Source organism: Nerophis ophidion, linkage group LG10 (genome assembly GCF_033978795.1).
Source record: "Nerophis ophidion isolate RoL-2023_Sa linkage group LG10, RoL_Noph_v1.0, whole genome shotgun sequence".
NCBI classification, from domain to species: Eukaryota; Metazoa; Chordata; class Actinopteri; order Syngnathiformes; family Syngnathidae; genus Nerophis; species Nerophis ophidion.
The window spans coordinates 42,851,704-42,923,792 of record NC_084620.1 but is presented as its reverse complement, the minus strand read 5'-3'; the positions used below and the strand labels follow the sequence as shown (position 1 = coordinate 42,923,792).

Genomic DNA, 72,089 nt, shown 5'->3' with positions numbered 1-72,089 from the left:
AAATACACAAAACTATTTTTTCCACTCAAAATGACAGTATAACTGCCACACTCAATATGACAGTTATTTAAACATAACTCCTAAACCACACGGGAAAAATGGCTAATAATGCCTGAAATAATGCATCCTTGGGAGTTTTACTCGAAAAAAACGTTTTATTGCGGCATTCAAACACAAAATGTAGTTTTTTACTCAATATGACAGTAATGTTCTTAAAATCCTGAGATAATGCGAAAAAAGCAATAAAATGTATTCCTTTATAATTCCTAAACCACACATGCAAAATGTCTATATAGATGCCTGCAATATTGAATCAATGTGAGTTTTACTAGAATCAGTTATTTTTTGTAAGGTTTGCAAATACAAAATTTCGGTTTTACTCAAAATGACAGTATATTGTCACACTCAAAATGACAGTTATTTAAACATAACTTCTGAACATTCAAAGTTGCTAATAATGCCTGAAATAATGCATCCTTGGGAGTTTTACTCGAAACAAATGCTTTTTAAAATCTCGCAAACAAAAAAGTTGTTATTTACTCAATATGACAGTAATGTTCTTAGAATCCTGAGATAATGCGGAAAAACAATAAAAATTTATTCAAACATAACTTCTAAACAACACATGCAAAATGGGTAATAATGCCTGGAGACCAGGGGCATTGCCAGACAGATTTCACTGGGGCACGTGCCCCAGTGTTGATCTGCAGTGCCCCAGTACAAATTTCACCAATAAAAAAAAAAACGCTTCAGAGTTTTAAGTCTACATAACATAGACAACAGCGCACATACTACTTAGTATGGTAATTGATTGCTACTGTATTCACTCCACGTAACAAAGAGCACATGGCTAATTAAAATGGTAATTTATTCACGTGTGGATCGAGACTTCAGTTGAGAGAGAGAGAGAGGGGGGGTGGGGGGGATGCGAATTACTGCTGAGGTAGGTAACGTTAGCCAACAACAATTCGTTAATTATATTATTTAGATTTTGATTTGACTCAAACTGTAACTCCTAGATGGATATCAGAAAGTTATTCGCCCGCAGCAGGGAAGAAGCAGCAAGGAATGTGAGATGTAAGTGAAGTCCTAGCTAGCTAAGCAACATCATTGTTTTAAGTTGATGCTTAGGTAGCTAACGTTATTCCTTGTATCAAGACAAACATATTCATTTGCTGTACGAGCTGTCGGGGGAATTTCCAATGAACATGAAACATAATGTTGGTTATTGTCTGCTGGTTCTGCTCAGGACCTCTGCATCAATGATGATTTGGAGTAAGCATGTGTGAGTTGAGTGCATCTCAAATGGTTTATCTTCAGGAAGAAAAACATTTTTCCATATCATCAAGTCGTGAGCCAAATTTTTAAATCATTCAAGTTTATTTCACTGAAAAATAGCACAGTAGACTTGTCTTGTTAATTGGTGTGACTTTGACTAAAATAATCTTGTTTTGTCACCAGAAAAATGGCTACAGCTAAAGCATCTGGTTTTGTTTCCAGAAAAAATAGTAACATTTCTGTATTTGTTTTCAGAAAGATGGCTGAAAATATCAGGTTTTGTTGCCCAATTTATATTTTTTAAAAATATATTTCCATGTCTGTCCTGAGTCCTCCTCCAACTTGTTAGTCGGTTTGCCTTTTGCTAAAATACTCACTAATAGTCACTAGAAAAATGACTAAAAATATCTGGTTTTGTTGCCACAATTTGATTTTTTCTCCCTAAACTTTTTTTTTTTCATGCAAACATCTCATCTGACTGCGACTCACTGAAAATGACACACAATCCACTTTTATGTCACGACCCACCAGTTGGGAACCACTAGTCAACTGTATAACAGTTACTGTAATATGTCCAGAGTGATTGACCACTTTGCAAAAATGAAAAAGAGACGTTACAGTTTACTTCTCAGAAAATGATTCCCTGAACAGACACACAACAGTTGTTCATTTATTCTACTACTGTGGGTTTATTATTTTGTGTATATTTTGTAGTTTTGTGTATCTGAAATAGGATTAGCCACATTGCCATAAATGGAAATTAAATATTATAAAAGAACCCAGAGATGTAGGGGTGCTTTATTTTTTGTTTTACTTTTGTAGATGTTAAATTTGCAGATGATTACTGCAATATATATTTCAAAAAGATTCATTGCTCTTCCTTTTTGCTTTTACCAGTAGCAGTTTAGAAGTCTGGAGTAAAAAAGTGCACAAGTAGGTCAAGTGTATTAGTTAATTTCAGGTGGTTAATCAAAGATCCATACAACACAATCTGATATGATTTCATAGTTTAAAGCACTATTTATGTATTTTTTATGATAAATAAGTCCTAAAAATGTTTTTGCTTGCGCGCTTTGCACGCTCACATGAATTATTTGTGCCCCAGTACAGTATTAGGTCTAGTGATGCCCCTGCTGGAGACATGTTTATTTGTTTGTTTTTCTAGAAGAAAGACAATTTGTAAGGTTGGCAAAGACACAAGTTAGTTTTTTTTATTCAATATAACAGTATAACTGTCATACTAAAATGAAAGTTATATGAACATAACTCCAAAACCAATCATGCATTATGTCTAAAAATGCCTGTAATATTGTATCTATATGAGTTCCACTAGAATTCGTTGTTTCTGTAAGGTTTGCAAATACAAAAATTAGATTTTACTCACCATGACAATAAACTTTCACATTCAATATGATAGTTATTTAAACAAAACTCTTAAACCACACATGCAAAATTGCTAATAATGCCTGGATAAATGAATCTTTGTGAGTTGTACAACAAAAAATATATTTTGTAATGTTTGCAAAGACAAAAGTTCGTTTTTTTAATCAATATGCCAGAATAACTGTCATACTATGTATGAATATTATATAATCATTACTCCAAAACCAATCATGCATTGTGTTGAAAACTGCCTGTAATATTTTATTTATTTTAGATTTACTACAATCAGTTGTTTTTGTAAGGTTTGCAAAGGCAAAAAATTGGTTTGTTTCCCCACTATGTCTATCCTATTCTATTCTATTCTATTCTATGACAGTATACTGCCACATTCAATATGACAGTTCTTTAAACACAACTCTTAAACCACACATGCAAAATGGCTAATAATGCCTGGAGACATGTTAGTTTTTCTCGAAAAAATATATTTTGTAATGTTTGCAAGGACACAAGTTAGTTTTTTTTTTATTCAATATGTTTCATACCATGTATGAAACTTATATTGACATAACTCCAAAACCAATCAGGCATTATGTCGAAAACTGCCTGTAATAATGTATTTATTTGCGTTTTACTAGAATCAGTTGTTTTTGTAAGTTTTACAAATACAAAAAGTAGGCTTTACTCACTATGGCAGTATACTGTCACACTCAATAAGATAGTTATTTAAATATAACTCTTAAACCACACATACAAAATGGCTAATAATGCCTGGATAAATGTATCTTTGTGATTTGTACGACGAAAAAATATATATTTTGTAATGTTTGCAAAGACACAAGCTGTTTTTTTAACTCAATATGCATGAAACTCCAAAACCAAACATGCATTATGTCTACATTTGCCTGTAATAGTGTGTCTATGCGAGTCTTACTAGAATCAGTTGATTGTGTAAGGTTTGCAAATACAAAAATTAGGTTTTACTCACTATGACAGTTATTTAAACATAACTCCTAAACCACACATACAAAATGTCTAATAATGCCTTGATAAATGTATCTTTGTGAGTTCTACTACAAAAAAATATTTTGTAAGGTTTAAAAAGACACGAGTTAGTTGTTTTTTTTACTCAATATGACAGTATATCTGTCATACTATGCATAAAAGTCATATATATATAACTCATGGATACTCATGGATAGGTTGGCTCTGCTAAAGAGCCGGGTCCTCCAGTTAAGAGCAGTGTAATTTCGTAACTTTAGATGTTGCGGACACATCTGCTAGCGTTAGCTGTAGCGAGCTAACTAGCCCAGCCTGTAGTAGCCCTAAGTGGCCTACAAGCTACGGTGTACCGGTTGAGACGCATAACAGATTTAGCCCTTTAGCTAGTCCTACACCCCAGTACACCGAGCACCTAACTTTAGTCATAGGGGACTCCATCACCCAAAACATAAAGTTTAGCAAACCAGCCACAATTAAGTGTATTCCTGGCGCCAGAGCACCTAACATTGAAGCTAATCTTAGGGAGCTAACTCGCAACAGGCCTAGTAAACACGTACGACAGGCTAATCGCACCACTAGTTATGCAAACATAGTTATACATGTTGGCTCCAATGACACTAGGATGAGACAGTCAGAGATTACAAAGAGAAACATAGCCAGGACTTGTGATCTCGCTAGAAAGAGGTCCAGGCATCGAAAAATTGTCTCTGGCCCCCTGCCTGCGAGAGGCAATGATGAGAGATACAGCAGATTAGTCTCGCTTAATAAATGGCTGGCTAGCTTCTGTAGACAACAGGGACTAACGTATATTGATAATTGGCCCTCTTTCTGGGCCAAACCTGGCTTGCTGATGAGAGACGGCCTTCACCCTAACCGGGAAACTTATATTGACATAACTCGGAACATAGATCTCTGTTTGGGTCACACTTGACAAACTGCACTACAGCAAGCCCGGTCACAGGCAATTACAGAGCCTGCTAGCCTGCTATTTACAACTAGCCAGCGCCAGGCTGGATAATCCCTGCACACGTAGCAATTCTCTTAGAATAATACACAACTCACATAATGTTTTTTCTGCTATGACTGTGTCAGAGTTGGACATACGTTCTACTGAGGTGGCAAATTATGATGCATTCAGTTTATCACAGCACCAAGCGAACAATCTGAAAATTCCCATCATATCAATTCCTAGATATGGTCATAATTATTTTAAGTGCACTACACATAATAAACGCAACATTATTAATATTGCTACTACAGATAATTTTATCAAAACTCCTTAAAACAGCCCACTAATTATAAAATGGGCTTTTCAAACATAAGATCATTGTCTCCCAAAACGTTATTAGTTAATGAGGTCATTAGAGACAACAATCTTAACGTCATCGGTCTCAGCGAAACCTGGCTTAAACCAGTCGACTTTTTTGCGCTAAATTGGGCATCTTCTCCTAACTATATGAATGCGCATATTGCCCGTCCCCTTAAAAGGGGTGGGGGTGTCGCACTAATATATAACGAAAACTTTAACCTTAGTCCATACCTAACTAATAAATATAAATAATTTGAGGTGCTTACTATAAGGTCTGTCACACCGCTAATCGCACCACTAGTTATGCAAACATAGTTATACACGTTGGCTCCAATGACACTAGGATGAGACAGTCAGAGATTACAAAGCGAAACATAGCCAGGACTTGTGATCTCGCTAGAAAGAGGTCCATGCATCGAAAAATTGTCTCTGGCCCCGTGCCTGCGAGAGGCAATGATGAGGGGGGGTGGTTATCCACCACCCTAACCACCCCCTAGGGCCCTATCCGGACTTTATCAGTGAATTCTCAAAGTTCGTTGCTGATCTAGTGGCGCACGCCGATAATATAATTATAATGGGGACTTTAATATCCAAATGAATACCCCGTCGGACCCACCGTGCGTGGCGCTCCAGACTATACACAAATAATAAATGAACCCACACATCGCAACGGTAATACGATAGACCTAGTGCTTGTCAGGGGTATCACCATTTCCAAAGTTATGATACTCCCGTATACTAAAGTAATGTCCGATCATTACCTTATAAAATTCGAAGTTGAGAGCTTCATGACGACACCTTTGTTGTCCAGTATCAATCAATCAATCAATATTTACTTATATAGCCCTAAATCACTAGTGTCTCAAAGGGCTGCACAAACCACAACACGAACCACTACGACATCCTCGGTAGGCCCATATAAGGGCAAGGAAAACTCACACCCAGTGGGACGTCGGTGACAATGATGACTATGAGAACCTTGGAGAGGAGGAAAGCAATGAATGTCGAGCGGGTCTAACATGATACTGTGAAAGTTCAATCCATAATGGATCCAACACAGTCGCGAGAGTCCAGTTCAAAGCGGATCCAACACAGCAGCGAGAGTCCCTTTCACAGCGGAGCCAGCAGGAAACCATCCCAAGCGGAGGCGGATCAACAGCGCAGAGATGTCCCCAGCCGATACACAGGCAAGCAGTACATGGCCACCGGATCGGACCGGACCCCCTCCACAAGGGAGAGTGGGACATAGGAGAAAAAGAAAAGAAACGGCAGATCAAGTGGTCTAAAAAGGGAGTCTATTTAAAGGCTAGAGTATACAAATGAGTTTTAAGGTGAGACTTAAATGCTTCTACTGAGGTGGCATCTCGAACTGTTACCGGGAGGGCATTCCAGAGTACTGGAGCCCGAACGGAAAACGCTCTATAGCCCGCAGACTTTTTTTTGGGCTTTGGGAATCACTAATAAGCCGGAGTCCTTTGAATGCAGATTTCTTGCCGGGACATATGGTACAATAAAATCGGCAAGATAGGATGGAGCTAGCGTTGTGTTTTAACCTACGCCAGCATCCTGCTTGACCTATCTGAACTTCGACATCACACATGCTCACAACATGCTTCAGCTTTGGCAAAACTGATTGACAAAACGGCACACATTTTAATGGGACACCCACTTACAGTATTGACAAACCACACTGTCATTGCATATGTATCTTTACACTTGTGTACTATGACACCACTCAAACAACGCAGACTCATGAAAATTTTGCAACAATCTCACATAACTTTTACACAGGAAGGAATCAACATGGCTGATAACATAATTGGTGGAGAATTACATCCCTGTGAGGAGAGAGTTGCTTTAACTGTAAAGATAAGACCGGACCTGTTGACCACACCCATCCCAGGCTCCCACTGGCTGTTCACTGACAGCTGTTGTTTCAGACACCCTCAAAAGGAATTCCAGGCCAGCTCAAGAGAATGGGAGATTTTGGCCACCCAGACACTTGATGAACAACTGTCGGCACAAAGAGCTGAACTTGTGGCTTTGACAGAAGCACTAAAACAAGGAAAAGACCACGAAGTGACTATCTTTACAGACTCGGCTTATGCCTGCATGTCAACTGCCATTGACCTTCGGAAATGGAAGTGAAATGGTTTCCTGACTGCTGAAGGACATCCGATTAAATACAAGACAAAATGGAAACACTGGAAACAGCGCTGGTCCTACCTAAAAGGACAGCTACTGTCAAGTGCAAGGGACATAGTAAGGAAAAAGGGACAGTAACTGATGGTAACAATTTTGCTGACTCCGTAGCTAAGTGGACTGCGGGCTATAACAAAACTGGAATTATCATGACTGTCACTCTCTGTGAGACAGAACTCCTACCTGCCCTTTCTGATGAGGAAATCAGAAAACATCAGGAGCAGGCCTCACCACACGTGAAAACCTTGTGGCTGAGAAAGGGCGCCAGACCAGACCTGACAGGTCTTTGGTGAGGGCCCAATGGTCACCTGGCCTGGCCCCCAGGAATTAGACAGAAAATACTCCAATAGGCCCATGGTCCCGGACATGTGGGGACAAACCAGACAAAAGCGAACTTGTCACTATGGTGGCACCAGTATTTGGAGAACATTGTGGACAACTATGTCAGATACTGCAATATCTGCCATGACTTTAACCCCGCCTCGACAATAGAGGTTCGGAACATGGTCCACTCGGACTCTGATTGGAGCTGTGGCCGCAAGGTTGTTGGTGCCTGTCGTGGCGGTAATCCCAGAACCCGTTGGTGGACACCAGCAGTGAGGGATGCCGTCAAGCTGAAGAAGGAGTCCTATCGGGTTCTTTTGGCTCATAGGACTCCGGAGGCAGTGGACGGGTACCGACGGGCCAAGCGGTGTGCAGCTTTAGCGGTCGCGGAGGCAAAAACTCGGACATGGGAAGAGTTCGGGGAAGCCATGGAAAACGACTTCCGGACGGCTTCGAAGCGATTCTGGACCACCATACCGCGCCTCAGGAAGGGGAAGCAGTGCACTATCAACACCGTGTATGGTGCGGATGGTGTTCTGCTGACTTCGACTGCGGATGTTGTGGATCGGTGGAGGGAATTCTTCGAAGACCTCCTCAATCCCACCAACACGTCTTTCTTTGAGGAAGCGGTGCCTGGGGAATCTGTAGTGGACTCTCCTATTTCTGGGGCTGAGGTCGCTGAGGTAGTTAAAAAGCTCCTCGGCGGCAAGGCCCCGGGGGTGGATGAGACCCGCCCGGAGTTCCTTAAGGCTCTGGATGCTGTGGGGCTGTCTTGGTTGACAAGACTCTGCAGCATCGCGTGGACATCGGGGGCTGTACCTCTGGATTGGCAGACCGGGGTGGTGGTCCCTCTCTTTAAGAAGGGGGACCGGAGGGTGTGTTCCAACTATCGTGGGATCACACTCCTCAGCCTTCCCGGTAAGGTTTATTCAGGTGTACTGGAGAGGAGGCTTCGCCGGATAGTCGAACCTCGGATTCAGGAGGAACAGTGTGGTTTTCGTCCTGGTCGTGGAACTGTGGACCAGCTCTATACTCTCGGCAGGGTTCTTGAGGGTGCATGGGAGTTTGCCCAACCAGTCTACATGTGCTTTGTGGACTTGGAGAAGGCATTCGACCGTGTCCCTCGGGAAGTCCTGTGGGGAGTGCTCAGAGAGTATGGGGTATCGGACTGTCTTATTGTGGCAGTCCGCTCCCTGTATGATCAGTGTCAGAGCTTGGTCCGCATTGCTGGCAGTAAGTCGGACACGTTTCCAGTGAGGGTTGGACTCCGCCAAGGCTGTCCTTTGTCACCGATTCTGTTCATAACTTTTATGGACAGAATTTCTAGGCGCAGCCAAGGCGTTGAGGGGTTCCGGTTTGGTGGCCACGGGATTAGGTCTCTGCTTTTTGCAGATGATGTAGTCCTGATGGCTTCATCTGGCCGGGATCTTCAGCTCTCACTGGATCGGTTCGCAGCCGAGTGTGAAGCGACCGGAATGAGAATCAGCACCTCCAAGTCCGAGTCCATGGTTCTCGCCCGGAAAAGGGTGGAGTGCCATCTCCGGGTTGGGGAGGAGACCCTGCCCCAAGTGGAGGAGTTCAAGTACCTAGGAGTCTTGTTCACGAGTGGGGGAAGAGTGGATCGTGAGATCGACAGGCGGATCGGTGCGGAGTCTTCAGTAATGCGGACGTTGTATCGATCCGTTGTGGTGAAGAAGGAGCTGAGCCGGAAGGCAAAGCTCTCAATTTACCGGTCGATCTACGTTCCCATCCTCACCTATGGTCATGAGCTTTGGGTCATGACCGAAAGGATAAGATCACGGGTACTAGCGGCCGAAATGAGTTTCCTCCGCCGGGTGGCGGGGCTCTCCCTTAGAGATAGGGTGAGAAGCTCTGCCATCCGGGAGGAGCTCAACGTAAAGCCGCTACTCCTCCACATCGAGAGGAGCCAGATGAAGTGGTTCGGGCATCTGGTCAGGATGCCACCCGAACGCCTCCCTAGGGATGTATTTAGGGCACGTCCAGCTGGTAGGAGGCCACGGGGAAGACCCAGGACACGTTGGGAAGACTATGTCTCCCGGCTGGCCTGGGAACGCCTCGGGATCCCCCGGGAAGAGCTAGACGAAGTGGCTGGAGATAGGGAAGTCCGGGCTTCCCTGCTTAGGCTGCTGCCCCCGCGACCCGACCTCGGATAAGCGGAAGATGATGGATGGATGGATGGATGGACTTTAACCCCAGACCAACCCTGAAACCCGAAATGGGAACCTTCCCCATTCCAGCACAAAATGGTGAAGAATGGATGATCGATTACACTGACATGATCAATCCAGTGCAAGGGAAAAGGTACTGGCTGACTTGCATTGACAATTACAGCGGTTGGCCGGAAGCAACCCCAACCTCAAGAGAGGATGCAAAATCAGTAATTAAATGGCTTGTGAATGACCTAATACCCCAACACGGTTTCCCAAAAAGATTAGGTCAGACAACGGCACCCATTTTAAAAATACTCACCTAGCCTTGGTCAAAAAGGCTCTCAGACCAGAACACAGGTTTGGTTCGGTGTACCATCCTTAGTCCCAAGGTAAGGTCGAGAGAATGAACCAAAACATCAAGAAAAACACAGGTCAGCCCTTCCCAGGTCCAGCCGCCCCCCTTGAAGGAGGAATCAGCGTAAAACCAAAATGGCACGTTGAGCAAATTCAGAATTTGTGTAACAATTTCTCTGCACAGATACGTGGGCAACAATCCACCTCTCCAGGAACCCTCCCGCCCATTGAATGGGTCAAGGTCAAGGTCATCAAGCGCAAGTGGACGGAGCCCAGGTGGACCGTCCCTTCGACTGGCTGGTAAAGGGGACACCTGGTACCACGTCTCCCTTTACACTCCTGCTGAAGGACTTGACAGATCTCCAGCAGAAGTCACTGCCGACATCGCCACATCACCTGCCCCTGTCTACCCCCTAGCAGCGCCTTTTGAGTCTGAGGCATCTGAACAAGAACGGGAGCAGGCAGAAGACTCACTTTTAGACACTAAAGGGGGTGATGTGCTGGTAACCTCGCCCCCCACGTCATAGAAGAGCGAGGCTTTAGTAACTTACACGCATAGTTTCACAGCCCAGAAGAAGAGGCCAAGAGATATCTTCCCCCATTGAGCAGCCGTCTACTGTCGTGTAGATCTACCAGATCTGCTCAACTGCTGTATCATATATCCAAAGCTATCATATATCCTTACTTGAACCTATGTACTCGATGTCATACAACTTATTTTACTTGTTTTCAGCATAACTATTGGTGTTGCTACAATAAGTGAATAGTTTGATGTTGATCCCCAATTTGTTAGCTAAATTACTCTGATTTTGATACACGAAAGACAGGATGTTACACCCAGCAGTATTCCCTGACAGACTGGTACTTGGGCTTGCTCTAATGTCCTTGTGCCTCAGTCCATCCTTCCCGACGACAGTGACAGACAAGTGTCTTAGAACATATGGCGGACTTGAAATAGACTGGATCAAGGGGGACAGCAAGACTTACTTTTTTGACCTGTGCAGTGTGATTAATTGCGAGGGACATAATAGCTATTACCGTGGTAGTAACCTCTATCTTTGTTACGACGCAACCCTGAGCTATTGGTGTCGGAAGCAGAATACGAACTCTAGTGGGTGGTGCCTCTCGTGGACGCAGGTAACAGGGCATTGGAATCCCACTGGCCCCTATTATTACATCAAAACTATTCGGGAAGGGATGACCTTTCAGAGGAATTTTGATCGTTCTCAGAACCCCGTCTCTCTTACAATTGCCAACGTGGGTGACATGCCCGGTTGGCCCAGTCCCATCTATGTTGTTTTGTGGGTTGACCAGACTGGTACAGACTCTAAAGGGATTATTAAATTTAATGTCCTTGAGAGGGCGTTAACTACCTCTGCCCCCTCTGTAGCGCTTAAGTTGACACTCCATCTCGGTGATGTTTTAAAGGCTCTCACATCTGTATATACTAATGACATCACCACGGAAGACCTGGTAGCTTTGACCCTAAGAGTGGGTGCAGGCAACCTGTGGCTCAGGTGGATGACTAGCATGGCCAAGAGCCAAAACATGGGTGATTGTGTTGCTTGTTCCGCTGGACGTCCCTTTCCCCACACTTCTGCATGTGTCGTGCATAGATTTGGTCTCCCAAAGCTTCGGTAATAAAATATCAAGATAAGCTACTCTGTCTCAGGATTCATTTAAAACCAGCTTATGTGTCATCCAACGAACTCTGGGGGGTGACCGGCAGAAGACGGCGTCGGAACACAACACTGGGGAGAGGGAAGTCTGGGCTTCTCTGCCTAGGCTGCTGCCCCCGCAACCCAACCTAGGATAAGCAGAAGAAAATGGATAAATGGATTGATTTAGTATGACACTTATACTGTCATATTGAGTACAAAAATACTAACTTGAGTCTTTGCAAACCTTACAAAATATATTTTTTATAGTAAAACTCACAAAGATTAATTTCTCCAGGCATTATTAGCCATTTAGCATGTTTGGTTTAAGAGTTTTGTTTAAATAACCGTCTTATTGAGTGTGACAGTAAAATGCCATAGTGAGTAAAACTTCATTTTTGTATTTGCAAACCTTAAAAAAAATGATTCTAGTAAAACTCAAATTGAATATTACAAGTATTTTTAGACATAATGCATATTTGGTTTTGGAGTCATGTTTATATAACTTTAAGATTTAGTAGGATGGTTATACTGTCATATTGAGTAAAAAAAAAACTAGCTTGTGTCCTTGCAAACCTTACAGATTATTTGTTTCCATTAAAACTCATAATGACTTGTCCAGGGTGTTCTCCGCCTTCCGGCCGAATGCAGCTGTGATGGGCTCCAGCAACCCCCCACGACCCTGAACGGGACAACCGGTAGAAAATGGATGGATAAAACTCACAAAGATATAAACATACATTTATCCAGGCATTATTAGCCATTTTGCATGTGTGGTTTAGGAGTTATGTTTAAATAACTGCCATATTGAGTAAAACCTAATTTTTGTATTTGCAAACCTTACAAAAACAACTGATTCTAGTAAAACCCACATACATTCAATATTACAGGCATTTTTTTAGATATTTTGCATGTTTGGCTTAGGAGTTATGTTTGAATACATTTTTATTTCTTTTTTCCCATTATCTTTGGATTATAAGAACATTTCTGTTATATTAAGTTAAAAACTACTTTTAAATAAAGCAGATATTTTGAGTCAAACTCACAAGGATGCATTATTTCAGGCATTATTAGCCTTTTTCATGTGTGGTTTAGGAATTATGTTTAAATCGCTGTCATATTGAGTGTGGCAGTTATACTGCCATTATGAGTAAAACCTATTTTCTGTAATTGTAAACCAAAAGCAGGGAAAAATCCAGAGAACGTGTAGCGCCAACTGTAAAATCTACATCAAGCTGAATGGAGGTCCAGAAGCAAGAGTACTTGTTGTCCATGACATCAAGGACCTGGACAATTTTTAAAGTTTACACAGCTTCCACAACAATGATGATAATGGACTCTGACCTAAAACAAGTACCAAAATTCAACATCAACACCACTTTGTTCCAAAGGACGACAAAACAAGAATACATAGATTCAGAATTGCATCCACCGACACTTAAAGATATTATTGAAACAACATCGATTGTTGAACAAGAAAATATGGAATTGAAACATTTCTGCAACAAAAATCACAAAAACCAGGATTCGGAAAATGATATAGATCAAGATACAAAGTTTTTCTCCCACATCAGTAATACTTGTTTTTATTATACAGAGGAGCAATATAATAGCATTATTACATGTGAAAACTAATTGTCATTTATTTATTTTAACAGCAGAAGGTTGCATGCAAACCACAACAACATCAAGAACTTTTTGGAAAACATCAACGGACCCTTCAAAGTGATCGCTGTCACAGAAACATGGATTGATGATAAAAAAGGAATAGATTTTGATCGGGAAGGATATGAACTAAACTACATCAACAGAACCAACAAAATGGAGGAGGAGTGATGAAGAACCTGGACTACAAAGTGGTAAAAAACATGTCATTTGCTATAGATAATATCCTAGAATATATAACCATTGAAATATTGCAGAAAAAAAGCAAAAACATATTCATCAGTTGTTCATATAGATCACCTAAGTCAAGTATAGAAACATTTGAAGAATGGATCAAGGCAACTTACAAACCCTGTTTCTATATGAGTTGGGAAATCGTGTTGGATGTAAATATAAACGGAATACAATTATTTGCAAATCATTTTCAACCCATATTCAGTTGAATATGCTACAAAGACAACATATTTGATGTTCAAACTGATAAACATTTTTTTTGTGCAAATAATCATTAACTTTAGAATTTGATGCCAGCAACACGTGACAAAGAAGTCGGGAAAGGTGGCAATAAATACTGATAAAGTTGAAGAATGCTCATCAAACACTTATTTGGAACATCCCACATGTGTGCAGGCTAATTGGGAACAGGTGGGTGCCATGATTGGGTATAAATAAAAGCAGCTTCCATGAAATGCTAAGTAATTCACAAACAAGGATAGGGCGAGGGTCACCAATTTGTAAGCAAATTGTCGAACAGTTTTAGAACAACATTTCTCAACGAGCTATTGCAAGGAATTTAGGGATTTTACCATCTACGGTCTGTAAAATCATCAAAAGGTTCAGAGAATTTGGAGAAATCACTGCACGTAAGCGATGATATTACGGACCTTTGATCCCACAAGCGGTACTGCATCAAAAACTGACATCAGTGTGTAAAGGATATCACCACGTGGGCTCAGGAACACTTCATAAAACCACTGTCATTAACTACAGTTGGTCGCTACATCTGTAAGTGCAAGTTAAAACTGTACTACGCAAAGCGAAAGCCATTTATTAACAACACCCAGGAACGCCGCCGGCTTCGCTGGGCCCGAGCTCATCTAAGATGGACTGATGCAAAGTGGAAAAGTGTTCTGTGGTCTGATGAGTCCACATTTCAAATTATATACGGAAACTGTGGACGTGGTGTCCTCCGGAACAAAGAGGAAAATAACCATCCGGATTGTTATAGGCGCAAAGTTCAAAAGCCAGCATCTGTGATGGTATGGGGGTGTATTAGTGCCCAAGGCATGGGTAACTTACACATCTGTGAAGGCACCATTAATGCTGAATGGTCCATACAGGTTTTGGAGCAACATATGTTGCCATCCAAGCAATGTTATCATGGACGCCTCTGCTTATTTCAGCAAAACAATGTCAAGCCACGTGTTACAACAGCGTGGCTTCGTAGTAAAAGAGTGCGGTTACTTTCCTGGCCTGCCTGCAGTCCAGACATGTCTCCTATTGAAAATGTGTGGCACATCATGAAGCGTAAAATACGACAAGACCACGGACTGTTGAACAACTTAAGCTGTGCATCAAGCAAGAATGGTAGAGAATTTCACTTTCAAAGCTTCAACAATTAGTTTCCTCAGTTCCCAAACGTTTATTGAGTGTTGTTCAAAGAAAATGTGATATAACACAGTGGTGAACATGCCCTTTCCCAACTACTTTGGCACATGTTGCAGCCATGAAATTCTAAGTTAATTATTATTTGCAAAAAAAAAAAAAAAAGTTTATGAATTTGAACATCGAATATCTTGTCTTTGTAGTACATTCAATTGAATATGCGTTGAAAAGGATTTGCAAATCATTGTATTCCGTTTATATTTACATCCAACACAATTTCCCAACTCATATGGAAACGGGGTTTGTTTATGGTCAATGGTAAAATAATAATTTTCTTTTGCGATGACTTTAATATTGACTTATTGAACCCTAACAATTACAAGTCTATTGATACAATGTACAGCATCAGTTTATATTGTAATGAGCTGGTGTGGTGAATCCCAAGAATGCAGAGACGTATTGTTTGTGGACAACAGTTTTTCCTTTTATTTTGGAAGAAGCACAATGTAGCAAAACAAAGGCGATGGTGGTAGACACACAAAAACACACCATGTAAAAAACAACTAATATAAATAACCTACACAAAACCAAAAGCGCTTGACAAGGCTAGGAAAAAAAATAATTCATGAAAGAAGTAAAACAGAAAAACTAAGTACAAAATAAAAGCGCTAGACAAGAATAGGAAAGATATAGGCAAACCTGAGAAGATGCGCAAGACGAACTTGGGAGTCTTCTGGCGAAACTAATGACACATGCGTTTGTAGTAAGCAGTACAAAAAGTTCCGGCGCTCATCTGCTGTCAGCAGCCAGCTTAAATAGGCTGCCACTAATCTACCTTTTACCCTAAAATCACAAAGCCAAGCAGAATCACAGGACACTATACCACGTTTATTGATAAAAATGTTTACCAATGATTTTGATAATAACAATACAAGTGGTCTACTCATATCCGGCGTTAGTGATCATCTGCCAGTTTTTACAATATATGATGGAAACTACAAGAAGAGAAGAGAATGATTCCTTTCAAAATTGAGCTTCAAAAGCAAGATTGGGACAATGTGTACAATGAAAACGAGGTTGATGAAGCATATGAGCATTTTTTAAACAAGTTCATAATACTTTATGACAAACATTGTCCATTGAAAAAACTCAGTAATTAACAGAGAAAGAATAATAAACAAGTTGACAAACATACTAGATCATGTAGAAAAGAATATTACAGTGAATTATTGGACAGGAACAAAAATGAGAGCAACATGGGGCATCCTCAATAGTATTATCAAAAATGGCACTAAAAGGGATTACCCCCCAATACTTCTTAGACGGAAATTAAAAAAAATAATGACAACATAAAGGAAGTAGTTGAAGGCTTTAATAACTACTTTGTAAATATTGGACCAAAAATGGAAGAAAGGATTCCAGACCCAGTTTCAATTGACAACTATAATGATACCATTGAGCGAAATCCCAACTCCGTGTTCCTCAGTAATGTGACACAGGAGGAAAGAGTATTAATCGTGAAAAAATGTAAATCTAAGACTTCAATTGATTGTAACGGAATTGATATGGAAACGACAACAAAGGTTATTGAAGAGATATTAGGACCATTAATTTAATTTAGTAACCTACCAAACAGGTAAATTTCCAGACAAAATGAAAATATCGTATTTCCTTGAATAGCCGCCGGGGCACTAATTAATTTAAAACCTCCTCTCACTCCTGCGCTTATTCAAGGCATGCTAAAAGTAGGCAGGCGCTAATTATTTTATAACCTCTTCTCACCCCTGCGCTTACCAATGGCATGCAGGAAAAAATTGAGTGTTGTATATAAAAAAATTGTAATAATAACTCTTCTGTGGCCGCAGCCTGGTGGTTGGGGACCACTGCTCTACAACATGTCATCGCACCCACCTTCACACTAAGCTGTCTGCGTGCTGGTCGGACGCATGCAAATTGCTGCTCCTCATTCGAGATTGCAATGCATACTTGGTCAACAGCCATACCTTTTACACTGATGGTTGTGATATAAACAACTTTAACACTCTTATTAATATGCGCCACACTCTGTGTTCTGGAGAACATTGGCTCTGTAACACATTATAAACGCAACATAAGAATTACCCAGAATTCCAATGCAACCATGACTCTTGGCTATATTATACACGCGCCCCCAACCCCGCCCACCTCAACCGGCGCCCGAAGGGGGGGCGTGAGGGGTTGGTGCTAGCGGGGTGTATAATATAGCCAAGAGTCATGGATGCATTGGAATTCTGTGTAATTCGTATGTTGCGTTTATAATGTGTTACAGAGCCAATGTTCTCCAGAAATGTGTTTGGTGTGGGTTTAGAGAGTGTGGCGCATATTAGTAAGAGTGTTAAAGACAAGTTGTTTTATATCACAACCATCAGTGTGATCTGTATGGCTGTGGAACAATACCTCTGGTTTACACTTAATAAAACCAAAATAACATCCCCGCAAATTTGGAAATGACGACAGAGGGCTTCATGGTGGCAGAGGGGTTAGCGCGTCTGCCTCACATTACGAAGGTCCTGCAGTCCTGGATTCAAATCCAGGCTCGGGACCTTTCTATGTGGAGTTTGCATGTTCTCCCCGTGGGTTCCCTCCGGGTACTCCAGCTTCCGCCCGTCTCCAAAGACATGCACCTGGGGATAAGTTGATTGGCAACACTAAAAATTGGCCCTAGTGTGTGAGTGTTGTCTGTCTATCTGTGTTGGCCCTGTGATGAGGTGGCGACTTGTCCAGGGTGTACGCCACCTTCCGCCCGATTGTAGCTGAGATAGGCGCCAGTGACCCTGAAAGGGAATATAAGCGGAAGCAAGTGGATGGATGGACAGGGGAAGCATCACTTGTGACGTCACGACTTTGACCCGGCGGTTAAAGTAAGCATGCGCTAATAAATTTGAGGAGCGAGTTTGACCCGGCAGTAATTCAAGGCAGGCGCATATTACATGCTCGGCGGCTACTCAAGGAAATACTGTAACTAAGCCAAAAGTAGTCTGTATTAAGGTTTGTCTCGATACCAGTAATTTGGTACCGGTACCTCTATGTATATCAATACTTTGTTACGTTTCAAAATAAAGGAAACTATGAAAATGTATATTTTGCTTTATTTTAACAGAAAATCTTACAATACAATAAACATGTTTCCTATTGCACTCAAATAATAATTTTAAAAGGTTAAAATTCTAATTAAAGAGCATTTAACACATTGTTTATTGTTGCACTCAAAGAACAATTAGCACTTTTCCATAATCAAGGATTATAATACAATAAAAAAGCTTTAACATAATATTAAATTATGACTTATGGTTGCCAATCCTGGTCTATGCTTTAAGAAAAATACAATGGTAGTAAGTACTAAAAAACAGACTATGTATAAATGTACACAGAAAAGTCAGGTAGCAAGTAAAACACACATTTGTTAAAGATAACACAAATTGTAGCAATCTGTTACCAAATTCAGTTATTTTACTTGCACTAGTTGATGTTAGATGGGCGATCCTAACTCCGCTAATATTTGGCATCAATCCAAGCAGCTGTGTGTTTGTCTACATATCTACATGTTCTGTATCTACATGTGTATATCAGGGGAGCTGATTAACTTATGAGACTGTTTAAGACAATGGCAACGTGTTGGCTGAGTGACGTCAGTGAGTGAGTGGACGAGTAAAGAGAGGGAGAGGTAGCGCTTGCACTAAGCAGTACAGTTATGAACAGGTGCGGTTGTGTCCTGCAAAACTAATAATAAAGCAATCAGTTTGTTACAAATCGGCAGCCTCAAATTCTGACCGGAAAGCGGAGCTTAGCAGACCCATTGTGAACTGAAGGGAACGTCTACCCTGTGCTCCTTGACGACAGTCTGCACCGGAGCCAAACAGCAGGACAGGTGTAACAACTACATTATTACAGGTCACTCTTTATATCTGCTTGTGCAGATCTGAATGTGCATTATTTAAATGTTTACCTAAGTTTGAAACAAGGGTAGCAATGCTAAATACCACGTTTGGCGAGGCGTGCTTTAAAGCAACACTTGCTTCCTTGTCTAAAGTTCACCTTTATCGTTAGTTTTGAAGTCCAAATATCTCCATATTGTATTTCACACACCCTCTGTATTAATTAGTTGAATTGTCGTTTTTTGCTATTCTTCCTCTGCAAGATGTTATTGCTTGTATGCACTTTGTGTGTGCGTTTTGACACACTCAACATCATAAGCCTCGGCTCTGTAGTCACTGCCGCAGGTGAAAGAACGGTACTGGTACTTTTCACAGGCAGTGTAGTACCGATTTCAATCAGTTAGTACCACGGTACATTATTACAGTAGTACCGGTATACCGTACAACCCAAGTCTGTATTGGCGATTGCAACATGAAACAAGCGGAGTCAAATCACTTGATTGAAAAATTGTATTAATTAACCTGGGGCAGCATGGTGGAACAGGGGTTAGTGAGTGTGCCTCACAATACAAAGGTCCTGGATTCGGTCCTATGATCTTTCTTTGTGGAGTTTGCATGTTCTACCCGTGGGGCCCCTTCCAGAAACTCTAGCTTCCTCCCACCTCCAAAGACATGCAGGCTTCAGAACCCCACCGCTTGTCCCAGGTAGGAAATGGATGGATATTTTTCCCTTACCATAATAAAATAATGCAATGAGTGCCTGTCCCTTAGAAACGCAACATTCAATTGCACAACATAAAGAAATCAGGGTTAAAGTAATGTTCAGTTTTTCCCACTAACAAATTATAAACAGTAAGTAAAGCCTGTTCCTTCAGATGAACCATGAGGTTAAATATAAACAACTACTCATTTTATGGTCACATGCTTTTGGCCTTCGGTCTTTTCTTTTTAAACACTTTCTCATCAGTCTTGTATCTTTACGTTTACTGTGGTCACCCCAATTAACGCTAGGTCTCGACGTAGCAGCACAGGCAGTTTAGCACTGCTTCCACAAATCTTCACATCTTAAGGTGACTTTTCAGATTGGATTGTGTTGAATCTTGTCTTAAACCTCCCCGTTTAATTTTTGTCGAACACCTTTTGCAAACTACAAGAAAAGTGCCTTCTTCTGACACAGTAAAGTAAGCCCACAAAAGGTACCTGTGGTAAATGTAACAAGTAAATGTAGTGCGTTCCTCTGGGTAAAATGTACTAATTTCGAGTGGAGAGTTGTGGAAAAAAAATGTTTTCCAATGGAAAATATACAATTTGTGTAGATGCTGTTTCTTAAACAAAGTGTAGTATTTTTGCAGGGAAATGTGGCTTCTTCATGACAAACTCTAATCAAGTTGTTATTAGTTATATTACAGCAAAAAACTGACAACAAGATCAACGGCGCTCATCTTGTACAGGTATACTTTTATATTCCCGATTTTGAGTGATACAGTTTTTGGGAGGGTGAACTTAATTTATTTTACTAAATAAGATAGTAAAAAAGAAGTATTGTTACATTATGTTAAATTTGGGATATTAATTTATGTTTTTAGTACACTTTGATCAATGGGATTGACAAAACGAGAAAATAGTCTTTATAATTATAAACAAAATGGAGTTGCTGCTCTTTCTGCCTTTTCTGTTCTTTCAGTCGTTGAGCACATCATCAAATTGGCCATGCAGACATTTTCATGGCTGCTGGCTGCCAAGAAAGGACTTATTTCACCTGCTGCTGCCTGTTTCATTCACCATAGACTTTAATATAATGTTTACATTTACGTGTTCATCACATTTAAATGTATTTTGGGTCATTTCTATATATTATTATTCATTACGCCATCAGTGTGGGGGCGGGGGAAACTATAAAATGTTTTTTTTAGTTATTTTATTATTCTTATATAACGTTTGATTAGCACAAGTCGTTACTGGCATTAAAAATAAATGATAATAGAACAAATGGTAGCCATGTATTTTTCCTCATACGTACAGTACATGATCGTTAAATATAATTAGCAGTTACAACAAAATATATCTACACATATGAAAAGTGTTTTTCATTCCAATAATAATTACATTAAAAAAATCACACGCAAATAGTATAAACAGGTATGTGAAGCTGAGAATTAATGTCATACAATTAACAAGGTCAATGCGGCAACCCCTTCCTCCTCAGCTCCAGGGTGTGGAGACCCTCCTGGCGCCCCAAGGCATGCTGGATACCCACTACGTGGGCTGCCTCTGTGGCCGTGATGTCGATGTAGGCATATTTGGTGGAACTCTTCCCTGTCGTCAACACACAAACACAAAAACTTATTTTCAAAATGCAATGCTTGGGGCGTCTTTAGCGCAAACGTCACTGTTTGGTGTATTATGAAATCCTCCACTTATTATAAGAATGAAGTTATAATGTGACACCAACAACTTCTAGTTTTCAGTAGTTGTAATGTGAGAAAAAGTCTGAAAAAAATATACGGTAACATGAACCCACCAGCAAGATTCTTACCATTAGAGGTTTAAAAGAACAAATATATTTTTCAAATGTCTATACCTACATTACCAATTATCCATCCATCCATCCATCCATCCATTTTCTACCGCTTATTCCCTTTTGGGGTCGCGGGGGGCGCTGGCGCCTATCTCAGCTACAATCGGGCGGAAGGCGGGGTACACCCTGGACAAGTCGCCACCTCATCGCAGGGCCAACACAGATAGACAACAGTCACACTCACATTCACACACTAGGGCCAATTTAGTGTTGCCAATCAACCTATCCCCAGGTGCATGTCTTTGAAAGTGGGAGGAAGCCAGAGTACCCGGAGGGAACCCACGCATTCACAGGGAGGACATGCAAACTCCACACAGAAAGATCCCGAGCCTGGATTTGAACCCAGGACTGCAGGATCTTCGAATTGTGAGGCAGACGCACTAACCCCTCTGCCACCGTGAAGCCCGTATTACCAATTATGTTGAATAAAAAATGTTTGTGTCTCCTAGAAATTAGGCGTTCAGACTTTACACTCACTGCTGGCTCATCAAAATCAGAATCAGAAATACTTGAATAATCCCCAAGGGGAAATTAAGACATCATCCACACATACTCGCAGGGAGCACATGCATAAACACGAAAGCAGGCCAAAACAAAGAACTAATCATATTGTTATGATAGAACATACATTCAGTGATAGCTTAATGTTAGTAGATAAACTTTGCCAAATCGCTATCATTAGCTGACCACTCACACTCACAAAGCGTGTGTGTGTGTGTGTGTGTGTGTGTGTGTGTGTGTTATGTAAGATGTAGTTTATGTCATTGCGTGCTAAAAGTTAGAAAAGGGCGAGTATAATGCTTAAAACACTTGTAAGTTAGCACCCTTTTGGCATTTGTGCCTACAGCAGGGGTGTCAAACTTAAATACAGAGTGGGCCAAAATTTAAAACTGAACAGAGCCACGGGCCAAGGTTGAAAAAATTAACCTTTTAATAGGGACCCAAACACATTTTGCATTGAGTATTGAACAAGCAAGGCTTATATAACTTTATAGTGACATGTAAAATCGAGTTTTAAATAATTATTAAAAAATATCAATGGCATATCAAATAAAATTTAAATACAAATTTAATGCCTCTTTTCTATTTGCAGCCCTCTCAAAATAAAGTTTTTCCACAGGCTAATAATACATTTGCAAATAAAATAACAATAACAAATTAATCAAACATTCAAGCCTTAAAGTAGCAAGAGAAAGCGCATGAGTTAAACATTAATTATTGCTTGTAGCGTCCCGGAAGAGTTAGTGCTGCAAGGGGTTCTGGGTATTTGTTCTGTTGTGTTTATGTTGTGTTACGGTGCAGATGTTCTCCCGAAATGTGTTTTTTATTCTTGTTTGGTGTGGGTTCACAGTGTGGTGCATATTTGTAAGATTGTTAAAGTTGTTTATATGGCAACCCTCAGTGTGACCTGTATGGCTGTTGAACAAGTATGGATTGCATTCACTTGTGTGTGTAAAACCCGCATATATTATGTGACTGGCTTGGCACGCTATTTCTATGTAGGAAAAGCGGACGTGATGACAGATTGTAGAGGACGCTAAAGGCAGTGCTGTTAATGCACGCCCCCAATATTGTCGTCCGGGTAGAAATGGGGAGAAATTCGGGAGAATGTTTACCCCGGGAGATTTTTGGGAGGGGCACTGAAATTTGGGAGTCCGGGAAAATCGGGAGGGTTGGCAAGTATGAGTATTAGTGGTGAATGCGGTGTTACAGTGGCACCGCCACTGTATAAAACCGGCGGGCCAGCTCTAATGTTAATTTCATACTGCCTCAAGGGCCAAATGAAATTACACGGCGGGCTAAATTTGGGAACATATTAGAGGGAAAAGAACAGTCACAATTAGGAATGGGAATTGATAAGATTCTGGGGCGGTATAGCTCGGTTGGTAGAGTGGCCGTGCAAGCAACTTGAGGGTTGCCGGTTCGATCCCGGCTTCCGCCATCCGTCACCTTGTTGTGTCCTTGGGCAAGACACTTTACCCACCTGCTCCCAGTGCCACCCACAATTGGTTTAAATGTAACTTAGATATTGGGTTTCACTATGTAAAGCGCTTTGAGTCAATAGAGAAAAAGCGCTATATAAATATAATTCACTTCACTTCCGGTTCCGATTCCACTTTTTAATCTGTTTAACGATTAAATTCCTTAGCGGTCCTGTTATCAATTTTTATCTGGAAAAAAAAAACAAAAAGGTGGATTAGCATCGATTTCACAGTATTTTTCGGACTGTAAATTACACTCAAAATCCTTTAATTTTCTTAAAGATGGACAGTGCGCCAGTGTACGGATTAATTCTGGTTGTGTTTACTGACCTCAAAGCTATTTTACTTGGTACATGGTGTAATGATAAGTAGGACCTGTACATGGCAGTCATACATAAGAGATAGAGAGATGTGTTGACTGCAGGTTGACGCCCCCTGTTCAATAAATACTAAGGGTGTAACGGTACACAATCTCAGTTCGGTAGGTACCTCGGTTTAGAGGTCACGGTTCGGTTCAATTTCAGTACAGCAAGAAAACAACAAAATGTAATTTTTCTGTTTTTTTATTTACCAATTTTGTAAACAATGGCTTTATCCTTTTAACGTTGGGAACACTATAATAATTCTGCCCAAAAGTAGAAATAGCTCTGTGTGTGCTGGATGTGAGAAACCAATAGGCTGATCAGTGCAACAGCAGGCAGTCATGAATGCTAAGGATAACAATAACATACAGGGTCGATTGCCATGACGTCAACATATATACAACAAAAACTAAATAAGATAAGACTCAGAATTGGTTTCTTAACAAAACGCTTTTACATATAAAGTGCAACATTTCTACATATTAAGTGAAACATTAAACTGCTTCAAGTTGTTGCTCAGATTAAATAAAATGACAAAACTTTTCTCCTACATATAAAAGGTGCAACATTAAGCAGTTTCAAGTCAACTCAGCCTCAGATTTACTTTTTGTTTTTCCACCCAGTTTATAACCCTAGTGACTTTCACTCCATCTTCATGTTTTTTGCCAGAAAACGCAGTTTATCTACATTGTCTGCAGAAAGAGCAGATCTGCTTGCAGTTACAATGTCTCCAGCTGTGGAAAATACCCTTTTGGTGAAAAGCTCCTCGGTGGCAAGGCCCCAGGGGTGGACGAGATCCGCCCGGAGTTCCTTAAGGCTCTGGATGCTGTGGGGCTGTCTTGGTTGACAAGACTTTGCAGCATCGCGTGGACATCGGGGGCGGTACCTCTGGATTGGTGGTGGTTCCTCTCTTTAAGAAGGGGGACCGGAGGGTGTGTTCCAACTTTCGTGGGATCACACTCCTCAGCCTTCCCGGTAAGGTTTATTCGGGTGTACTGGAGAGGAGGCTACGTCGGATAGTCGAACCTCGGATTCAGGAGGAACAGTGTGGTTTTCGTCCTGGTCGTGGAACTGTGGACCAGCTCTATACTCTCGGCAGGGTTCTTGAGGGTGCATGGGAGTTTGCCCAACCAGTCTACATGTGCTTTGTGGACTTGGAGAAGGCATCCGACCGTGTCCCTCGGGAAGTCCTGTGGGGAGTGCTCAGAGAGTATGGGGTATCGGACTGTCTTATTGTGGCGGTCCGTTCCCTGTACGATCAGTGCCAGAGCTTGGTCCGCATTGCCGGCAGTAAGTCGAACACATTTCCAGTGAGGGTTGGACTCCGCCAAGGCTGTCCTTTGTCACCGATTCTGTTCATAACTTTTATGGACAGAATTTCTAGGCGCAGTCAAGGCGTTGAGGGGTTCCGGTTTGGTAACCGCAGGATTAGGTCTCTGCTTTTTGCAGATGATGTGGTCCTGATGGCTTCATCTGACCGGGATCTTCAGCTCTCGCTGGATCGGTTCGCAGCCGAGTGTGAAGCGACCGGAATGAGAATCAGCACCTCCAAGTCAGAGTCCATGGTTCTCGTCCGGAAAAGGGTGGAATGCCATCTCCGGGTTGGGGAGGAGACCCTGCCCCAAGTGGAGGAGTTCAAGTACCTAGGAGTCTTGTTCACGAGTGAGGGAAGAGTGGATCGTGAGATCGACAGGCGGATCGGTGCGGCGTCTTCAGTAATGCGGACGTTGTACCGATCCGTTGTGGTGAAGAAGGAGCTGAGCCGGAAGGCAAAGCTCTCAATTTACCGGTCGATCTACGTTCTCATCCTCACCTATGGTCATGAGCTTTGGGTCATGACCGAAAGGATAAGATCACGGGTACAAGCGGCCGAAATGAGTTTCCTCCGCCGTGTGGCGGGGCTCTCCCTTAGAGATAGGGTGAGAAGCTCTGCCATCCGGGAGGAACTCAAAGTAAAGCCGCTGCTCCTTCACATCGAGAGGAGCCAGATGAGGTGGTTCGGGCATCTGGTCAGGATGCCACCCGAACGCCTCCCTAGGGAGGTGTTTAGGGCACGTCCAACCGGTAGGAGGCCACGGGGAAGACCCAGGACACGGTGGGAAGACTATGTCTCCCGGGTGGCCTGGGAACGCCTCGGGATCCCCCGGGAAGAGCTAGACGAAGTGGCTGGGGAGAGGGAAGTCTGGGTTTCCCTGCTTAGGCTGTTGCCCCCGCGACCCGACCTCGGATAAGCGGAAGATGATGGATGGATGGTATGGCGAAGTAATGCCTGGCTAACTCGGCAGTAAGAGGATATATTGTCATTGTCCTTCCACCATAGAAGTGGGTCAAAATCTATTTTTTAATACAATATGGTAATAAATCTGCTGCTATAAAAACACAGACGGCATTTGTTGTTGCTTCAGTCCTGTCTGACTGGCGCTTAAGGCTGCTTGAATGCGGTGAAGAGCTGTGTTTGCACCACGTTTCTCTTTCTCTTTGTTGAGGCGATGTTCACTTGGGGGTGTTGCCGCTTTCAATGAGTTAGCATGTTTGACGTGTTGCCAGAAGCATACCCTACTGCTGCTGAACAATGTTAGCAAACCGCTTTCGCTTTGTCCAATTCTCGTCCTCCATTGTTGTATCGCACCGCGAAGCCGAAGTGTTTACCAAACGGGAGATCTTAACGAGGCAGGTGGGTCTTCCAGCTCTGGCTTTTGCATGTTGTCGGAGCCCAGTCGTTGCCAGCATGCCATGTGTTGTGCCTCGGTGTGCATTGTTAGCACAACGTGCGGTGCGCTTCGTAATATGTCCATGTGGAAACTCGTTCGGTGCACCTACGTTTCGAACCGAACCCCCCGTACCGAAACAGTTCAACACATATACACGTACCGTTACACCCTTAATAAAGACATGAGCCAGTACAGGTTGGCAAGCAAGTCTAAAACTTTTATGTTTCATTGACAATATAGAGTATTAGACACAGCGCTCAAAAGTCAGTCAAAACGTTTTAGCACGACATTAGTAAGCTACGAAGCCACACCGTTTGGATTGTCGGCGCATTACGGCTACAGTAGTCAGACCTACTGTGCTTCAACATACGGGTATTATTAAGGTGTGTGCACAAGGACCCCAAAGTGGCATCTATTAGGAAACATTATTTGGCGTTTTGTTTAGACATTTTATTTAAAACCAACTTTTCTTAGCGGTTGGTACCTGCTGATGTGTATTTAGGATCTGTATAAGTCCCGAAAATGTGCCCATCCACCATTGTCGTTACTATAGCAGTCAATAAGCTCCTTCTTTTTCCCTCTATCTTGTTGTGGAGCATTCATCCTCCGGTGTTGCCATTTCTAATATAAAGTAGTGTATAGTTGTAAATTAGATCTGTCAGTAGACTCGCTATGGAAGCACTAAAAACTACCAGTACTACAAATACGACTGGGAGAAGATACTGTCGAAGTAGGGCCACGTAAAGACCACCCCCAAAACAGCGCATCCTGAAGAGATGGTCAAATAGCGACTTGGTCTTTAAAACATAATCTATGCAACATTTTGACCAAAGAATCACCATTATATGTTATGTAGACCACACAGAAGTGTTTTAAAGAAAAATAATCACAATAGGACCCCTTTAATGCACTTTATAATCCGGTGCACCTTTTGTATGAAAATAGACCCAAATAGACCTGCTTTTCGGCAATGCTCTTTATGATCCGGCGCGCCCTGTGGTCCGAAAAATAAGGCAGTTTACAAACATTATTTAAATTATTTTAAAAAAAATTAAAACAATACTAATCAACCTTGCTGAGATTTGAACCCTAGCCCACTTGTTCAGAGACCAAGCATCTTAACCCTTTAAACAATTAAGCCTTTAGGAATTGAACTGCAGTTAGGAGGTAACATGACCTTACAAAGCCAAAAGTGAGGTCTTGAAAGACAAATACAAGAAATGAATGTAGAAGAACGTAACATTTAATATTTAACATTCATCTTTCTAGATAACATACTAGTGAAATCCTAAATATTGAAATAGTTTATTTAGTCTACAAGGTCAAACTATCATATACATAACATGCAACTCAAGCTATTTCAAGCCTCCTTTTGATATTGTTTTGATGATTATGGCCTACAGTTTATGAAAACCTTGAAATTAAAATCTCCGAAAATGTGGTGTCTTCAAAAACTGTAAGCTATGATTATCAAAATAATAATAAATAAAGGCTTGACGTATCACACTTTGCATATCCCGTCTTACTTTCAAACTTGAAGTTGGATTGCTGACATTAAAGTAATTTTATGAGTTTTACCATCATGAAAATTAAACATGCAACATTTCTCTGACTACAATTGAACCTTGACCTCTTGAAAACTAGCAGCACTGTGGCAAATTTGTGAAAGCTTTTGACCACAAACTTAGTCACTGCTTGTACACTTCCTTGCCGTGGTGAAAGGAGACAATATAGACATGAACTGGAGCTAGTACTTACTGTCCAACTCGGAGCCAGTCAGAATCTGTCTCTCGTCATTCTCATATCAATGAGAAGGCATTCATTTCAATCCAACAAACACGATAGTCGGTTAGCACTTGTTACGGCAGATGACGTGCTAGCGTTATGGTTGCTGGGATGAGATCGGCATGATTCAAAAACGCTACTTTCATTTATAGTAATTGCCTGCTGTATGTTCAAATGTTTCAGCATTGTATGTCCTCCTCTTGATGAAATAGCAACTTTACAGTTATACAACTAGCGCTGTTCCAATATTTTCTCGTAAAATGTACCTTAACTTTAGAGCGTTTGTTCTGCCAGGGCACTGCCATTTTGCTGACTGGCAACTTTAAAATAATTGTTTGAAAAATTGGTTAACGATTCCAAGGAATTGATTTTTGTTCAGAACCGGTTTCAAAAGACTGACTCACTCAATCTTCTTTTCTTTTTTTTCTTTAAAGAATTCATATTACGAGAAAATGCTGATTTACGAGAAACTCGTAACATCACAAGAAAACGTAACATTAAAAGGAAAAATCAGTCTTTATGGCAAAACATACTGTGGAAAAACACTTTCGGAGAAAAAAGTTCTGAATGGCGGTCAAAAAAGTTATTTTCATTAAGAAAAGCCACACCCGAAAAGTATTAATTCTACAAAAAAAGTATTACCTTGAATTTAAAGATTTGTATTAGAAAATAGAAATACTCATGGATTTTTGGGGGAAAAATATATTTGCATAAAATGAGGACTGTTGTTGGTGTTATCTAATAGCACTAAATCTTACATAATTCAAACTAAATGTGACCTAAGTTCTGCTCACAAAAATGTTGTAACTTCATCAAACTCACAGAGAGTACCCTTTTCAGCCCATGGCGAGATCTTAAGTACATTTACAAAACTGCCAAATTTGAATGCAGTTTGAATAAAACATTGACCTATGTTATGTACAACACACCTTTTAGCTCAAGGCGCAACACAAGAACACAGCAAATGGCGTATTTGCGTTAAATCCTTACTCGGTGCGGACCTTCGGGCACTGTGCTCTTGCAGCTCCAGCTCCATGTAGTTGAGCTGTTTCTTGGACGTTGGACTCACTGGAATATTGACGTACGTCACAGCGGCACTGCGAGGCCTTTCTGCAGGAGACGCTTCCATGGGGAATGTTGTTCCTGTAAGAGAAAAATGCTCCAAAAAGTAAGCTCCTTGCACTGTTACACCGCTACAATTACTGCCAACGACAATTTTTTTTTAAATATAATCACAATGGTAAAATCACGGCATGATTACTTAAAATATAGACAACTTCAGATTGTTTTCTTTGTTTAAAAAAACGGAACAAGCTCAATCTGAAAACATACAAATCATAATGTTTTTTGTTTTTTCCACACTTATATGTTGCTGTTCATAGAAGTCTATCTTCATTTGTCGTGATTTATCATTTCTGAATAAAAGATGTGATAAAGTTCATCGGTCAAATAGATGTGAGTCTGGCAGAGTTTTAAAATGCTCTTGTTGGTGTAAAATTTCAATCTATCAGAAGATGCAATATATGGTAATATCAAAATCCAATTACAGAATGTTGTTCATGTAATTTCCTCATTTTCCTCAACTAGTGTACTAGCTTCTTGTGGTTTATTTCTGAACACATGTAGCATCATTTACAACAAAACTTGTGAATTTGGACTCATTTCATGAATCACACATGAAGTCGGAAGGGGATACATGTAATTTCAGCATGTTTATGTGCGCCCAGGTAATGTGTCCCCAGTCCTCCATCTTAACCGGATACATAGCTCCGCCCCCTCTGAAGTGTTTAACACCCCTGCTCTACAGTCACATGGTTGTCTCATAGGAGTTGAAAATATAGTTTGACACTGTTTGCTGTTCTTTGCACCATGTGCTCCACTATTCTATCCATCTGGGCGGTATCGCTCGGTTGGTAGAGAGGCCGTGCCAGCAACTTAAGGGTTCCAGGTTCGATCCCTGTTTCCGCCATCCTAGTCACTGCCGTTGTGTGCTTGGGCAAGACACTTTACCCACTTAGTTTAAATGTAACTTAGATATTGGGTTTCACTATGTAAAAGTGCTTCTAGTCTAAATTCCTCTGTGACGTCAATATTTTGTCAGAACAACTAGAGCGGTTCAAAAAACGTGCCATTTAAATCAGCTAATTAGCACAGAAAAAGTGTCTAAACTTAGCAAAGCATACCACTAGTTCATATGGCAGCATAAAATAAAAGAACAAGTTATAAGGTAATATTAGCTTTGGACAACTTAAAATAGTTGTCTCTATGACTCGTCTGCTGATATTATAATGTCAAAAGTGAAATGTGTTCTATTGTCTTTATCCTCGGTATACACATAAGACGATGCATTTAATTATGCATTGTAAAAACTCAAATAAAATCCAGTTATTGGTTAAAAAATGGTTTCTAGTTCGAACATGCATACATACATACATCACAATTTCCAGTTTCTCTTTTCAACATTTCCATTTCATCGCAATTGCTAACACTTTTGTTCACTTCCTGTTGTCAATTTGTACACAATTTACTCCATAAATAATACAATTCTGAAAAAAGATGTATATCAAAGTAAGTTGCGAGATGAATAGGATGATCTCATTTTCAATAGATTGTACTTTGTAAACACTTTGAGTTTGAACAGTTTCTTAAACAGTTCAAAAATTTAAAATAAATTATTTCCACATACTGATATACTAAAGGTTGTAACTGCTGTATGTGCAGATACTGTACATGTTTTAAATTAGATTTTTGTCTCAGGTTTTATGTATCCTCTTTTGTTGAATTGTACATTCTTGGGTAGCAGGTTGATATAGTTTGCTTTGTACACAATTTTGGCTGTTTGCATTTTCACTATATCCTTGAATTGTAATATTTATGATTCAATAAATATTGAATATAAATGTTCTCTTTATCCAAGATTACGTATTATTCTCACTGACCCCTTTTGTAAGTAATACGGTTAGTGAATGAAGCGTACTTTTGTAATTAGTTCCCCAATATTTCTACACAATAACTCAGATATAGTAACACGAGCGAACAGTAGAGAACACGGACTGATTATTTTTTTTGTCCAATACATATTTTGCTTTATTCATTATTGATGTATTTCTTGCCACCTTAAGTTTTATATTTTTAGTTTTACTGAGGTTCAAGAATTGTCTATTTTTGTCAAACATCTCTTTATTCATTTCTTGTCTTCAGTTTAAGACCAACCCCTTGATGCCATACTGCTTCAAATTCTTTCATTAAAATATTACAATTAATTGTGTGAAATGCCTTAGTTAAATTCTTATACACTGCCGCTGCACATTGTTTACCATCTATTGCATTGGTAATCTATTCCGTTATTTCGTTTAATGCCATTAGCCCAGAATATTTGTTTATGTCCCAGAGCTGGGAATTTGTGTTAGACTAGATTTATACTTCCTTTTTATTGTCATTCAAATTTGAACTTTACAGCAAAGATAAGAACGAAATTTCGTTACATAAGCTCATGGTGGTGCAAGATAAAAAAAAAAAAGCAATAAGGTGCATATATAATTAAATAAATCTGTATAAATAATATATAAATAAATATATATACATAGATAAATATATATATTGTATATATGTAAATGTAAACGGAATACATCCATCCATCCATTTTCTACCGCTTATTCCCTTTTGGGGTGGCGGGGGGCGCTGGCGCCTATTTCAGCTACAATCGGGCGGAAGGCGGCGTACACCCTGGACAAGTCGCAACCTCATTGCAGGGCCACAATGATTTGCAAATCATTTTCAACCCATATCCAGATGAATATGCTACAAAGACAACATATTTGATGTACAAACTGTTAAACTTTTTTTTTTTTGCAAATAATCATTAACTTTAGAATTTGATGCCAGCAACACGTGACAAAGAAGTTGGGAAAGGGCATGTTCACCACTGTGTTACATCACCTTTTCTTTTAACAGCACTCAATAAACATTTGGGAACTGAGGAAACTAATTGTTGAAGCTTTGAAAGTGTTCAAAAAAAGTCGTTCAACAGCCCGGGGTCTCCGCTGTCGTATTTTACGCTTCATCATGCACCACACATTTTCGATGGGAGACAGGTCTGGACTGCAGGCGGGCCAGGGAAAAGTACCCGCACTCTTTTTTTACGAAGCCACGCTGTTATAACATGTGCTGAATGTGGTTTGGCATTGTCTTGCTGAAATAAGCAGGGGTGTGGATGAAAAAGACTGCGCTTAGATGGCAGCATATGTTGTTCCAAAACCTGTATGTACCTTTCAGCATTAAAGGTGCCTTCACACATGTGTAAGTTACCAATGCCTTGGGCACTAATGCACCCCTATACCATCATAAATGCTGGCTTTTGAACTTTGCGTCTAACAGTCTGAATGGTTCGCTTCCCCTTTGGTCCGGCTGACACGATGTCGAATAGTTCCAAAAACAATTTGAAATGTGGACTCGTCAGACCACAGAACACTTTTCCACTTTGCATCAGTCCATCTTAGATGATCTCGGGCCCAGAGAAGCCGGCAGCGTTTCTGGATGTTGTTGATAAATAGCTTTTGCTTTGCATAGTATAGTTTTAACTTGCACTTACAGATGTAGCGACAAACTGTATTTAGTGACAGTGGTTTTCTGAAGTGTTCCTGAGCCCATGTGGTGATATCCTTTAGAGATTTATGTCGGTTTTTGATACAGTGCCGTCCGAGGGATCAAAGGTCATGGTCATCCAATGTTTGTTTCCGGTCATGCCGCTTACATGGAGTGATTTCTCCAGATTCTCTGAACCTTTTGATGATATTATGGACCGTAGATGTTGAAATCCCTAAATTTCTTGCAATTGCACTTTGAGAAACGTTGTTTGTAGACTGTTTGACTATTTGCTCACACAGTTGTGGACTAAGGGGTGTACCTCACCCCATCCTTTCTTGTGAAAGACTGAGCATTTTTTGGGAAGCTGTTTTTATACCCAATCATGGCACCCACCTGTTCCCAATTAGCCTGCACATCTGTGGGATGTTCCAAATAAGTATTTGATGAGCATTCCTCAACTTTATCAGTACTTATTGCCACCTGTCTTTGTAGCATATTCAACTGAATATGGGTTGAAAACGATTTGCAAATCAGTATATTCCATTTATATTTACATCTAACACAATTTCCCAACTCATATAGAAACAGGGTTTGTAATAATCTAATCTTTTATATAACGGTTTTTCAATAATCTTGGAAAATTGTGAAATAAAGAAACAGGTATAGTTTGTAAATTGGTGTTTGTCTCCAGTCTTATATAAATTAGTACAACTTTAACCATTTTCATTTTGTTTGGGAATTTGCCTGTTTGAAATGATAGGTTACTGATACACATTAATGGTCCTGAGATCGCTTCAATAACCTTTTTTATTGTTTCCATATCAATTCCATTACAATCATAAAAGGTCAGTTCTCAGTTGAAACTGGGTCTGGAATTCTTTCGTCCAATTTTGGTCCGATATTTACAAAGTAATTATTGAAGGTTTCAACTACTTCCTTCATGTTGTCTTTTTTTATGTTTCTGTCTGACAAGTATAGGGGGTAATCCATTTTAGTGCCATTGTTTAAAAATACTATTAAGGTTGCTCTCATACTTTATTTGTTCCTGTCTAATAATTGGCAGTAGTATTCTTTCTTACGTGTTTGTAGTATTGTAGTTAACTTGTTTTTATACTTTCTGTACTTATTTTCTGCATCCGTAGTTCTTTGTGTTATACAATATCAAATAAGTCATCAACTTATGAGGGCTCAATATCAAGGGTAAAGTCACCACATAAGAACATTATTTTGTGATTCATGTCCACAAGATTTGCCTTAATCCGGTTGTCAAACGTTTAACACTTGATTTAGGTGATCTATAAATACAACTGCGAATATGGTTTTATTTTTTTTCATCACATATTTCAATGGTTATACATTCTAAGATGTTCTCAATAGCAAATGACTTGTTTTTACCAGGGGCGTTGCCAGACAGATTTCACTGGGGCACGTGCCCCACTGTTGATCTGCAGTGCCCCAGTACAAATTTCACCAATAAAAAAAAAAACGCTTCAGAGTTTTAAGTCTACATAACATAGACAACAGCGCACATACTACTTAGTATGGTAATTGATTGCTACTGTATTCACTCCGTAACAATGAGCACATGGCTACTTAATATGGTAATTTATTTACGTGTGGATCGAGACTTCAGTTGAGAGAGAGAGAGAGAGAGAGAGACAGAGAGAGAGAGAGAGAGAAAAACAGAGAGAGAGAGAGAGAAAGAGAGAGAGGATGAGAATCACTGCTGAGGTAGGTAACGTTAGCCAACAACAATTTGTTAATTATATTATTTGGATTTTGATTTGACTCAAACTGTAACTCCCAGATGGATATCAGAAAGTTATTCACCCGCAGCAGAGAAGAAGCAGCAGGAAGGAGAGATGTAAGTGAAATCCTAGCTAGCTAGGCAACATCATTGTCTCAAGTTGATGCTAAGTTAGCTAACGTTATTCCTTGTATCAAGACAAACATATTCATTTGCTGTACGAGCTGTCAAGCGAATTTCCAAAGAACATGAAACATAATGTCGGTTATTGTCTGTTGGTTCTGCATCAATGAGGATTTGGAGTAAGCATGTGTGAGTTGAGTGCTTCTCAAATGGTTTATCTTCAGGAAGAAAAACATTATTGCGTATCATCAAGTCGTGAACCAAATTTTTAAAACATTTAAGTTTATTTCACAGAAAAATAGCACAGTAGACTTGTCTTGTTAATCGGTGTGACTTTGACAAAAAATAATCTTGTTTTGTCACCAGAAAAATGGCTACAGTTGAAGCATCTGGTTTTGTTTCCAGAAAAAATAGTAACATTTCTGTATTTGTTTTCCGAAAGATGGCTGAAAATATCGGGTTTTGTTGCCCCATTTAGATTTTTTTTAAATATATTACCATGTCCGTCCTGAGTCCTCCTCCAACTTGTTAGTCGGTTTGCCTTTTGCTAAAATACTCACTAACAGTCACTAGAAAAATGGCTAAAAATATCTGATTTTGTTGCCACGATTTGATTTTTTTCTCCCTAAACATGTTTTTCTTCATGCACACATCTGACTGCGACTCGCTGAAAATGACACACAATCCACTTTTATGTCACGACCCACCAGTTGGGAACCACTGGTCAACTGTATAACAGTTACTGTAATATTTCCATGTCTGTCCAGAGTGATTGACCACTTTGCAAAAATGAAAACGAGACGTTACAGTTTACTTCTCAGAAAATGATTCCCTTAACAGACACACAACAGTTGTTCATTTATTCTACTACTGTGGCTTTATTGTTTTGTGTATATTTTGTAGTTTTGTGTATCTGAAATAGGATTAGCCACATTGCCATAAATGGAAATTAAATAATATAAAAGAACCCAGAGATGTAGGGGTGCTTTATTTTTTGTTTTACTTTTGTAGATGTTAAATTTGCAGAGGATTACTGCAATATATATTTCAAAAATATTCATTGCTCTTCCTTTTTGCTTTTACCAGTAGCAGTTTAGAAGTCTGGAGTAAAAAAGTGCACAAGTAGGTCAAATGCATTAGTTAATTTCAGGTGGTTAATCAAAGATCCATACAACATAATCTGATATGATTTCATTGTTTAAAGCACTATTTATGTATTTTTTTATAATAAATAAGTGCTAAAAATGTTTTTGCTTGCGCGCTTTGCACGCTCACATTAATTATTTGTGACCCAGGTGTGCCCCAGTACAGTATTAGGTCTAGTGACGCCCCCGGTTTTTAGCACTTTGTAGTTTAGGTTTTTTTTTTTTATCACGAACACCCCTAGTCTTCCTCCATTCTTGTTGGTTCTTTTCATGTAATTTAGTTTGTATCCTTCCAGATTAAAATTTCATACTTTTTTTTTATCATCAATTCATGTTTCTGTGACAGCGATCACTGTGAAGAGTTTGTCGAAATGTTGTAATTAGCGTACAAACTTCTGCGACTGAAATGAATAATTGGCCGTTTATTATCAAATTTAATGTTGCTACTGTATTTTGAAAAAGGAGATGGGTCAAATGCAGAGACTAATTTCACTACACCTAGTGTGCGTGACAATCATTGGTACTCTTTTTAATATTGTTCATCTGTAGAATAACAATTGTTACTGATGTGGAAGAAAACATTTGTATCTGGATCTATGTCATTCTTCAAATCCTGACTTTCATGGACTTTGTTGCAGAACTTTTTAAGTTCCATATTTTCTTGTTCAACAATATTTTATATTGTTTCACTAATCTCTTGTGTAGGTGGTGGATGTGCTCCTATTGCCTGTTAAATTAAAATGAATGCCTTCTCATTTAGATGAGCATGAGGAGACATATTCTAATTGGTTTGGAGGCGGGCAGTAATGGCTCCAGTTCACATCTGCCACGAGATTTCACCGCGGCAGTGAAGAGTACCACTTGACCAGGAAAGACGAATGCCACTGAGCTTGCAAGAATTTTCCATATAGATGCTCCTTCGGTAGGTGAATGTTCAATAGGAGTCAGAAAAAAGTTGCATGTTTTCCTGCAAGAACATTTTCTATCAGTCATTATATTATACAGGTGATTCGTATAAAATTAGAACATCGTGTAAAAGTCCAGTCATGTCAGCAATTCAACTTCAAATGTGAGTTAATATCACATATTCATGTGATATTTGACTCAATACAAGCCTCTATTTAAATACAACTTTGATGGTCATGGGTTAGTTTTTTGTTTGTTTTTCAATACCACATTTTCTGAGATTTTCAATTTAAGGTTTTCATGAACGGTAAGCAATCAACATTATATCAAGAAAAGGTTTGAAATATATTATGTTGCATTAGTTTCACCTTGTATATGTAAACAAACCTTTGCACTGTATATTGCACGTTATATGCTCTAAGTCAGGGGTTGGCAACCCAAAATGTAAAAAAAGCCATATTGGACCAAGAATAAAAAAATATGTCCGGAACTGCAAAAAATTAAAAGCCTTAGTGTGTTTATCATTTATATCAGCCAACTATCAAAATTACTATAGTGTCGCAGGCTGACGCAAATTTTCGTTGACAGAAATATAATATTTATTCTACACATTGTACAACATTGGAAAACATTAGTAAAACTGAAGCTTCTGAGAGGATGGGATTAATCCTGGAAATTACTGGTTTAGAATTGAGTTGTTAAATTAAGTTTAAGTTTATTTTGAACATGCAAGCATACAACATGATACATCACAATTTCCAGTAGGAAACAGAGCGTATTTAGTCCTACCCCTTTTCTTTTACATAACAGTTGCTAAAACTTTTGTTCACTTCCTGTTCTCAATGTATTCACAATATACTCCATAAGTAATCCCAATAAAAATAAATATATAAATAATTAAAGTTAAAGTACCAATGATTGTCACACACATACTAGATGTGGCGTAATTATTCTCTGCATTTGACCCATCACCCTTGATCAACCCCTGGGAGGTGAGGGGAGCAGTGGGCAGCAGCGGTGCCGCGCCTGGGAATAATTTTATGGTAATACAACCCCCAATTCCAACCCTTAATGCTGAGTGCCAACCAGGGAGGTAATTAGTGAAGTAAGTTATATTCCATACGATGAGATAAGTAAGATTATTTTGAGAATGAAAGAATGGATGGATGAATAAATTCAGAATGGTTATCATGGTTCTTCTTCTTTGTACTTTGTGAACACTTTAAGTTTGAAGAGTTTTTTTTAAGTGAATCATATTAGTACATTGTTTGATTGCTTTGCTTAATCCATTCCCTAATTTAATCCCATATACTGATATACTGATGGTCTTAAGTGTTGTACGTGCATACAAATGTTTTAAATTATATTTTTCTCGAAGATTGCAAACCCCGTTTTCATGAGTTGAGAAATTGTGTTAGATGTCAATGTAAACGGAATACAATGATTTGCAAACAATTTTCAACCCATTTTCAGTTGAATATGCTACAAAGACAACGTATATGATCTTCAAACTGATAAACATTGGGTTTTTTTTGCAAATAATCATTAACTTTAGAATTTGATGCCAGCAACATGTGACAAAGAAGTTGGGGAAAGGTGGCAATAAATACTGATAAAGTTGAGGAATGCTCATCAAACACTTATTTGGAACATCCCACAGATGTGTAGGCTAGATGGGAACTGGTGGGTGCCATGATTGGGTATAAAAACAGCTTCCCAAAAAATGCTCAGTCTTTCACAAGAGAGGATGGGGCAAGGTAGACCCCTTTGTCCACAACTGCGTGAGCAAATAGTCAAACAGTTTAAGAACAATGTTTCTCAAAGTACAATTGCAAGAAATTTAGGGATTTCAACATCTACGGTCCATAATATCATCAAAAGGTTCAGAGAATCTGGAGAAATCACTCCACGCAAGCGACATGGCCAGAAAGCAACCTTCGATCCCTCAGACAGCACTGTATCAAAAACAGACATCAATCTCTGAAGGATATCACCACATGGGCTCAGGAACACCTCAGAAAACCACTGCCACTAAATACAGTTTGTTGCTACATCTGTAAGTGCAAGTTAAAACTTTACTAAGCAAAGCAAAAGCCATTTATCAACAACATCCAGAAACGCAGTCGGCTCCTCTGGGTCTGAGATCATCTAAGATGGACTGATGCAAAGTGGAAAAGTGTTCTGTGGTCTGACGTGTCCACATTTCAAATTGTTTTTGGAAATATTCGACATCGTGTCATCCGGATCAAAGGGGAAGTGAACCATCCAGACTGTTATCGACGCAAAGTTCAAAAGCCAGCATCGGTGATGGTATGGGGGTGCATTAGTGCACAAGGCATGGGTAACTTACACATCTGTGAAGGCACCATTAATGCTGAAAGGTACATACAGGTTTTGGAAAAACATATGCTGCCATCTAAGCGCCGTCTTTTTCATGGACGCCCCTGCTTATTTCAGCAAAACAATTCAGCACGTGTTACTACAGCGTGGCTTCGTAAAAAAAGAGTGCCAGTACTTTCCTGGCCCGGCTGCAATCCAGACCTGTCTGCCATCGAAAATGTGTGGCGCGTTATGAAGCGGCAAATACGACAGCGGAGACTGTTGAACGACCGAAGCTCTACATAAAACAAGAATGGGAAAGAATTCCACTTTCAAGGCTTCAACAATTAGTTTCCTCCGTTCTCAAATGTTTGAGTGTTGTTAAAAGAAAAGGTGATGTGACACAGTGGTGAACATGCCCTTTCCACACTACTTTGGCACATGTTTCAGCCATGAAATTCTAAGTTAATTATTTGCACAAAAAAAAACGTTTACGAGTTTGAACATCAAATAGAATGTCTTATTAGTGCATTCAATTGAATATGGGTTGAAAAGGATTTGCAAATCATTGTATTCCGCTTATATTTACATCAAACACAATTTCCCAACTCATATGGTAACAGGGTTTGTATATTTCTCCTCTTTTGTTGAGGTGAAATTGTTGTATATTCTTGGGTAGCAGGTTATAGTTTGCTTTGTGTATCATTTTAGCTGTTTGCAAGTTTACTATGTCGTGGAATTTCAGTATCTTTGATTCAATAAATAAATTATTTGTATGTTCTCTATATCCAATATTATGTATTATTCTAACTGATCTTTTTTGTAACACTTTTAGTGAATGAATCAGAATCAGAATCCGAAAAGTTTTTATTGCCATTGTTTGAGAACGGGTTCACAAACTAGCGCAATCGTGCAACATAAAATACATATAACACAGAATAGAATAACATGAGCTGTAATTGAGCTATCAGATCTTGGTATTGTTCACGTGTCTGATGGCCGAGGGGAAAAAACTGTTCAGGTGGCAGGAGGTGTGGGTCTGGATGGACCGTAGTCTCCTGCCTGAAGGAAGAGGGGAGAATATTTTGTGTCCAGGGTGAAAAGAGTCAGCTGTGATCCAACCCACACGCCTCCTGGTCCTGGAGGAGAACAGGTCCTGGAGGGGTGGGAGTTTGCAGCCAATAACCTTCTCAGCAGCACGTACCATGCGCTGCAGTCGATGCTTGGCGCCGGGGAACCACACGGTGATGGAGGAGGTGAGGATGGACTCGATGACTGCTGAGTAGAACTGCACCAGCATCTTAATCACTTTCAATTTTTTCAGCTGCCGCAGAAAATACATCCTCTGCTGGGCCTTCTTGATGAGCGAGCTGATGGTCGGTTCCCACTTGAGGTCCTGGGTGATGGTGGTGCCCAGGAAACGGATGGAGTCCACAATGGAGACGGGGGTGGGAGAGTCAATCAGGGGGAGGGGGGATGGTGGGGCTGTGACTTTCCTGAAGTCCATGATCATCTCCACTGTTTTTTGGGCGTTCATCTTCAGGTTGTTGAGGCTGCACCAGGACGCCAGCCGGTCCACCGCTCTCCTGTAGGCAGACTCGTCGCCATCCGTGATGAGCCCGATGAGAGTAGTGTTGTCCGCAAACTTGAGCAGCTTCACCGACTGGTGACTGGAGGTGCAGCAGTTAGTATAAAGGGAGAAGAGCCAGGGGGAAAGTACACAGCCCTGAGGAATACAGGTGTTAGTGGTACGACTGTCCGAGACAATCTTCCCCAGCCACACATGCTGTCTTCTGTCTGTCAGGAAGTCATTAATCCAACTGCAGAGGGAGTCGGGCATGCTGAGCTGGTAGAGCTTGTCTTGTAGCAGTCCAGGGAGGATGGTATTGAAGGCGGAGCTGAAAACCACAAACAGGATCCTCGCGTAGGTTCCTGGGGAGTCCAGATGCTCTAGGATGAAGTGGAGGGCCAGGTTCACTGCATCATCCACAGACCTGTTGGCTCTGTAGGCGAACTGCAGTGGGTCCAGGAGGGGGGCGGTGATGTCCTTGAGGTGGGGCAGTACCAAGCGCTCAAAGGACTTCATGACCACAGACGTCAGCGCCACCGGCCTGTAGTCATTAAGTCCTGTGATCCGAGCTTTCTTGGGGACAGGGACGATGGTGGAGGTCTTGAAACAGGACGGCACGTGGCATAGCTCCAGAGAGGTGTTAAAAATTTCAGTGAAGACAGGAGCCAGCTGATCCGCACAGGGTCTCAAGGTGGAGGGGGAGACACCATCAGGCCCGGGGGCCTTCCGCGTGTTCAGTTTCAAGAACGGCCGGCGTACATCCTCCTCTTGGATGGAGAGGGCTTTTGGTGAAGTCCGATGATGTTCTTGTAGTCCTTTAATGTCCTTGGAGTCCTTTAAGTCCTTTAATGTAGTGCTGGAGTCTGTGGGGAGCTTTGATGAGCTGAAGGCCGTTCGTGACGATAGTAATGTGTGTTGAGGTCCTGAGCGAGAGTCAGGTCATTCAGGGCCTGGAAGGCTTTGGGCTTATAGTTTGTAAGGGCCCTTAATCCTCTCCACACGGCTGTAGAGTCATTGGAGCGGAACTGTTCCTGTAAACGGTTAGAATACACAAATTTAGCTTTCTCCACTTCCCTGTTGAAGTGGTACTTGGCTTCTCTGTAGGTACTCCGGTCCCCAATCCTCCACGCAGTGTCCTTTGTCCTGCGCAGTTGTCGGAGCTTGGGTGTGAACCAGGGCCTGTCGTTGTTATAGCTCTGGTGCGCGTTGGAATTATGCGCACCTCATTGAACTGTATGTATGAGGTCCATATACTCATCCAGATTGTCTGTGGCCGCTCCAATTGCCTCCCAGTCTCTCGTCTCCAAACATGCGCGCAGCTCATCCACAGCTTCAGCGGTGAAACGTAGGTAGCCACCAGAATGAATGAAACAATCTCAGGCGGTGAGTAAAAAGGTTTACAGTGAATGAAAAGATATTCCAGAGCAAGAGAGCAGTTTTGGGATATCACCGTCACATCTGTACAGCACTTGTTGATAAAGAAGCAGACTCCACCGCCTCTTCTTTTGCCGCAGAGCCGCGCGTCTCAGTCCGCGCGGAGAGGATGAAAGCCCTCCAGTTGAACCGCGCTGTCCGGAACACTCGCGCTCAACCATGTTTCCGTGAAGCATAAAGCACAAGATGAGGAAGAGTCCTTGTTTCTTCTCATCAGCGACGCTAGCTCATCCATCTTGTTGGCAAGTGAGCGCACGTTGGAGAGAAAGATGCCAGCAAGGGCGTGCGTAATCCTCGCCCGCTCTCTTTCTTCTTCGATGTGGTTTCCCTCTTTTGATCAAACAGTGGACCAAATCCGCAGCTGACGCTAAGATGAGCGGTAATAAGTCCGTAGGGGTGATAGATCTGATGTTCAGTAGCTCTTCACGGGTGTAGGAGCACGCGGACACAATTTACGCACAAAAACAAACAAAACAGAGCGCACGAGAGCACATAGGCAGCCTTGATCGGCGCCATGATGATGAATGAAGTGTACTTTTGTAATTATTTCCCCATATTTCTACACAGTAACTCAGATATGGTAACACTAGTGAGCAGTACAGAATATGAAGTGATTTTTTGTCTAGAACATATTTAGCTTTATTCATTATTGACGTGTTTCTTGCTACTTTATGTTGTATATTTTTTACATGAGATTTCCAGTTCAATTTATCATCAATCATTATACCTAGAAATTTGGTTTCATTTACTCTTTCAATTTCTATTCCGTCTATTTGTATTTGTGTCTGACTTTCTCTTCTACTGTTACCAAATAGCATTATTTTAGTTTTACTGAGATTCAACGATAGTCTGTTTTTGTCAAACCATTTTTTTAATTTGTTCATTTCTTTTGTTATTATTTGATTATCTTCTGTGTGTTCTTTCCTGAACTAAACGCTGTTGTATATTCCGCAAATAATACTAACTTTAAATCTCTTGTAACCTTACAAATGTCATTTATATAGCGATTGAATAATTTCGGTCCTAGTATTGATCCCTGAGGTACACCACAGGATATATTTAGCGTTGAAGTGTAATCGCCTAGCTTCACGTATTGTTTCCTGTTGGTTAGTTAACTTCTTATCCAAGAAAGACTTACCCTCTGATGTCATATCGTTCTAGTTTTTTGATTAAAATATTGTGATTAATTGTGTCAAATGCTTTAGTTAGATCCATAAACACTGCTGCCGCACATTTTTTACTATGTATTAAATGGTAATTTCTTCTGTAATTTCAATTAAAGCCATTGAAATTGAAACATTAGCTCTGTATCCATATTGGTTCTCTTCGAGTATTCTATTTTTATTTATGAAACTCTCTAATCTGTTATTAAACAGGTTTTCAATGATTTTAGAAAAGTGTGGAAGTAAAGAAACAGGTCTATAATTTGTAAATTTATGTTTGTCCCCAGTCTTATAAATTGGTGCAACTTAAGCTATTTTCATTTTGTTTGGAAATGTACCTGTTTGAAATTATAGGTTACTAATATACATTAATGGTCCTGAGATCTCTTCAATAACCTTTTTCATCGTTTCTATATCAATTTCGTTACAATCAGTTGAAGTCTTATATTTTAATTTTTTCACGATTGTAATTATTTCCTCCTGTGTCACAATACTGAGGAACATGGAGTTGGGATTTCGCTTTATGGTATCATTATAGTCCTCAATTGAAACTGGGTCTGGAGTCCTTTCTTCCAATTTTGGTCCAATATTTACAAAGTAGTTATTAAAGCTTTCAACTACTTCCTTTAAGTTGTCATTATGTTTATTTCCGTCTAAGAAGTATTGGGGGTAATCCCTCTTAGTGCCATTTTTAATAATGCTATTGAGAATGCCCCATGTTGCTCTCATATTATTTTTGCTCTCATATTATTTTTGTTCCTGTCCAATAATTCGCTGTAATATTATTTTCTACATGATCGTAGTATGTTTGTTAACTTGTTTTTATACTTTTTGTACTTAATTTCTCCCTCTGTAGTTCTTTGTGCGATGCATTTTCTATATACTATACCATGAATTGATTAACGTGGACCCCGACTTAAACAAGTTGAAAAACTTATTCGGGTGTTACCATTTAGTGGTCAATTGTACGGAATATGTACTGTACTGTGCAATCTACTAATAAAAGTATCAATCAATCAATCGTGTATTCTTCTTACAAGCATTTTTTAATCCTTTATCCTTAATCCATGGTTGATTATTCTTTCTCTGCTTACTACTGAGTTGTTTCCATGGACAATGTTTGTCATAAAGTATTATGAACTTGTTTAAGAAATGTTCATATTTTTCATCAACCTCTTTTTCATTATACACATTGTACCAATCTTGCTTTTGTAGCTCAATTTTGAAAGCAGTCATCCTCTTTTCTGTGCAGTCTTCGAAATGTTCTTTTGTTTTCCATGTTCTTTTTGCAATTTCCATCATATATTGTAGAACCTGGCAGATGATCACTAACGTCGGTTATAAGTAGACCACTTGTAGTGTTATTAAAATCATTGGTAAAAATATTAAAAAGTGTGGCATAGTCTCCTGTGATTCTGCTTGGCTTTGTGATTTTAGGATATAAACTGATGCTGTACATTGTATTAATGAAGACTTTTGCTTGTTAGGGTTCAATAAGTCCATATTAGAGTCACGGCATAAGAAAATAATTTTTTTACCATTGTCCATGTAAGTTGCCTTGATCCATTCTTCAAATGTTTCTATGCTTGACTTAGGTGATCTGTATATACAACTATTGAATATGTTTTTGCTTTTTTGCCCCGACATATTTCAAAGGTAATACATTCTAAGATATTATCTATAGCAAATGACATGTTTTTTACCACTTTGTAGTTCAGGTTCTTCATCACATACACAGCTACTCTTCCTCAATTTTTGTTGGTTCTGTTGATGTAGTTTAGTTCAAAACCTTCCAGATCAAAATATATTCCTTTTTTATCATCAATCCATGTTTTTGTGACGGCGATCACTTTGAAGGGTTCGTTGATGTGTTCCAAAAAGTTCTTAAAGTTGTTGTAGTTTGCATTCAAGCATCTGCTATTAAAATGAATAATTGACAATTTGTTATCACATTTAATGATGCTAAAGGTATAGATGTGTGTGTGTCCATGTTAAAGGATTGGACACACACACTAATGCATTTCTTAAAATCTTTGAAAGCTTGGTAACGTTTGCTGTGGTCTATAACGGCACACAAACTTCTATGCCGTGATCAAATATGCCCAATTAGAATTCCACACAAGTCAACATCAACAAAGCTCGCCTTTGCACATTCACACACAGCATAAAAAGTATTTGGTGGACAAAATAAAAAACAAAAAAGGAGTTATCTAAAACAAGTCTCTGAAAGTTGTACATGTAAACAAACGACGGTGAGTTCAAGGACAGCCAAAATTAGTAGGGCCAAACGCCACTCGCCAAATACTCTCATCAATTTGACGTTGACGCACTCTTTGTGTGTTTTTACGCATTGAAACCAGAAAAGACGCAAATTTCCCGAAGTCTGCGCGCTGGACGCGCATTTTTTATTTTTTTTATTATCGTCCAGTTTGCTTGTTTTTAAATAATTGTTATCGATTATCGCTTTCCGCGTGTAGAATGATCGAGGGCGAGTTCTTTGTTTCTTATGTGAGTTTATTGTAGGCAGTTTTCATTAACATCCTACCGGCGCAGTAACAACACAACAACCGCAGTCACGTTTTTGTCACTCACCACATCATCTGGGATACCAAACCTAGCGAAGGTTGCTTTCAGTCTCTGAATTACCTGAGCGCTGGTTTTTGATGGTAGATGCAGGATTTCTAGGTACAATGAATAGTAATCGTGCCTGTTGTGTTCACAAAAGTCAAGAGCGATTCGTTTCCATGGACGGTCTGGCAGGGGTGTGGAGAGTAGTGCCTTCTTCTGCTGAGCTCGCTTCTGCTCTTGACAGGTCCTGCACGACTCTACAATGTTCTTAAGTACTACAGAGAGTCCTGGTCACCAAACCAATGTTTTGACCCTTTTGGCCCTTGATGTCCATTGTGTATTTTCTGCAAAATATCTGCTCTTAATGACTTTGGAATAACAATTCTGTTTCCTCGTGTGACCAAGCTATCAGCTTCTGATAGTTCATTTTTCAATTTCAGAAAGTCTCTGGCACACGGTGGGACATTAGCAATGTCCTCTGGCCATCCTGACCTGATTAGTTTGATGACAGCCTGTAGCTGGCTGTCGGCCATTGTTGCTTTTCTGACGCTCTCCATTCTGGTTGGAGTTGCTGGGATGCCCTGCATCACTTTGGCTACGTAGCACGCCACATCATCCTGAGTGTCAGTCTCTCCTTTTGTGTGTTTTTGTGGGCTACGAGACAGGGCATTGGCAACTACAAGAGTTTTTCCTGGCACATATTCTGCTACCGGTTTGTACCTCAGGAGTCTCATCAGTAACCGTTGACATTTTAAAGGAACATTGTCGAGACTTCTATTATTGACAAGCGGTACTAATGGTTTGTGATCGGTCTCAAGCCTGAACTGATCCAAGCCGCAAACATACGTGTCAAATTTTTCACAGGCCCATACACCAGCCAGAAACTCTCTCAATATGGGCATAACGTGTTTCGGCTTCAGTGAGACTTCTGGAGCAGTAGGCTACTGGCTTCCACCCCTCTCCATGGAGTTGGAGCAGTACGCCCCCCCAGGCCATAACTACTGGCGTCGGCGGAAACAACTGTGGGCTTAGCAACATCGTAGAAGGAAAGGACCAGTGCTGCGGTCAACATCTCCTTAATGTGCTCAAATCCTGCCTGCTGTGTGTGGCTCCAGGTCCAGATGTTCCGGTTTTTCAAAAGCTCTTACTGTCATAACATTTGTCCGAGGGGGGGACCTTAAACGCTGGTTTAGTGTGGCTAAAACGGGGCTTAGGCTAAATATTTATTTGTTTAAGGGGTTAAACGACTTAGTGTAGACATGGCCTTAGTCCGAAAAAGGTGGATTGCCCCTTTTGGGTTGGGCGCGAGGTCTTGCCTCATATGGAGAAGTTAAAATATCTCAATCTTTTTTACGGGTGGGGTAAGGCGAGAGCGCAAGATTAACAGGCAGTGACACAAGATAGCAAGATATAAATATAAGCAGCGGAAACAAGTTTTCTTCTTTCGGTGGTTGGACTAACTCTAAGAGACTGGGGGAGGTCATTGTGCCGGGAGGAGCTAAGAGGAGAGTCGCTGCTCCTTCGCATCGAGAAGTTTAGATGACTCGGGCATATGGTCTGAATGCCTCTCACCCTAGTGAGAGGTTCTGGGCATGCTGAGCTGGAAAAATACTTTGCTATTGAGACTGTGGCCCTTGTGACTCGGAAGAAAATGAATGGATGGAAATTGTACGCAGAATACAGGTCGCAGTTTTAATAGTATCACTTTAAAATTTGTTGTCTTTGTAATCTGAATTAATGTTACAAAGACTCAAAATTTGAACATGATCCGGATACAATTGTAAACTGTGACAGATTAATTGTTTGACCTTGTGGCAGTTAGTGCCTTACAGAATGATGAATTTACTTTCTTTTTGTCATTAGCACCCTTTAAACTAACACATTGACCTACTTTGTATCACTTACCTTCAGATTCTTGCAACAACATTTGCGGACCGCAGTTGACCATCAGCTTGCACTTATTGTTTTCGTCCCTCTGCAAGACAAAAAAAGTTTGTGTATTACAGGGTTATATAATTTTATTGTTTTTAATTCTTTTCAAATTAATCTACGCTTACTAGTGACATAAAGAATTGCAATGCATGTGTGCAAAAACGTCAACTTTGTCAAACAATAAATATTTTGGCTCAAGTTAGTACCTCAAGAATTGTAACAAACTCGTAAAATATGAATGCAAGACGTCTAATCCAGAAGTCTGCCCCCAAAAATGTTGGAACTTTGCCAAAATTGCACCGACAGAATTTTTGCCCATTTTTAATCCCTGTTGTTGTAAAAACAAAAAATGTTAACAAACAACTAAAACTGCAGCTTGTGTTCTGTGCATAGAATAATATTGTAATTTAATCAAACTTGGAAGACGGAAATACCTCAGAGTTTGTCCCCATTATTTCATAAGCGGGATCAGCTCTCCGACCCTCCTCTTTGACACAAGGCCAACTGACTGGTAAGAGGGAAGAAAAATACCAGTCGTTATGAGCGTCACAATAGTTAATTCACTATGAATTTAACAAACAAAGCAGTCAATATTACTACAAAAATGAACTTTGTGAGTGTCTCGTCAGACACAAATTATCTGCCCCAGAGAACAAAGATGGAAACGGAGGAGAAGAAAGAAGAAAACGGAGTAAGGAGGAAAAAAAGTCCAAGGTCCAGTTGGAAAAGACGAAAGAGGACCTTACCGTCACTGTGCAATGCCTGACCATTCTGGTCCTCATCTGGGTTTTGACCACCAACCACCATCTGGGATCCGGGCAACGTTTTAGCATCTTCATCTTCTGAACTTTTTGTCAGTTGCAGCCCAGTCAAAAAACTTTGCAAGTCGCTGAATATTTTACCACTCCATTTTAATCCAAGAGGCGGGCCCTTTTGGGGCGAGTGACAGCGTGCCTTCAGGCACTTAAAGCAGTCTTCGTAAATGACTGTCGAAGCACAATTGCCAGGCGGTTGGGTTATGGGGTGCGGGTATAACGGTGCGGGGACCATGACTTCATACAAGTTCCGTCGGTTGGATTTCCATTCTTTGGGGTAGCGAAGGAGTTCGTTGAAGAGGCTAGCCAGTTTCTCCCGCCCCTTTTTAGGCATTAGCGGTTCCTCGCATGACGGCCTGTCCGAACTGGGCGGTGATAATTTTTCAACATTCCGATCTGCTGGATTGGGAAATATCACGTTGAGCTGCCTTTATTGTGATTTTTTGCCATTGGGTCCCAGGTCCCACATGGGCGGCATCCAAAGTTCAAACAATCACACATCCATACAGGAAAAAAATGCATGCAGTGTGTTTGTTTATTACAGGTCATCTTTGTGGCCTACCTGGTACAGCAGGCAACATTGCCCCGCTGGCAAGGTTGATTATGAGGGGTGGTGTCCCCTGTGAAATGATATAATACAAACATACAAATAATTAAAACCTGATCGTTTCTTGTTGAAACACCATAAGAAATATTAACAAAAACATGTACACAGAATTGAGAAAAAAAATTTCATTTCCATGTACTATGGAAATTGTACTACGGCAACCTTACCTGAAACCCACCGCATGTTGCACAAATGGTCACTATCGTTTTGGATGTAAGAGAGCTGAACAAGTGACAGGACTCAGTGTCATTCCGCTTCATGCCGCTCTCCCCGGAAGACCTATGCGAGCACACTAGTGGTGTTTTTGAAATAACCCCTTTTAAGGACTCTGTCAGGGGACTTTGGTGATTGGTGTCCACCGTTTGCCCACCTTTCCCCTGGATCAGATTTCTCGGGGTGTCATACAGATACCTGAGTGATGTGGGTACCTTGTACTCGCCTTCTGGACCTTTGGCGCAACAACAAGGACTCATATCTTGAGCTAAGTGGGGTGGCAGGCTAAAAACTGAACCAAAGTCCTCACAAATGTCTAGACTCCCTGTGTATGAGGATAAACTTCCAGAATACGAGATATGGCTCCCAGTGGCGATTCCGCTATCCGAGGAGCTCTGCCGACCAATTTCCTGCAGCTGTCTTGGAGCTTTGGCATCCAGGTTATGTCCATCACCCTGGTTAGCAGACAGCTTCTCCACGCTTACCACTTTAGGGTGGTTGCCTGAAATTTTTGCCATTGGCAGTTCAGTCCAAATGGCCAAACGGCTGGAAATGCTGCTATCCATTTGGCTGGTGTCTGAGGTGTCGGATGAACCCGATATGCTGCGGTCGTCGCTGCTGAACGTGGAGTACACTGTTAAAAAAGAGAACCATTAAGGTGTGTAAATATATACAATATAAGTGTACCATATAACATTGTACCCATGCTGTTCTGATTGGAGAGCATGCTAAGTCGCTTCTCCAGTTCTTGTGTCTCGTGGTTCAACTTTTCCTCAAAGTTGGTCTGACTGGTGCCAGGATCTGTCAACGAGGGGGAAGTCAGGTTAAACAAGTTGGGAGAAAACTATAAAGCACTGTATTTTTGTTTGTTAGCCGATCCTTTTTTGGGGGGTGAATTTGACATAAGGTGTTAGGATTTGGTGTAAGGGACCGTTTTTTTCTGAAGTCTAAATCCTTTGTGTCAAGTTTACATTCCAAAATTTACATCTCTAACAAAAGTTTAAACAAATTTAGATCTATGTAATTTTGTTAGCAATAGTTCGCTCAATTACATTCAAAAAAGCTATTTCATCCTGGTCCTGCTGTTTGTTAACATATATAGGTTACTTCCCGGTTCATGGAGAATCAAATGTGGAATAAAATTAGACAAATAATTATATTTCAACCAACATTTTGCCCTGTCAATTCATTCAAGCCCAGCACACATTTACTTGATTCAAAAGACACAGGAATGAAAGAGTTGATGATTTTTTAAAAGACACCCTTGATGATATTGTGAAGAACACTTTTACTGCACTTGTCAGATTTAGGAATGCAATCCATGGAAGCAGACGGCGATGCAACAAACCAAACATCCCAACAAGATAGTGAAGAAGTCAGCCTCAAATTATTATGATTTTTTTTGTCCCCCTATATTTAAAACACTTCCTTGTGGGCTACATAATATGTAAACGGTGGTTCTTTGATCTAAATTTTGCATAGATTTTGTTTAACAGGCCATATTTAAGATGCGTACGGCGTGGCGCTGTTGGGAGAGTGGCTGTGCCAGCAACCTGAGGGTTCTTGGTTCAATCCCCACCTTCTACCATGCTAGTTGTGTCCTTGAGCAAGACACTTCACCCTTGCTCCTGATGGGTCCTGGTTAGCGACTTGCATGGCAGCTCCCGCCATCAGTGTGTGAATATGTCTGTGAATGGGTGAATGTGGAAATAGTGTCAAAGCGCTTTGAGTTCCTTAAAAAGGTTGAAAAGCGCTATACAAGTACAACCCATTTACCATTTGCTTTTTCACAAACTCTTTAGAATGCGCTGTTTTGTGGGCGGGCATATTTATGTGCCGAAGCGCTCCTCGAGAGCAAGCTCCGTTTTACTGTGTCTCCACCCCATCAGCCATGTAGTAGTTTTTAGCGCTTCCATATTGAGTCCGCAGACTTTCTCAACAGGATAGAGAAAAAGGGTTCTTATTGACAACTTTGGACTGCAACTGAACCAAAATTGTGGACTTTCACTAAGCTTTTTGGGTAAACCGCTACCAAATATCTGCAGACATAAGGCAAAAATACATCACTAAAGTCTCCAAATGGGTGGTTTGGAGCACATTTGGAAAAACTTAAAGATTGTTTTATAAATATTTCCCCCATGCCTCCATGGCTTGATTTCAAGTTTTTGGGACTTATGCAGATCCCAAGTCCACAGAAAAAGGTACAAACAGCTAAGAAAAGTTGTTGTTTGCATAATCGGACCCCTTTAATCCTGCCAGTCAGTTCCACTTTGCTAGGTTGTAGAGTATTCACAAACAACCTAGTGGAGCCAGTGCCACCTGTTATTGGATCAGATCCCACTAACACTGAAATGCTGGCATAGCTTTCACTGATTATGAAGAGCTGGGGAAAAAGATTAGACAAAGCATTAATTCTGCAACAAATTCACAAAGACGCCCTCCTGTTGCCAGAGCATGTCAAGTCAACACACTCATCCGTTCCATCCAGTGTGCACCAGAGGGAATCATTTACCTAAAAAACCTGTTCTACTGCCAATTGCGTAAGAGAGTAAAAAGTTGGATATCACTCTTTAGATATTAAAAAAACTGAATAGGTTTTACTGCTACAATAATGTCTGTAAGCAAATAAACTAAGGGATCAAAGGGGATCACGACAAATAAAACCTGAAACCAAATAAAATACAAAATGTAATGAGAATCACTAGTGCGAGGGAAAGATAAAATACAATACGGTTTTTCTGTCGACAAGTCCCCAGTACATGCGTATGGCGTCGAGTTGGTGTAGAATACACTGCAATCGCAAAACAGTATAAACATGTGAGTTCAGCACCTAAAGACAAGATAAATCCAATTAAGGAAATGACAGCCAAAGTCGAAGATCTCACAAATATTGTAACCAAAAAATGACAACTTCAGCCACCAGTTGGTGGAGAGAAATTATATGGTGAGAAAGGAGAGAAACTATATGGCTTCCCATAATGTCTCAAACGGAGCCAACCAAATTGTAATCACGGTTTCTCAAATATAAAGGACTGCCACGAGAAACACAGGAACATGAACTGTTCGCTACAGCAGAGAAACAAATGATCAGATCAGAAAAACGGCTCCAAACTCAGATCGACACCACAAAAATAAATGCACCCTTTCACTTCTCTCAAATAACACGAATATCGACAAGTCCCTGAGTTATATTTTGAGCTGCTGTTGCCAGTGTAACGGGAAAAAAGGCCCTAATGCAGAGTAATTTAAGAGGTTTAGCTATGACAGCATTGCTCGACAGAGGTGCACAATTTCGTATCTTTAACTGTGCCTGAAAAGATCTACATATGCCTGAACTGGCTATTCAATTACTGTCTGAGATCATTAAAGAACTGTATGAACAGAAACTATATTCAGTTGATGGAAAACGTATTCTGTTTGAGGGCTGGGTTCCATTATGACCAACTTGGCAAAGAATGAGGACTCCAAGTGTTGCTGTCAGTGTCGCACTACGGGGTCCATAATTCATGACTTTTAGGAAAACTACTATTGTATATGACTGGACAATAGGACTGTGAATCTTTTGGCACCACGCGATTCGATTTGTTTTGAGTCTTGGTGGTAACGATTCCATTCAGAATCTAAGCTCGATTCAAAGCAATTCTCGATTCAAACTATATACTTTTTAAAATTGTATTCCAGTTCTATGATTAACTACATCCCTCCATTGTTTCATAAAATTTTACCCAAACATTTTGTCAAGTGTTTTGCTTTTTTAGCTGTGCTTATCCCAGTGCTGAATATGGTTTCTGGATTTCACTCAAAAGACCAGACTGTCATTTTTTTTTTTTTTTTTCCTTTTATTTTCCTTTAGTTTGCCACAATTTCTTCAAACAATGAAACAGCTTCTTATGCCTTTGTAGCAGCCTTTAGCAGCTTTTGGTAGCTTTTAGGAGCTTTTAGAGTCTTTGGTAGCTTTTTGCAGTCTTTAGGGGCTTTTGGTAGTCTTAGTTTTTAGCTTTTAGGTGAAAAACCTTTAAAAGGACAAAACACCACAAGATTAACATGCTGTACAAAATGAATCAATTCCAATCCCATAATTTACAATTATAATTAGGCTATCAAACTCTTAACCATTAAACACGTGCAAGAAAATTGACGAATATTTTCCCTTTAAGTTAAAACAGATTTTATATAAATTGTCTCAACACAAATACACCAAGATACATATAAAATACATTTAACCCCAAAAACACAATAAATAAATGCAGCAGAAAACCCAATATGCAAATACATAAATACCATACCAATTAAGCACGTATTTTATATGCATATTTAAAATACATATCCAATATAAATGTATTTATTTAGCAGTGAACACTCAGATCTTAAATGCTGTCTACTGGTAGAAAAATGACCCGTTTCCTATGCCCTAACTAACAGCCAATGATCCAGCACAGTTAAATCAAACACTTTAAATTGAATAACTTCACCCTACTAATGAAGCAAACTGTTCCAACATTTATCAGACCAAGTAAAGAATATGCATCAACATTTCCTTATCAAGCAACATTTAAACAAACACTGTGTGTATTTAGCCTCCAGATGAGGCACGCTACATGCACACAACTAGTGATTGGTCCGGCAACACAGATGCATTGGCGCATGCGTCTAGCTCATAGAGCAAAACCCTGTGTCGGTGCGCGTACCGCTTTACGAAAGTCATTTGACCGATCATGAACTGTTTCAGTCACGTGACCGATACGCGAACTGTGTTGCACTGACGTCTGCGCGCCAAACTGTGTTTATAAGGAAGCACATAGTCAACAAGATGCTGCTGCCAACAGAATCGCCGCACTTCTGTCATTGGTCATTTGTAATTTATCGTCGTCGGAGATCATTTCCGCCGTGTGAGAATATTTTGATCATATATCGGAAAAAAGGTATTTGTGTTCATTTCCTTGTCGTTTCATCCTGTTCTCTCAAAGTTTCCAGCATTGTCCCACCCACACAACCATCCGATTGGTTACATTAAAAAGCGGTAGCAACCAACCCCTTCGATAGCTCAGTTGGTAGAGTGGAGGACTGTAGTTGTTCATGCTGAGTTCCTTAGGGCACTTGTTTGAATCCAGCTCGAACCCAGCTCGAACCCATTACCTTTTTACCATGAATTGATTAACATGGTTAAGTTGAAAAACTTATTCGGGTGTTACCATTTAGTGGTCGATTGTACGGAATACGTACTGTACTGTGCAATATACTAATAGAAGTTTCAATCAATCAATCAACAGTGCGTATTCAGAGCGCATGTCAAAAATAAAAATAAAAAATAAAATAAAAATTCCCAGTCTACAAGTATCCTCAGTCCCAACACGTTTTCTTAGATTTCCATGTTATGATACATGTTCACATTATTTATTGACTGTATCTAAAAAAGATAAAAATATATTTTTATTTAAATGAAGATATGAAATAATCCTAAATGAAATACAATGACTTGGTTTATATTATTGTATACACTAGGTCAAATCAGTGTCAGTTGAGTCGGTCCATAGGTTGCCTGTAGGGATTTTTAATGTCCAGCAGATGTCAGTATTTAGTGACACAGTATTGACACAGTATCAATACAGTTTTGCAATGTGTCGAAACGCTACATGACGCCTCATCAACCCATCACTACACACAACTCCCCCCGCCCCCTCCCATCTCACCAGCGCAACAGGTGCGTCACAGCCACAAAGAGGAATAAAGCGGTGCTATAAAGCGGTGCTACCTCCGTGCTACGGAGGTAGCACCGCTGCAAACCACTAAGCGACCTGGACAACCAGTCAAACCTCTTCCACCTCTATTCCAGCACTTGAAACTCCGGCCCATTAGACCTCCTCCTCCGGAGTTTCCCCCGGTTAAGCCTGCACTTCCCTCTAGTTCTCCACCACCTGTCATCCTGGTAAACCAGTCAAGCCTCCGAGACCTCCTCCTCCTGTTTTCCGTATTAGTTCTAGTCCCACTCTGGTTCTGATTCAGAGTTCAAGTCCTAGCCGTCTTGCTAGTCCGTGTTCTAGTCTTACTCGTCGACCGACTTGTAGATTGAGTCGTAGTCCAAGTCCTGGTCCAAGTTTTTGTTATAGTCCTGTTTCGAGTCCTAGTCAGAGTCCTGTCCCGAGTCTTGTTTCTTGTCATAGTAACCTTAGTTCTGATCCCCCTTGTGGTCTTAGTCCCTAGTCCTTGCCCAAGTTCTTGTCCGAGCCCCAGTGTTACTGTTAGTCCTAGTCCTTGTCCAAGTCATGGCCCAAGCACCAGTAAGATTGTAAGTCCTGGTCCTTGCCCTAGCTCTTGCAAGAGCACTAGTCCGATTGTTAGTCCTGGTCCTCACACAAGTCCTTGCCCAAGCCCTAGTGTTAGTCGTTTCCCTCATCGTAGTCCTGGTCCTCCTTTCAGCCAGTCTCCTTGTTCTCCTCGGCGGGTCCCTGTGCCTGCTCCGCGACGGAGACCAGTACCTGCTCCGCGGCAGAGAGCAGTTCCCGCTTCTTTGCTGGCATCGACACCTGATCCTCTGCCGGCACCAGCAACCTGATCCTCTGCCGGCACCAGCACTTATCCTCTGCCGGCACCAGCACCTGATCCGCTGCCGGCACTAGCACCTGCTCCTCTGCCGGCACCAGCAACTGCTCCTCTGCCGGCTCCAGCACCTGCTCCTCTGCCGGCTCCAGCACCTGCTCCTCTGCCGTCTCCAGCACCTGCTCCTCTGCTGGCTCCAGCACCTGCTCCTCTGCCGGAATCAGCACCCGCTCCTCTGCCGGCATCCACGGCAGCATCAGTACCTGCTTCAGCCAGACCTAATTCACCTCCATGTCGGCCACGGATGTGGCCATACTCCGGGCGTCCTCCTCAGCGGGCGCGTCCACCTCCACGCCAGCCACGGGTGTGGCCGTACCCGGGGCGTCCTCCTCAGCGGGCGCGTCCACCTCCACGCCGGCCACGGGTGAGGCCGTAACCCGGGCGTCCTCCTCAGCGGGCGCGTCCACCGCCACGCCGGCCACAGTTGTGGTCCTATCCCGGGCGTCCTCCTCGCAGGACGCGCCCTTGTCCTCGTCAGCCACGAATGTGGCCTTTGCGGGTCCGCCCGCCCAGATTGTGTTTGCAGCGATGTCCCACCCGCCGCCGCCACTTGTTGTGTCCCCGGTGGATTCGGGGACACGGTACTTGCCGACCCTCCGCCAAGTCCTCCCGCCGCCCTCCCGTAACGTTTGGACTGTCTTGTTTTGGGAGGGGGTTGGCTCTATATTGGGTTTTTTGGGGCATCTGGGATCTGCCCCTTAAGGGGGGGTGGTAATGTCACGATCCGCTACACGGATCATTTATTGTTTTGATTTGGATATGTTTTGATCACGTTTGGACTCTGCCGATCCCTTCAGTTGAACACTTCCTTGTTTACATTCATCACCATGGCTACTTAATTACGCCTCCTGCACGCACTCCCAAAGCACACCTGTTTTGATTTATTGTGTTGTATTTAAGACCGCCTGCTACCTCATTTCCTCGTCGCCAGTTTGTTTGCACCACGAAACAGTTACGTTAGTTTTGTCTGTTTGTATTCTCTCTGCTAAGTATAGCTTAGCCTCCGCGCGCTCGGCTCGCGCTTTATGGAGTTTTTGAACTCTGCTTTTTGCTCACGTTTTGTGTTCTACTTCCCGTGCATTGGCAAACTTTTATTTTTACCGTTTGTACAAGTTATCTTTTGTGGCGACTTGTCCAGGGTGTATCCCGCCTTCCGCCCGATTGTAGCTGAGATAGGCGCCAGCGCCCCCCGCGATCCCAAAAGGTAATTAGCGGTAGGAAATGGATGGATGGATATTAAAACGTGTTTCTACCTTCATTCCTGCTTGTTTTGATCCCGTGCATCGAGAGGCGACACTCCCCGCATATCCGGGATGCGGCGCTATCGTAACAAATATAAACGTAATACAATGATTTGCCAATCATTTGCAACCCATTTTCAATTCAATATGCTACAAATACAACATATTTGATGTTCAAACTGATAAACATTTTTTTTTTGCAAATAATCATTAACTTTCGAATTTGATGCCAGCAACACTTGACAAAGAATTTGGGAAATGTGGCAATAAATACTGATAAAGTTGAGAAATGCACATCAAACACTTATTTGGAACATCCCACAGGTGTGCAAGCTAATTGGGAACATGAAATGCTCAGTCATTCACAAACAAGGATGGGGCGAGGGTCACTCCTTTGTCAATAAATGCTTGAGCAAATTGTTTAACTGTTTGACAGTTTAAGCTATTGCAAGGAATTTAGGGATTTCGCCATCTACGGTCTGTAATATCATCAAAGGGTTCAGAGAATCCGGAGAAATCACTGAACGTAAGCAGCTAAGCCCGTGACCTTTGATCCCTCAGGCTGTACTGCATAAACAAGCAACATCAGTGTGTAAAAGATATCACCACACGGGCTCAGGAACACTTCAGAAACCCACTGTCAGTAACTACAGTTGGTCGCTACATCTGTAAATGCAAGTTAAAATTCTCCTATGCAAGGCAAAAACCGTTAATCAACAACGCCCAGAAACACAGTCGGCTTCGCTGGGCCTGAGCTCATCTAAGATGGACTGATACAAAGTGGAAAAGTGTTCAGTGGTCTGAGGAGTCCACATTTCAAAATGTTGTTGGAAACTGTAGACGTCGTGTCCTCCGGACCAAAGAGGAAAAGAACCATCCGGATTGTTATAGGCGCAAAGTTGAAAAGCCAGCATCTGTGATGGTATGGGGGTGTATTAGTGCCCAAAGCATGGGTAACTTACACATCTGTGAAGGACCCATTGATGCTGAAAGGTCCATACAGGTTTTAGAGCAACATATGTTGCCATCCAACCAATGTTACCATGGACGCCCGTGCTTAATTCAGCAAGACAATGCCTAGCCACGTGTTACATCAACATGGCTTCATACTAAAAGAGTGCGGGTACTAGACTGGCCTGCCTGTAGTCCAGACCTGTCTCCCATTGAAAATGTGTGGTGCATTATGAAGCCTAAAATACCACAACGGAGAGGCCCGGACTGTTGAACAACTTAAGCTGTACATCACGCAAGAATGGGAAAGAATTCCACATGAGAAGCTTAAAAAATGTGTCTCCTCAGTTCCCAAACTTTTACTAAGTGTTGTTAAAAGGAAAGGCCATGTAACACAGTGGTGAACATGCCCTTTCCCAACTACTTTGGCACGTGTTGCAGCCATGAAATTCTAAGTTAGTTATTATTTGCAAAAAGAAAAGAAAGTTTTTGAGTTTGAACATCAAATATGTTGTATTTGTAGCATATTCAACTGAATATGGGTTGAAAATGATTTGCAAATCATTATATTCCGTTTATTTTTACATCTAACACAATTTCCCAACTCATATGGAAACGGGGTTTGTATATATTATATATAGAAACCCTGTTTCCATATTGTATATATATATATATATATATGTATATATATATATATATATATACAAACCCCGTTTCCATATGAGTTGGGAAATTGTGTTAGATGTAAAAATAAACGGAATATAGGCCCGAGCTCACCTAAGATGGAGTGATGCAAAGTGGAAAGGTGTTCTGTGGTCTGATGAGTCCACATTTCAAATTATATTTGGAAACAGAGGACATGGTGTCCTCCAGAACAAAGAGGAAAATAACCATTCGGATTGTTATAGGCGCAAAGTTTAAAAGCCAGCATCTGTGATGGTATGGGGGTGTATTAGTGCCCAAGGCATGGGTAACTTACACATCTGTGAAGGCACCATTAATGCTGAAAGGTCCACACAGGTTTTGCAACAACACATGTTGTCATCCAAGCAACGTTATCATGGACGCCCCTGTTTATTTCAGCTAAAAAAAGAGTGCGGGTACTTTCCTGGCCCGCCTGCAGTCCAGACCTGTCTCCCATCGAAAATGTGTGGCGTATTATGAAGCGTAAAATACGACAGCGGAGACCCCGAACTGTTGAACAACTGAAGCTCTACATAAAACAAGAATGGGAAATAATTCCACATACAAAGCTTCAACAATTAGTTTCCTCAGTTCCCAAACGTTTATTGAGTGTTGTTAAAAGAAAAAGTGATGTAACACAGTGGTGAACATGCCCTTTCCCAACTACTTTTGGACATGTTGCAGCCATTAAATTGTAAGTTAATTATTATTTGCAAAACAAAATAAAGTTTATAAGTTTAATATAATTTGAAATGTGGACTCGTCAGACCACAGAACACTTTTCCACTTTGCATCAATCCATCTTAGATGAGCTCGGGCCCAGCGAAGCCAGCGGCGTTCCCTGGTGTTGTTGATGAATGGGTTTTGCTTTGCATAGCAGAGTTTTAACTTGCACTTACAAATGTAGAGACCAACTGTAGTTACTGACAGTGGTTTTATGAAGTGTTCCTGAGCCCATGTGGTGATATCCTTTACACACTGATGTCGCTTTTTGATGCAGTACCGCCTGAGGGATCAAAAGTTCGTAATATCATCGCTTACGTGCAGTGATTTCTCCAGATTTTCTGAACCTTTTGATGATTTTACGGACAGTAGATGGTAAAATCCCTAAATTCCTTGCAATAGCTCGTTGAGAAATGTTGTTCTAAAACTATTCGACAATTTGCTTACAAATTGGTGACCCTCGCCCCATCCTTGTTTGTGAATTACTTAGCATTTCATGGAAGCTGCTTTTATACCCAATTATGGCACCCACCTGTTCCCAATTAGCCTGCACACCTGTGGAATGTTCCAAATAAGTGTTGAGCATTTCTCAACTTTATCAGTATTTATTGCCACCTTTCCCAGATTTTTTGTCACGTGTTGCTGGCATCGAATTCTTAAGTTAATGATTATTTGCAAAAAAAAATGTTTTTATCAGTTTGAACACCAAATATGTTGTATTTGTAGCATATTCAATTGAATATGGGTTGAAAATGATTTGCAAATCACAGTATTCTGTTTATATTTACATCTTACACAATTTCCCAACTCATATGGAAACGGGGTTTGTATATATAAATATGTATATATATATATATATATATATATATATATATATATATACTGTATATAGACATACAGTATAGTCCTGCGATGACGTGGCGACTTGTCCAGGGTGTACCCCGGCTTACGCCTGAATGCAGCTGAGTTAGGCACCAGCGCCCCCCGCGACCCCAAAGGGAATAAGCGGTAGAAAATGGATGGATGGATATATATATATATATATATATATATATATATATATATATATATATATACATACAGACACTGATATATACACACACACTGTGCTTACAAAAAAGTATGCACGCAAAGCTTGGTAAAATAATTTATTTAGAAAAAAAGTTTGAATTTATTTTGCAGTAATTTTATCTGGCCACGTATATGTTTTTTTATTGTATATTATTTTATTAAGAGGCATTGGGGACAAGACAGTGTGGAGTGGCATATCAAATCAGGAGTCTTGGAGGAGGGTTGGCAGAATGAGTGCGGATGATGTTACAAAAATACCTCTGGTGATTTAGGAGGCTTTTGTCTGCTCAGCTAGTGAGGACCCTCACTTCTATTTATTCTTTGACAATAATTGGACTCATGGAGCAAGTCCCCGCGAGGGTGGTTGGGCACCCCCGTGCCACCCACTGACTGCAGTCAATGAATGGAAAAATGGAGGCGGTGGTAAAACAAGACAGAATGAGAAAAGATGGGGTATTTGCGATAACGTCTGTTCCGAGTACCTTGTGGCTGAGGAGTCTAAGCCAAAAGTAGTCCGACATTGACGTGAGCTGCTTCACAGTGTTTTTACTGTTTTAACGCGACCTTAGCGCTCAGGATGAAGTCGCCTCGGATTTATGACCACACAAAAGAGGCCTGGGTCAGATTTTAATAAAACGGAATTGTACTGTTCACACGGAAAGAAAAAAAAAATCTAAAACATGTCCCATATGGGCAAAATAATTACCTACCAAAAAGGGAAACATTTTTTACAAAACTGAGTTTGTACTCAGTCTGTACTTAAATTTGAGTTCAAACTTGTTTCATGCCCAATAGAACAGGATATGTTTGTTCGCTGCCTTGAAAAAAAAAATCACAGCGTTCCATGTTTTGTTTTCTCGTCTGTATGCTAGTTAGCTTTGGAATGATGTCAGAGGCAGACAAAAAAACAGTCAACCAAGTTCTAAAAAGACTGAAAAATTCAGCCTGCAAACAAGCTTAGGCTAACGTTAAAGGATTAATCATAAGTTATACGTGGGTGAATTCAAAGATGTAAGTTCCCATATTTGTTAGTTTTAACACTTGGGAAAAGTATGATTTTGTGTATATTTGTCTCTGGGTGTGTTATTGATTTTTCCAGTGGTTATCTTATTTTTACACTTAAAAATGTTAATGTTATATTAAGATACAATGTATGCTTAAGATTGGTCACAAATTGATCATGCAGAAGATCATTCCCACTATGGGAAAAATTGTGCGGAATTTACCAGTTCAAAATAAGTTTCTTGAAGAGATTCCACTGTAGTTTCACATCATATTCATAAATGATTGATCTCAATTTTAGCCCGCCACTCTAATTGCCACCAAGGATTAGCCAATTACACAAAAAGCAGCTGCTTGTTGATCTTCTGCCAGAAAGGGGGGTGTTCTGGGAAGTATGGTGTCCAAACAAAGTCTATGAATGTATGAGGCCTTGTACTGACCTGGCAGGATTGGCATCAGTCCAAACGGAACCCTGGTGGGAGAGATTTCTCGGACAATGCAATCAAACAGGAAGCTGATCTGCTCACTTTCAGACGACGTGAGCAGAAAAACGCCAGACCCTGTAGTGAAAAACGAGATGGGATAAAAAAAAAAAACAACAACAAACTGCTACGACAACAGGTTAGCTTCCAAATGGTAACATGAGGCTTCAGAGAGCGAAGGTCACAACCCCCTTGACCTCCCTGTTGACAACATGACTTGTTAGTGAGACCACACACATTAAAGCGTGGTCCAAACAATCACATTCCCGACACTTGAAATTTCAAAGGTCAGCTGTCTTTTCTGCCCCACTCAAGCGATGAACGATCATTACTGATTATTGCTACCAAATAGTGGGTACAATAAAAAATACATTTTTATTTTATTTACTTTGAATTCAAAAGTGAGATGAAAACTTCCCTTATGTTGGAACAGTTGTGCCAGTGCATGATATTTTGCTATTTGTCACAATGCAACATTGTCTGTTTTCTCTGGATAACAAGAGTTTCTTCTTTGCTTTGCTGGGAAAGTAAACAGAAGACAAGCAATGTGTGTTACTTTTAAACTTGTGGATTTGTTTTTTCATTTTTTTGTAAACATTTTAGAGAAAATTACTAATTACAAATAAAATCCACGGACAACGAGATGTTTTTTCCTTTTTGTTTCACGATTAACGACAGCAAGCTAGTTTTTAGAAATAATACGACAGTTAACATTAAATAAGGACTTGTGACAGACCGAACATGTTAACAGTCAACTCTTTACGTGTCATTTATTTTAAAGGTTTTAACGTTTTAAGAAAAAGCCCTTAGTTAATGGCTTTTTTATACTTTTTAACAATGTAATAGTCTTGAAAGTTTTTCTGTATGTGATAGAAAGGCTAGCGGTGGTGGTCTTACAGTAACCGCAGCGTGTTCCTCCCTCAAACACAAAACCGTTGGGTACAGGCCCATATCTTCGTAGATCCGGAAGGTTCCAATGTCCAATGACAACAGGTGGGACGTCTCGGACGAGGGCCAACAAGTTGTTGCACAGGTGAAGGGTAGCTGGTCCGCTTTCTAACTTGGTACCCGCGAGGACTCCAACGTTGAACCTGTGAACTGTCAATACAGAAAATCGTTATATGTTTCTCTTGCGTAAACACAGTGCCATACATGCTATATCTAATGAAAACTTCTAAACTGAGAAAGGTCCAAATTTACAACTAGTTTGGAGGTACCATCCAAACTTGGTCTACTGCTCTATCTGATACCGCTATACACAAGTGCGCTCTTGTTAACACCTTAAAGCTGGTATGTTACTGTCGACTCTTAAAATAATCTGGAATGATCTAATACCGATGCTTTACAGCTGGTACAATATTGTCAACTCCAAAACATCGTCAAGAAAGGTCTGAACTTCTGACTGGTCAGCTGGAACCCTCCTGTCAACTCCAAAACCCAGTCTTGAAAGGTCTGAACTTTTGACTAATCAGCTAGTACACTGCTGTCAACTCCAAAACTTGGTCTACAAAGGTCTGAACATGTGACTAGTCAGCTGGAATGCTCTTCAACTGCAAAACTTAGTGGAGAAAGGTCTAAACTTGTGACTTAACAGCTGGTATATGCCTGTCAATTCCAAAACTTGGTCTTGATATGTGTGAACTTGTGACTAGTCACCTGGGATACTCCTGTCAACTCCAAAACATCAGTTTTCAGTATTCAGTCATGTGACTTTTTCTTACAAAGTAAGGGTCAACCAAACCAATATTGCTGCCGTGCAGCAAATGGTGTGCAAACTATCTGAGTACGCAGGGGGCCTAAATATTAACGCTAAAAGCAGATACGAGCAAAAAATCTAAATATGCCATTGCTGGACGTGACATCAGTAGCATTACTGATGTCACGTCCAGCTCAAGTCCCGCCCAATGAATACTGGTGGTGGTCAAGCTAGTTCTGTTTTCAACCTATCCCTGCATGTTATAAAAAAAAAAAGGTGTTGAGTGAACTCAAGGAATATCTTCCGATTGAGTTCCCAGACATATCAAACGATTGTGCTCCAGACATCTTTCTACAGGAAAAAAAACAGATGAAAACTTGGAAGAGCGTGGAGGTCTACAATTTATTTTTGTGTGGCTTGATGAAAGAAATTGTATGAAGATCCATCCATCCATCCATCATCTTCCGCTTATCCGAGGTCGGGTCGCGGGGGCAACAGCCTAAGCAGGGAAACCCAGACTTCCCTCTCCCCAGCCACTTCGTCTAGCTCTTCCCGGGGGATCCCGAGGCGTTCCCAGGCCAGCCGGGAGACATAGTCTTCCCAACGTGTCCTGGGTCTTCCCCGTGGCCTCCTACCGGTTGGACGTGCCCTAAACACCTCCCTAGGGAGGCGTTCGGGTGGCATCCTGACCAGATGCCCGAACCACCTCATCTGGCTCCTCTCGATGTGAAGGAGCAGCGGCTTTACTTTGAGTTCCTCCCGGATGGCAGAGCTTCTCACCCTATCTCTAAGGGAGAGCCCCGCCACACGGCGGAGGAAACTCATTTCGGCCGCTTGTACCCGTGATCTTATCCTTTCGGTCATGACCCAAAGCTCATGACCATAGGTGAGGATGGGAACGTAGATCGACCGGTAAATTGAGAGCTTTGCCTTCCGGCTCAGCTCCTTCTTCACCACAACGGATCGGTACAAAAGGGTGGGTACTCTGAACTGCTGTTTGGTGCATAAGCACAAACAACAGTCAGGACCCGTCCCCCCACCCGAAGGTGGAGGGAGGCTACCCTTTCGTCCACCGGGTTAAACTCCAACGTACAGGCTTTGAGCCGGGGGGAAACAAGAATTGCCACCCCAGCCCGTCGCCTCTCACTGCCGGCAACGCCAGAGTGAAAGAGGGTCCAATCCCTCTCGAGAGAAGTGGTTCCAGAGCCCTTGCTGTGCGTCGAAGTGAGTCCGACTATATCCAGCCGGAATTTCTCGACTTCGCGCACTAGCTCAGGCTCTTTCCCCCCCAGTGACGTGACGTTCCACGTCCCAAGAGCTAGCTTCTGTAGCCGAGGATCGGACCGCCAAGTGCCCTGCCTTCGGCTGTCGCCCAGCTCACAATGCACCCGACCTCTATGGCCCCTGCTATGGGTGGTGAGCCCATTGGAGGGGTGACCCACGTTGCCTCTTCGGGCTGTGCCCGGCCGGGCCCCATGGGAACAGGCCCGGCCACCAGGCGCTCGCCATCGTGCCCCACCTCCGGGCCTGGCTCCAGAGGGGGGCCCCGGTGACCCGTGTCCGGGCGAGGGAAATCTGGGTCCATGATGTTTCTTCTTCATAAAGGTCTTCGAGCTGCTCTTTGTCTGATCCCTCACCTAGAACCTGTTTGCCTTGGGAGACCCTACCAGGGGGCTTTATGCCCCCGGACAACATAGCTCCTAGGATCATTGGGACACGCAAACTCCTCTACCACGATAAGGTTGCAGCTCAGAGAGGAGTGTATGAAGATTCTCCTGGATAAATTGTGCATCTTTTTTTTTTTTTTTTTTTTATATGAAGATTCTCCTGGATAAATCGTGCATCTTTTTTGCTCGTGTATAAGGTTGAATTGCAAGAATTGCAAGTCTTGCAAGGACGTGTCCTTGTAAACAAACTGCTAGTAACACTCGATAACATTCATTTACTGTTTTTCATTTCTCCATTAACCACTAATTAAGATAATGGGAGACACCACCTGGCTGTTTGTGAAAGAAGGTGGACAAGTGACCACAGCTTACTGTAACTGCATGGTAGGGTAAGTTTTGGCCAGGTTGCCTTGTTGTTGTTGCACCAGGTCGTCACGATTACCCATGGTTTTCCTCAACTTTATCAAAATATAACTATAGATGTCAACATTGTGTATGTGCTGAAAGTTTTATTTATGATTGCTGCCTTTGGTAAAAGCTCAAATCTTTTAGGTTTTGCCCACAATTGCTTTCTTTTTTATTTAGACTCCCCAAGTTGGTGGTTTACCAAACATTCGCAGCAAAAATGTGTTTTAAGAACTCCAAAACTAGCTAAAATACAAATAATATCAAGATAATTAAACATTACAAGTATATAAAACAAACAAACCTTTAACAAACTGCAAATTAATGCATTCTTCGACTTGCTACACTATATTAGAGAGCTAGCTTTCTCGTAGTCGTTTTGTAAAATCTTGCACTTTTTCGCCCTTCTAGATTACCGCTCAAGAATCTCTCAAGAAACTTTTGTTCTTTTTTGCGATCTGAAGGGTTCTTACAGCCTAAAACAACGCACTCATTGGGCATTTTTCTTCCACAAAGGCCAAATGCCACCCAGAATGCTTCGACAACAGATGCTTCCAGTCTTGCAGCGTTAATGAGCTGGATGTGACATCAGTTGAATACAATCTATAGACAAATACGGTCTTGTTGACGCTGGAACTTGATCTAGGAAGGTTGGAACCTGTGACTCCTAAACTGGGTATCCACAGGTCTGAACTTATCATTAGTCGGGAATCGGGATAAACACTTCAGTCAACTCTAAACCTTATATAGAAATTAAGTGTACTCACCTTCTCCAAGGCTGTAACGCAAGTGTCCCTCCCATGCCTGTAGGTTGTCCCTACTGTCGAAGCCCAGCAGCGCCGCCTGGTTAAGGCAGAGAATGACCAGCGTGAAGGCCACGTCCTCGTAGCACTGTCCTGTTTCAAGGCCGCAGATGTCCTCCAGGGTGACGGTGGCGCGCTCCTTGTTGCCCTCGGCTTTGTCCGACTTGTCTTTAAAAACCAGCAAAACGAGGCAATCTGGAAGATTCCAATGAGTCCATGTGATTAATGTCCTCAATGTCAATTTACAAGTGTGTGTGTGCTTGTGTGTGTCCTAACTCTGATGCTTGAACACAACAGCTGTGACAACATGGACCTAATTACAAGGATTTATTTGTCTCAAAACATATGCTGTTATGAAAGTTATAAAGTAAAAACATACATTAGGTCGCTGAATAGTGAATTGCATACTCTGCCATAAGCAAAGCTAAAAAATAAAATTTTACAGACTTTGGCCTACATAGTTCTTCAATTGTCTAAAAAAATGTTTTACATACTACTTACAGTAAAAAGGCACATTAAGTCACCTGAGGTTGGATCATATGCATTGTCATGATTAGGATGCAGTTAAATGATAAAAAGTTTATGCAAAACAGTCATTTTGTCACGCTTCTCTTTATTTGTGCTTGGTCTATTCTCGAGACTTTGTATTGCAAACTTAGAAATAAAAACACACTTTTAAGTAGCTCAAATGAGCATGGAATGCACAGTTGAACTGTGTAATTAATAAGGCGCACAATTTGCTCACTTTTTAGTGAAGTTACCATTAAAAACATATTCTATATTCATATGAGTAATAGACTCAAAAACTCCTTTGTCCCACACGCCATTAGACTGTACAACTCCTCTCTGGGGTGGGGGGAGGGGGGGTACTAGGATGACAGAGGATGCAAATCAATAACAGTACAATACGTTTTCACTACTGCCTACTTTGTCTTGTTATGTTCTTATTTTATGGTTACATTTTTATTCCCATTGTTGCTTTTTATTTTTTATTCTTATTGTAATATTTCTCTGTTTTGTTTCCATTTTAATCCCCATTATTTACTTTTTACTTTTATTTAAATTGATCTCAACTCTGTACACTGCTGCTGGAATTTTAATTTTCCTAAAGGAACTCTCCTGAAGGAATCAATAAAGTACTATCTATCTATCTATCTATCTATCTATATTCAGGTTGTTTAATGGTGCATGACATGCACTGTCGCAACTAATATGCATAGATAAAGTGCACACTTTTTTAACTAGTTAGACTTGGACTTACTTTTATTGTCATTCAAATTTGAACTTTACAGTACAGATAAGAACAATATTTTGTTGCATTAGCTCTAGTGCAGGATTAAAGAGCAATAAGGTGCAGATATAGATAAATAGATTACCGTACAGATAAATATATTGCACTTTTGCATATGCATCCACATTTATGGATGTATTGTGCTTATATTCCAGCGAGTTAATCCGTTTTGGGGAGGAATTGAGGGGATTATTATGATGAGTTCAAAAGTCTTATGGCCTGAGGGAAGAAGTTGTTACAGAACCCGGAGGCCACATATATATTTTATTGTTAGGTTACACATAATTGTGACTCACAAACCTATAATATAAAACATTAATTGGAAGGTACATGGCATGCACTGTCACTGTTAAGAGTCATATACATTTTATTAAAACATCAACTTTCTAGTTAGTTGTATAAAATTTGTACTTTTTATTGCAAAGTTATTAATAAAAACACAATTAGATTGTTTGTATTGCACGACATACAGTAGCAAACAATATGCACAGTTTAAACCACTTTTTGCGTTACAGCTAACTTTCTAACTGGTTATATGTAAGAATGATTAGCAAAAAGATATTATGCCAAAATGTATAATATTGTTAGCTAAATGTAGGATGACATGCACTGTTGCACCTAGAGTGTTATTCTTACCTGCTACAGGCGACGGCTTACGAAGAACGAGCCACCTAGTTTTCCACTGTGGAAGACAGTAACAAACGGTTTAAGCCTATTCCGCTACTTTTTTTTTGTTTCAAATTTAATAAAAATACCTTTTTCCCGTCTCGAAGTCTGGCATATCCCTCCACGACAACCGATTCCGTCATCTTCAGTCATGGTTCCTGACAGCTGCAGAGTGGGCTGCCCGATTGAGGGTCACTTTCAAAATAGCTCCCAAGCCTGGAGGGCAATAAAGTCCACGCCCGAACCAAGAAATAAGCCCCGCCTTCTCTTCCAGCAACAACAACAACACACATGGAAAACGGCATGGTAGCTTGCCACCTGTGGAAGAAACACATATTTAGAATGCCGCAGCGTCATAAAACGTAGAACAAACATGCAAGATTTAGGGAATGAAAACAACAACTGTAGTCCTTTTTCATGTATGGTTCCATACAAAAAAAAAATAGTGTTGAGTTATAGTGTGTGTGTGTGTGTGTGTGTGTGTGTGTGTGTGTGTGTGTGTGTGTGTGTGTGTGTGTGTGTGTGTGTGTGTGTGTGTGTGTGTTAATGCAATGCTTACTTATTGGGGATGTTGCTCTGTTTACAAAGTCACTTTAGGGGACCTTTGACGTTATGGGGACAAAAAAAACAGGTCCCCTAAAGAGAAACATTTTGAAGATGTCTGAGTGATTTTTAAACCCCTCAGCCAGGCTGCAGCTGGTCTTGCACTGGCTGGTCCTTCATTGATTACTTTAACAATTAACACCTGGCGGCCACACAGAGGCAGTACAGGAAGGAACTCTACATTTCGGATGTTCAGACACGGAAGCAAGTCGTTTAACCTAAAAGGTAAGAACATTTGTCTTATAAATGGAATAATGACTATAATTTGTAGAAGATTAATGTGTTAATGTGTTTATGACCAAGTTCATTTATTTATCAATAACGATGAATAAATTAAACACAACCATGACACAAACAAACAATAATCCATCAGAAAGAGAATGTATAACCTTTTCCAGCATTGATCATAACGGGACAGAGCTATGGATCCAGACACACATATTTTTGTCTCATGGACAATAATTGTTTGCCTTATACAGATGTACAATTCAACACTAACATTAATTCCAAAAACAAACTGTCAATTATTCATATTAACTGCAGAAGCTTGTATGCCAATTTTAACAATATGAAATCATTTTTGGAACAATTAAAATAATCTTTCACAATTATGGCTGTATCAGAAACATGGATGAATACAAAAAAAGGAATGGACTTGGATTAAAAGGATATGAACTCAATTATATTAATAGATTAAATAATGGAGGCGGAGTTGCTGTGTATGTGATGAAGGACTTCCATTACAACGTGGTAAAAAACATGTCACTAGCTATTGACAATGTTTTAGAGTGTATAACCATTGAGATATGTCATGAAAGAAGTAGAAATGTATTGATCAGATGTATATATAGAACACCCAACTCAAATATTGAAGGATTTGAAGACTGGATTAAGGGAACTTTTAGTGGAATCAGTCAAAAAGTACTTTTTTATGTGGAGACTTCAATATAGATCTCTTGAACCCCAATAAGCAAAAGTCCATTAATGATTTCATAGATGCAATGTACAGTATGAGTTTGTATCCCCAAATCACAAGGCCAACCAGTCACAGTGCTACACTTATTGATAATATCTTCACTAATGTATTTGATAATAATACAACAAGTGGACTGTTAACAATCGACATCAGCGACCATCTGCCAGTTTTTACTATTTATGATGGGAATTGCAAGAAGAAGAACATCGACAAAATGACATTTCAAAGACTATGCACAAAGGAAAGAATAATTTCCTTCAAGGAGGATTTGAGGAAACAAACTTGGGACAATAAAGATGATGTAGATGATGCATATGGGAAATTTTTCAACACCTTTCTAACACACTATGATAAACACTGTCCTTGGAAAGAACTTAGTAAGAAGCAAAAGAAACACAACCAACCATGGATGACAAAAGGACTGAGAAATGCTTGTCACAAAAAAACACATATCGAATATTTATAACACAGAGATCCATAGAGGCAGAAATTAAGTATAAGAAATATAAAAACAAGCTAATTGGTATACTATGAACATCCAAGAGGGAATACTATAGCTAATTATTAAACAAGAACAGAAACAACATGAGAGCAACATGGGGCATCCTGAATAGCATCATCAAAAATGGTGCTAAGAAAGATTACCCCCAGTACTTTCTAGATGGGAATACAAAAAATGACAATATTATCCAAGTAGTTCAACGTTTTAATGATTACTTTAATATCGGAAAAAATCTGGAACAAAGAATTCCAAATGCAGATGATGAGTCAGTTGAGAACTTGAGTGAGCTCATAGACAGAAATCCCAATTCCATGTTTCTTAAGAAGGTGACAAAAGAAGAAGTAATCAAAATTGTAAAAAAATTGTAAATCTAAGACCTCAACCGATAAAAAAGGTTATAGAAGACATTTCAGAACCTCTTACATATATCAGTAACGTAACATTTCTAACCGGCAAATTCCCTGACTAAATGAAAATTGCAAAAGTTGTACAAATTCATAAAAATGGAGACACAAACCAGTTCACTAACTACAGACCAGTTTCATTACTTCCACAATTCTCCAAAATCATGGAAAAACTATTCAATAGCAGATTAGATAAATTTATCAACAAAAGTGGGATGCTCGTCTATGAGCTCACTCAGTTGAGAACTTGAGTGAGCTCATAGACAGAAATCCCAATTCCATGTTTCTTAAGAAGGTGACAAAAGAAGAAGTAATCAAGATTGTAAAAAATTGTAAATCTAAGACCTCAACCGACTGTCATGGAGTAGATATGGTAACGATAAAAAAGGTTATAGAAGACATTTCAGAACCTCTTACATATATCAGTAACGTATCATTTCTAACCGGCAAATTCCCTGACTAAATGAAAATTGCAAAAGTTGTACCAATTCATAAGAATGGAGACACACACCAGTTCACTAACTAAAGACCAGTTTCATTACTTCCACAATTCTCCAAAATCATGGAAAAACTATTCAATAGCAGATTAGTAAATTTATCAACAAAAGTGGGACGCTCGTGGAGAACCAATTTGGATTTAGAGCAAATATCTCAACATCAATAGCATTAATAAAAATAACAGAGGAAATTACCAATGCACTAGATGGTAAAGAATGTGCAGCCACAGTATTCATGGATTTAACAAAAGCATTTGACACAATTAATCATGATATTTTAATACAAAAACTACAACGATATGGCATCAGAGGTTTGGTATTGAACTGGGTAAGAAGCTATTTAACCAACAGGAAGCAATATGTGAAGATGGGTGAAAATATGTCAACACGGTTGAATATATCTTGTGATGTACCCCAGG

At 40.6% G+C, this 72,089-nt stretch overlaps 1 protein-coding gene across 5 annotated transcripts; it reads right to left on the bottom strand.

The window, feature by feature from the left end:
* Nucleotides 1-18,058: 18,058 nt before the first annotated feature.
* On the bottom strand, nt 18,059-68,992 carry LOC133560854 (protein Dok-7-like). 5 transcript variants are annotated; one of them, XM_061913846.1, is made up of 13 exons: nt 68,778-68,991; nt 68,659-68,704; nt 66,696-66,926; nt 63,058-63,258; nt 62,119-62,238; nt 50,112-50,210; nt 49,364-50,043; nt 49,152-49,209; nt 48,521-48,988; nt 48,209-48,282; nt 47,748-47,817; nt 29,282-29,423; nt 18,059-21,178 (listed from the first exon to the last, which is right to left on the bottom strand). In XM_061913846.1, exons 1-13 carry the CDS (start codon nt 68,829-68,831, stop codon nt 21,025-21,027), a joined length of 2,397 nt encoding a protein of 798 aa, XP_061769830.1. In that variant the 5' UTR covers nt 68,832-68,991; the 3' UTR covers nt 18,059-21,024. The 5 variants fall into 5 exon arrangements, with proteins under 5 accessions (XP_061769830.1, XP_061769832.1, XP_061769833.1 ...); XM_061913848.1 differs by having other exon boundaries at nt 48,521-48,985; XM_061913849.1 differs by having other exon boundaries at nt 29,271-29,423; nt 68,778-68,989.
* Nucleotides 68,993-72,089: the final 3,097 nt, after the last annotated feature.

What these genes read in the sequence shown, in the direction of transcription:
- LOC133560854 (XM_061913846.1), bottom strand. Translation starts at nt 68,831, where the DNA reads ATGACGGAATCGGTTGTCGTGGAGGGATATGCCAGACTTCGAGACGGG. An exon ending in CAACATGCGGTGGGTTTCAG is followed by an intron (nt 49,210 to 49,363) that starts GTAAGGTTGCCG and finishes ATCATTTCACAG; the next exon opens with GGGACACCACCCCTCATAAT. An exon ending in CAAGAGCACAGTGCCCGAAG is followed by an intron (nt 21,179 to 29,281) that starts GTCCGCACCGAG and finishes TGTTGACGACAG; the next exon opens with GGAAGAGTTCCACCAAATAT.